At 38.4% G+C, this 72,089-nt stretch overlaps 2 protein-coding genes across 3 annotated transcripts; one reads left to right on the plus strand and one right to left on the minus strand.

The window, feature by feature from the left end:
• Positions 1–29,255: 29,255 nt before the first annotated feature.
• Positions 29,256–29,615, minus strand: LOC142181981 (uncharacterized). The gene has a single exon (XM_075255721.1). It carries the CDS (start codon positions 29,613–29,615, stop codon positions 29,256–29,258), a length of 360 nt encoding a protein of 119 aa, XP_075111822.1.
• Positions 29,616–32,634: 3,019 nt separating this feature from the next.
• On the plus strand, positions 32,635–39,223 carry LOC107789289 (WRKY transcription factor 55-like). Of its 2 annotated transcripts, none has more exons than XM_075255111.1 (4): positions 32,635–33,069; positions 34,946–35,083; positions 37,896–38,207; positions 38,734–39,223. In XM_075255111.1, the coding sequence occupies exons 1-4, from the start codon at positions 32,729–32,731 to the stop codon at positions 38,966–38,968; spliced, it is 1,026 nt and encodes a 341-aa protein (XP_075111212.1). In that variant the 5' UTR covers positions 32,635–32,728; the 3' UTR covers positions 38,969–39,223. The 2 variants fall into 2 exon arrangements, with proteins under 2 accessions (XP_075111212.1, XP_075111213.1); XM_075255112.1 differs by having other exon boundaries at positions 34,952–35,083.
• Positions 39,224–72,089: the final 32,866 nt, after the last annotated feature.

Here is a 72,089-nt window from a genome sequence, read left to right on the forward strand (position 1 = left end):
ATAAAATACGGATAACAAAGCGTGAAGAAGCTAAAATAGGGGAATACGGAGTGGTAACTCATAAGATGACTGGCAAGTTCGTCACATTTTCGATCCGAGCCTGCCATCGAGGTTTCGGCCAGTTTGAAGGTTCCTATATCAATTCTATGTTCAAGCTCATTCTCTGTAGTTCCATTATTGTAGCTGCTGAAATTTAATCGAAGATTTCACGTGATAAGGTTCAATCCTTCAATCCTTTACTGATTCTAATGTTAACTATTTGCTTGGTGATCCGATTTTGTGACTTGTTATCAATGGCTTTGAATGTGCCCTCTCGTATGACTACTTGAATTGATTGCGAGTGAATTGGAATCGCATGTCTAGTTATTTGAATCATATGCTTAATTTGAATTAGAAAATGGGACTGTCAGTTGTTAGATTTAAAAGAGTAATCTGGGGAGATGCAATTTAAAATAAAATTGGACCTAAAAGTTATGGAATGAGATACAATACGAGTTGTTAGTATTCTAAATTTTTCACTTACGTAGATTTATTTACTAATTTATCTGTAGGAACATGCTTAGACCGTTAACATCTGGGTAGGCAAGCCTTAGGATTTTTGTTAGTTTCGAGGCGAGACGTCGTTCCTTTAGTTAAATTTATCCGGGGAATGCCCCAAGGGATTTGTATATATTTTATTCCAGGGAATGCCCCGTAGAACTTTATAATGGGAGGTCAAAAGTAGAACTTGTAGTGTTTTATTCTTGTTTTCTATTTTCTTTTATTAGGCGGGGACGACCTCGAGCCTTTTTGTGTTTACTTTCCTTTTTGGGTGTTTTTACCTTATACTGAATACTTTAAAATCCAACTTGATCATGTACGCAACCGTACTAGTTACGGGACTTGGGGATGCCGAACACCTTCTCCCCGAATCAAATGACCCCCCTTACCCGAATCTCTGGTGCGGACTTAGTTTGGAGTCCAAAGTGTTTTAAAAAGAAAATTATTTTAAAAACGGTGACCTGACACACCGAAACCAATGTCAGGTGGCGACTCTGAATTATTTCCTTTTGAACACAATTTTGTCACTTTTTAATTAAAAACTCTTTTGAGCTTTACAAATCTTTTATTATTTTAAGAGGGTTAGTGAAGTTGGTAAATAGGGGGTGTGACAAGGTGATGACGTAAGTAAATCAATGCGTTAACACAATCGTGGGTAGATGCTATATTTTTATATTTAATAGCATCTCCAAGACCCATTGCATCTAAATAAATTTTAGCATCCAACACCCATGATATATAGTTCTTACCCGAAATTTCAAGAGCAACAAACTTTCGTTTCATAATAACAGCCATAGTTAAAAGAGGAAAAAAAGTTATACCTTAGTCTTTTCAAAGAGTTTCTTGAGACGGTAATAAAACAATAAATAAAAGAAGAATATTGCAAAGAAAAAGAGAGAGAATTCTATTGATTTTAAGATCAATTAAAATGTGAAAAAATCCTTTTATTTATAGAGGAAAAATGACTTAGCCACAAAGTAACAAACTCTCTAAAAGATAGATATTCACCTAGAATACAATTCTATTAATAACACTGAGAAACTTGTTTTTCCAAACTTTTATTAGGAAACTAAAATGACTTTTTGTTTAGATCGAAGATGTTTAGAAAAAAAGAATTTTTGAGCCGCAGAATAATTCTTCTTATGTTTTTTATGGCTGGAAAAAATTTATAAAGTACTTCTTTTAAAAGCAGAAATAAAAATTATTTTTTCCAAAAAGGAAATATGCGTATTAATCTTTCATATACAAACCATCAATTGTTGAATTCAAAAGGGAAATCAGCAATTAGAATTTAGAATTATGTCCTCTTCTCTTATTTCCCTTGACTTTTCTCCGTTCTCTCTCCAACTCGTTCTTTTCATAAATCTAACAAAAGATAAAATGTATTTTAAATTAAGATTCAAAAACTTAGTTTGTAATAATAAATACTAAAAAAATACTTCTTTAAAATAATATTAGTTGTAAAATTGATTGTGTTTGTCTTGTTTCATAATTTGACAGTTAAATATATTTTTTTAAAGAATCGGTTAAACATAAATTATTTTTTAATACAAAAAAAGTAATTTTCAAATGATTCAACCAAAGACATACAGTTATAGCTCCAAAATAATGAAAAACACTTTTGGAAAAAAATTCAAATAAACAAATAAAACTTAGAAGTTTAATCAAACAGAAGCTTACAATAGCTGAGTGGATATCTTAACTGGTATTCATGTGTGGTAAATATTCATCCACATCGGCTGTTTATACCTAATAAAATAATTAATCGTAAGAGTCGACAAATCAAAGTAAAAATATATATTATTTAATTATGGTTAAGTATTAAAAGTACTTATGCAAGAGCAAGACATATGTCTTACATAAGTTTTTACCGTCATCCTCAAGTCAGTTTACAAGAACAATGACAGAGTAATTGCAGGAATAAAAAGAAATGGCTAATGTATGTGTCTTGGCAAACGATGAAACAAGTTTTCGGTTGTCAAAACCTCCCGTTTGAATAGTTACATTGAGTTATTTAGTCCTATTGCAACAAAAATGGGTTATTTAGTAGCTAACACGCAACCAATTCGTGCTCCTTTCGAAACTTTTGGTTGTTAATCAAGCTCGATTTGTTGCAGTATATAGTGTTGCATAAAGAAAGTTCTGTAACTTTGGAGGAAGGGTCAAATATTTAGACGCATATAGACTTGGAAGAAATGTGCCAGCTTGATGTCAGCTTGGTCTTATGAAATCAAAGATTTGCTTTTATAAGTCAAGCTATATTAATATCCATATTGTCACGACCCGAATTTCACACCCTTGAGAGCCGTGATGGCGCCTACCGGTAATAGCTAGGCAAGCCAAATTATCCTAATTACTTAATCTTTCCAGTTTTAAACCATTATCAGTGATGAGTAGATATCATGCAAATAGCGAAAATAATTAAGCGGAAGACAAAATCTGACAATTCATCTTAATACAAAACTGCGGAAGTCTAAATACAACTCTACCTAGAATTTGGTGTCACAACTTCACAGACGGTCTAAGAATACTACATACAAAGTCTGAAAGATAAAATATACACTGTTTCTGAAATGAGTAAAGGAAACAGGATAAAGGAAAAGATAGGAGGTGACGCCAAGGCCCGCGGACGTCTGCATGACTACCTCGTGTTGCCTGTATGGGCTGAAGACAGTACCCTCACTGCGGTCCAAGCACTCCGGTATCAGTATCTGCACACAGTGCAGAGTGTAGTATCAGCACAACTGACCCCATGTGCTGGTAAGTGCGTAGCCTAACCTCGGCGAAGTAGTGACGAAGCTAGGACCAGACTACCAAATAAACCTGTGCAATATAGCATACAAAATAATAGGAAGCAGATAATAATGATGACAACAATGATCAACCAGTGATATAAATAGCAGGCAACAAGAACACCATAAATGTTTATCAACAAATAATAGATACAAGTGCAATCAATTTATCAAGTCCTTCAAATATAAATCTTTCGCCTATAAATTCTTCAAGTAATAATCTGTAAGATAATATGCTTTTCAATGAATATATTTCGAATATATTTCCTTTAAATAAATATCTTTCAAATAAACATCTTTCGAATATAATTTTTTCGAGTAAAGGTCACCTTGTGACGCCTCATTCACTTAACATAAAGTAGAGTACAGCTTCCAACCCAATTAGGAAATCAACAAGAAAAGATGAAGTTATTTTTTTGAAATCATTTGATAAAGAAGATACCCTTTTCAATTAAAGTACAATATCGAATGAATCATTACCTTTAATACGAGAAATCAATAAATCAAAACATAGTAGAAATTCCTTTTTAAGTAAAGTACAACCTCAAACGGTTTAAGGAAAATTTAGTTGAGAAATCAATTGAGTTAAAAATATAACAATTATTGAAATTTGAAGTATTGAACATGTAAAAAAATAAGGCGAGGTATTGTAAACACTATGGATTACAAAATCCAACCACTAACAAGAATAAGGAAAACAAAGACAGATTTCACTTTCTTTTCACATCTTGTTGCAGGCGTGCAACCCGATCCCATTTCCCGTATCTCGTGACAGGCGTGCCACCCGCTCCCATTTCATTATCTCGTGGTAGGCGTACCACCCGCTCCCATTTCATTATATCTTGTGGTAGGCGTACCACCCGCTTCCATTTCATTATATCTTGTGGTAGGCGTACCACCTGCTCCCAGTTACAAGCCAACAATAATCACAAGGAATCCCGGCAAGGGAACAAGAGCAATATAACAACTTCCCGGCAAGGGAACAATGATATTTCAACAATATCCCAGCAAGGGAACAATAATATCAAACAAACATCCCGGCAAGGGAACAATGGTGATAATAACATATGAAGCGCAATAAACCATAACGGAGTCATAACAATTATAATACAAGACTCGCGGGGCAATATAACAACTTCCCGGCAAGGGAACAATGATATTTCAACAACATCCCGACAAGGGAATAATACTATCAAAACAAACATCCCGGCAAGGGAACAAGAATATCAAACAAACATCCCGGCAAGGGAACAATGGTGATAATAACATATGAAGCGCAATAAACCACAACAGAGTCATAACAATTATAATGCAAGACTCACGGGCATGCTTGACACCAACGTATAGATACTCGTCACCATGCCTCTACGTCGTACTCCACAATTAATATGTAGCAAATAAGACACAACTCCTAATCCCTCAAGCTAAGGTTAGACCAAACACTTACCTCGCTTTGCAACCAATTCAAAATTCCAATAAGACTTTGCCTCGCGAATTCGTGCCCGAAATTCTCAAATCTAGTCATAAACAATTCGATTCAGTCAATAAAAATTACAGGAATTAATTCCATATGAAATTCTACATTTTCCATTAAAAATCCGAAATTGCACTAAAAATTCGTCCGTGGGGCCCACGTCTCGGAATTCGACGAAAGTTGCGAAATATGAAACCTCATCCAACCCCGAGCCTAACCATACCAAAATTACTAAATTTCGATAATATTTCGACCCTCAAATCCTTAAATCTATCCGAGAGGGTTTTCAAACTCTTCCAACTAAATTCACAGATTTAATGCCAAAACTAGTAATAGATTCGGGTAATCTAACCAAAATTAAGTTAAGAACACTTACTCCATTGTTTTCTCTGAAAATCTCCCGAAAATCGCCTCTCCCCGAGCTCCAATTTGATAAAAATGGAAAATTCAGAAAAATATTCTGTCCAGAAAAAGTTCGGGTACTGTTCACGGTACTGTTCACGGGTATTGTTTACGGGTACTGTTCACATGCTGTGGAAAAAATCAACAGCTATCCAAAGAGAAAATTCAGCAGCCTTTTTATATCTGTTAACCTTCCAAAATCCACCCGAGGCCCTCGGACTTCAACAAAATACACCAACAAGTCCTAAAACGTGATACAGACTTAGTCGAAACCTCAAATCGCATCAAATAATGTTAAAATCGTGAATCACACCCCAATTCAAGCCTAATGAAACTAAGAACGTCCAACTTCTATATTCGATGCAAAAACCTATCAAATCAAGTCCGATTGACTTCAAATTTTGCACACCACTCATAAATGACATAACGAAGCTATGAAAATTTTCAGAACTGGATTTCGACTCCGATATCAAAAAGTCAACTCTCCGGTCAAACTTAAGAAATCTTTAACCTTAGATTTCTAGATTCCGTTAAATGGCGATAATTCGATCTAGGGACCTCCAAATTCGATTTCGGGCATATGACCAAGTTCCAAATCACGATACGGAACTACCGGAATGGTCAAAACTTTTATCCGGGTTCGTTTGCCCAAAATATTGATCGAAGTCAACTTAGTTGAGTTTTAAAGCTCTAGTTCACAATTTAATCCATTTTTCACATAAGAACCTTCCGGAAAATTTTACGGACTGTGCACGCAAGTCGAAGATTTATTGATAGCGCTTTTCAAGGTCTTAAAATACCGAGATAATTATTTAAATTAAAGATGACATTTTGGGTCATCACACATATGTCCAGGGTTGTAGTGCTGTGATAAGTACTCTTTCATTTATTTTTATCATAGCTCTCGATTTCGAGTTATGAATATAAAGTTATCTTTGTTAGAAAATATTTTACCCCATAATAAGTGATTTTTTAGTGTAAATTCAAATTTAATTGGGCTCCAATGCGAATATTGAACATTGGGTGAAAACACAAAAAAATAATATTACACGGTAATAATGCAAGATTTGAACTCAATAACCTCATTCTCTTGATACCTCAATATTGTAACTCAATTTCACTAGATTTGTTTTCCGTAACTAAAACTTTTATTACCAAGTATGAATATATACAGTGTAAGAAAACAAAAAATAAAATGTACTATAGAATGGATACAGTCCCAATCTACTAGTATATTACTATCATGTACTTCACAAAGCTTTACTTTAGAAGTAATTCTGAACGTGGCTGAATTGTATTCAGAAAGACTTAAAGTCTTGGAACCTCAAATGAGTCCAATTATATCGTGTTTGTGGAAGTGTGACCAACTTTAAGTTTTCATATATTTCCTTTAAGCAATTTTACAAAATAAGTGGATCTTTGACTATGAGATATTCTATTTTCAACCCTTCGTCAGGGTGATGACGCAAGAAAATTAAGGCCTTAGCACAATCTTGGGTAGATGCTATATTTTTATATTTAATGACATCTTCAAGATCCATTGCATCTAAATAAATTTTAGCATCCAACAACCATGATATATAGTTCTTACCTGAAATTTCAAGGGCAACGAACTTTTATTTCATAATATCAGCCGTAGTTAAAAGAGAAAAAAAAGTTATACCTTAGTCTTCTCAAAGAGTTTCTTGAGACGGTAATAAAACAATAAATAAAAGAAAATAGGAAAAAAATGACTTAGCCACAAAGTAACAAACTCTCCTAGAATATAAACATTCACCTAGAATACAATTTTTTTTTGGTAACGAAGAAATTTTATTTAACGATTAACTAGTAGGATTACATGGCCTAATCCTTCCATTGGGAGCATACGTAGGCATGCTAGTACTAATATTATTATAACCAAAAGAAGACATGGCAGAGTTTTCAATAATAGCCAAATTATTTAAAACAACGACATTAGTGGTATTGATCCTAGTAGTAGTAATGCCCTCCTTGTCAGCTAGAATATAACTTTATTTATAACACTAAGAAACTTGTTTGTCCAAACTTTTATTAGGAAGCTAAAATGACTTTTTTTGTTTAGATCTAAGATGTTTAGAAAAAAAAAAGAATTATTGAGCCGCAGAATAATTCTTCTTAAGTTTTTTCTTTTACGGTTGGAAAGAACTATAAAGTACTTTATTTTTATAAGCAGAAATAAAATAAGAAATTATTTTCTCCAAAAATAAAATATGCTTATTAATCTTTCATATACAAACCATCAATCGTTGAATTCAAAAGGGAAACCAACAATTAGAACGATGTCCCCTTCTCTTATTTCCCATGGCTTTTATCCGTTCTCTCTCCAACTCATTCTTTTCATAAATCTAACAAAAGATAAAATGAATTTTAAATTAAGATTCAAAACTTAGTCTCTAATAATAAATAATAAAAAATACTACTTCTTTAAAATAATATTACTTGTAAAATTGATTGTATTTGTCTTGTTCATAATATGACGGTTAAATATATTTTTGTAAGAATTGATTAAACATAAATTATTTTTTAATACAAAGAAAAGTAATTTTCAAATGATTTAACCAAAGACAAAGAGTAATATAGAACTTAGAAGTTTAACCAAACAGAACCTTACAATATCTGAGTGGATATCTTAACTGGTATTCATGTATGGTAAATGTTTATTCACATTGGGTGTTTATACCTAATAAAATCATTAATCTTAAGAGTCAACAAATCAAAATGAAAATATATACTATTTAATCATGGTTAAGTATTAAAAGTGGTTATGCAAGAGCAAGACACATGTCTTACATAAGTTTTTACCGTCGTCATCCTCATATCATATTGCAGGAACAAAAAGAAATGGCTAATGTATGTGTCTTGGCAAACGATGAAATAAGTTTCCGGTTGTCAAAACTCAAAACCTCCCGTTTGAATCGTGACATTGACTAAAGATCTCCTATTGTAACAAAAATGGGTTATTTTGTAGCTAACACGTGGTTATAGTAACCAATTCATGCTCCTTTCGAATCTTTTGGTTATTAATCAAGCTCCATTTGTTGCAGTAAATAGTGTTGCATGAAGAAAGTTCTGTAACTTTGGAGGAATGGTCAAATATATTAGACGCATAGACTTGGAAGAAATGTGTCAGCTTGGTCCTATGAAATCAAAGATTTGTTTTTATAAATCAAGCATCATTAATCCAGGTTTATAATGTTGTGATAAGTACTCTTTCTTTCTTTTTTCTTTTCTTTTTTTTATCAAAGCTTTCGATTTCGAGTCATGAATGTAAAGTTATTTTTGTTAGAAAATATTTTACCCCTAATAAGTGATTTTCTCGTCTAAATTCAAATTTAATTGGGCTCCAATGCGAATATTGGACATTAATTAGGTAAGACCATAAAAAAAATAATATTACACGGTAATAATGCAAGATTTGAACTCAATAACCTCATTCTCTTGAAACCTCAATATTGTAACTCAATTTGTTTTTCGTAACTAAAACTTTTATTACAAAGTAAAAATAAAATGCACTATAGAATGAATACAGTCCCAATCTACCAGTATATAATACTACCATGTACTTCTCACCAGCCATCTCAAATTTCTACTAACTACTCAATTATTCAATGGGTTCATTACAATTCTTAAGGATAAAAATTCATATTACTCATTTTCGGTGAGGCTTCAGATTTCCTTTATAAGATATCTCCTGTATAATTTCACTAGATTATTCCTTACAATATTAACATATAATTGTTTTCGAGAAATTAAAAATACTAAAATTATAAAAACTATTATAAAGTAAGTAAAAAAACGAATTGATATGTGGTACCCTTGTGGTTTATACTACGATAGTTCTCAAAGGGAGAAGAAAACCAGCTAAAAACATTTGACATTTTGACTGGCTAAGTACTCCGAAATAGAGCGGAAGTGCAAAATATTAAAACCAAAAGAGAAGTTATTCTAGAAGCACAACCTGTTGGACTAAAGAAGATTCCAAGCAATTATATATATTATTCATGTTGCTTTCCTATTCCTTTCTCTTGTTTTCCCTTTTTTTTATTTATAAAAAAACTAGTATCTAGTGCGTTGCACGTTAATAATGACATATAATTGTTTAAACATTTAAATCATTTAAAAGCCAAAAAATATTATTACATAGCATAATACATGATTCAAAAATAAAAGGATATCATTAGAACTTACACAAACGATCAATTTAGTCATGTTAGTTAGATAATTATGTATTATAGTTTAAAAGTATTTGATGTGATGATATCTTGTAAATGCCTAATTTTTGCCTTATATATATATATAACATGTATGTGTGTGTGTGTGTGTGTTTGTTCTTATTTGTGTATGTATAGGTTTTAAGAGTTGAGTAATGGTTTGATAAATGAGGTAGGGTTTGAGCTAGTGTTATTTAATTAAAATTGTGCCAAAATTAGCCCAAAATTTGAGCCCAAAGAGCCCAAACCCGGTCCAAAAGGGGGCTGCCAAGAAGAGCTTAAAACGACGTAGTTTTGTCTTGAAACTACGTCATTTTGGTTAAGTGACAAGATTCAATCTCATCCACCCATCTTGATTTAATCCAACGGTCCTAGTTTGATCTTCATCCTAGGTATTTAAAGCCTAAAATCCCCAAATATTTGCCCCATTTCCCCATTATTTCCTCTCTCTTCTTTCCCTCTCATCACTTTCTTCTCTCTCCCCCCAAGCCGCTGCCGCCGCCCCACCGCCGCCGGCCGGAAATCGCCGCCGCCGGCGTACCACCTCCAAACACCTCCAAATTCACACCATGTAATCTCCACAACTTCCTCTTTCCATATCTCCAAACCAAATCCTTCAAAAATCCCTCAAACTCTTTGAATCTTTGATCTAGGAAACTTTTCCGTCACTTTTTTGCCCAAATTATTGAAGCTCCAACCACTACCACCCCACAATACCTACATCAATGGATAGAGCTCCTCAAGACCTAGCTATTGATGCCAATTTCACCCTGAAAATCCGGCGACCAAAATCCGGCCAAATTCCGGCGACCTCCCCGAACACCCTCTTTTGGCATACCACCATTTTTTCGGCCACTTGAATTGTAAAATGGTAAAATCCTATTCTTTTTCATGGCTGATTTTTTATTTTTATTTTTCAGATTTTATTTTTTATTATTAATTATTTTAGCATTAGTTTTTGAAGTTTTGGAATGTTAAATTTTCTGTTTGCACTTGTTGAAGTAGTAAAATAGCTTTGTGTTGATTAAAGTGAGGTAGTGAGGAAATGCTTGAGAGTATATGGTAAAATCGTAATCCTGCCCCGTTATTAATTTTTTGAATTTTTAGTTAAAGTTAGTTTCTATCTTGTTTCTTCATTTAATCCATTTTTGATTATGTTTGTCTAGTTGGTTTTATTAAATCGCTCCAGCGATAGCGTGCGTTTTGTTTGGCTTTAATAGTTAATTTTTGTTTGCTTACGATTGGTTCATAACACATGTGTGAAGTTTAATTACATGTTTTAATACTTGGTATAGTTTGAATCAACAGGGTGATATTGATGTTGTTAAAATCTGAAGTTTATGTTATTTTATCCCAAGATAGGGTGCTAGTAGCCTACTTTTACTAGTTAGGGTGGCTGAAATGATATTTTTTTTTCTCTTTGTTTCTGACATAGTAGATTTTCTTTGACCTTTGGACAGATTTTGAACAGTGTTTAGCACACAATGTCAGTTTTTGTCGGACAGACATTTGGTGAACCAAAATTTGTCCAAATTTGCTTATTTAAGGGCTGCCCTTTCCTCACTTTGGGGGACTCCATCACACTTTCAGGGGGCATTTTTTATAATTGCTTTGTCACAAAAACAAAAAAAAAATTCAGCAGTTGAACACATGAAAATTAAGCTGAAATGATGAGCTTTGGGAGTGAATCTTAGAGTGCAAACTTTTAAAAAATTATAAGTCCTCTTTAGAGTTCGTTTCTGGGTTTCCTCTCTAAGTTTTCGGGTTGTTTTAACACGGATTTGCTGCTGGTTTTGCTGCTGTTTTTATGCTGCTTTAGTTGTTGAACTACTGTTTATTATTTTGCTACCAGGTAATCCTTTAAGACTCGTAATGTACGTATTTTCAGCAATGGGAACAACTTGAACATGCTGCACCATTTAAATGTGTTTGATGTGATGAATAGTTTGACAACAAAAGAGCTTGTATGTTATTGTTATGTATCAAGCATGTGATAATGTGAATATAGTCCTTCATAATAATTGAATATTGAGTTGTAAGTTTTTTGAATGTGATATGTAAGTTGTTTATGGATTTTTAAGCATGTTTTCAAGCTATTATATCCGAGTAACGATGCTAAGTATGCCATGAATAACTTTAGGTGTATAACACATAGCATGAGTTCGTTTTAGTTGCTGAAATTTCACTGCCAACATATGCTTCTAGGAATGCTGTGATAATATCTTTGTGAATCTGGCCATTTTGCCGGATTTGCAAAAATGACCTATTTTTGTAAAGTGGGCGTTTATACAATTGTGACTATGTAGTTAATGGTCATGAACTCAAACTAAGTAAAGAGCTAAAATTGTATCAACTTTGGGCCTTATTGAATCAAAGATAAAAGTTGGCCCATTTACCTTTAAACAACAAAATTACCCCTTTTCTTCTATGTAGCATTGGGCCAATTGAAATTCATTTCTTGGCCCATTTTAATAATAAATTCCAGCAGCCCAAAAGCTCCATACAAGCTGGCCCATTTTTTTTAATAAGAAGTTGGCTCATTTCTTTTAAAATAGATAAAGTTGGTCCAACATTTATTTGCGTAATTTTTTCCAACTATAAAGCTCGAAAAAATAATAATAATATCAGATTTTTCTAGTATTTTAATTAACTAGTTTCCTTTTAATTAATTTAAACTTTAGGCAAATAGTAGGTGCGCTTTAACTTCACGGATTCACTTGTGTAGTGTGACGCTTAACTTTTAATAAGTTAATTCATCAATTTCATGTCATATTCAATAGTTTTAATTAATTTATAAATCTTTTATCATAATCACGGATTCGCTTGCGTAGCGTGGTAGTGACATTTAATAAATTTTCTGAAAAAAAGAGGGTTAATGTTTCCTCCAACACAATTGCAGCAATTTTTCAAAAGTAAATAACGTGCTAACAATCGTCTGTCATGACTGCGAATTCGCTTGCATAGCGCCGTTATGACTAAATAATAAATTTTGTCGATCACGCATTCGCTTGCGTAGTGTGGTTATGACATCTTATTATTCAAAAATATTCTTTAATTTTTTCTAATAATCAAGAGATAAAAGAGGATAGGTAAAACATGAAAATAATATAAATCACAGTTTGTCCAAAATTAATTCAAGCCAAGTTTAAGTCAATAAAATGACCGTGCTAGAACCACGGGACTCGGGGAATGCCTTATACCTTCTCCCCGGTCAACAGAATTCCTTACCCGAACTTTCGCGGACCGATTAAAATAGAGTCAAACCTTCCTTTGACTAGGGATCCAAATAAATGGTGATTTGGAACATCGAAAAAATCAATTCTAAGTGGCGACTCTGAACAATAAAATAATCCCTATTCAAATTTTGTCACTTTAATTGGAAAAACTCTTTGGCTCATACACATATTATTATTATTATTTTGAGGGATATAAAAGGGGTGTGACATGTCTTAACGAACCTGCTAGGGAATCACATAAGAATTCGAGCTTGTACATGTTGACTTTTTATTTGACTTTATTAATTTTGTAAATATTGTGATTTATTTGTGCCTAATGTGCTACCTGTTCGCTTTTTATCATTTTGATATTGTTGAACTGTACACATAAACTGTTTTCTCACGCACCCTCTCTGAGTCTTTTTGAAATTAAAAATTGGGCATTTGCTTGACATAGCCCGCTTTCTTTGAGATACCCGAGGTGTTCGTCACCCGGTGAAGGATTTTAGTCACACATGTTTTAGGCGGGGAGCACCACCAGTTAAGCCGGAAAGCAATGCTACTGGTACACTGACCCTCCTCGGCTCGAGTTGTCCGCTCGAGTAAGCCAGTCTAGATACCTTCTCCAATAGGATCTAAACCTAGAAGAACAAGCCTCATGCTGGATATCCCTAGTAGGTTCGGTTATTTGCATCACGTGCATTTGACTTAGCGAAATTCGGCACAGGGGCCAGGTTCGTATAAGACAGGTATCCTCTTTGAGACTGTCATGTTCACGTATGTGCTACTTGATACATCATTTGGAAGGCTTACTTTCATTGTCGACCGGTTTAAAAAAATATTAGTGTAATTATTAAAAATGAAAAAAAAGAGAGAATAATTCTCCTAGTTTAGTGCAAATAAACCTTTTAAAATATATATATATATATATATATATATATATATATATATATATATATATATATATATATATATATATATATTGTAGTAGTCTGGTGTGAGTTGTAAAGATTAATTTTTTCATTAAAAAAAACAAAAGGGAGAGTACCCAGTTTTACCGAACTACGCGGGTCTGATTCTCATCGGATGTGAGATACGTAGGCAAACCTCATCGGTTCCGGCCCCCAATTTTCAAAAAAAAAATTTAAATATATTTTCCTTTACTTCCTTCTTTAGAAAATAATTTCTTAGAGACCCCAATTTTAAAAAAAAAATCAAAAAAAAAATTTCAAAAATAGTTTCTTATTTTTTCTTTTATAAGTCTTTCTTTCACAAAAAAAAAATCAAAATCAGATTTTTTTCTTCAAAAATCACAAAAAATAAATAAATGAAAAAGAAAAAAAATCGAAAATTCCAAAAAAAAATTTGTTGAATTCCAAAATATATTTTTTTCTGCTTCAGAAGTTTTTCTTTCAAAAATTGAAAAAAAAAACATATTCGAAATTCAAAAATATTTTATTTCTTCTTTAGAAGTGTTTATTTCAAAAAATTCAAAAAAAAAAGGAACTTTAAAAATGAAAAAAAAAATTTTTTTTTAATTCTTTCTTTCAACAATTCCAAAAACAAAATGAAAAAAAAATCGCTCTTCTTTAGAAGTCTCACTTTCAACAATTCAATAAAAAAATTGAAATCTACAAAAAAGAAATTCTTTCTTCTTTTGATTCCTTTCTTTCTACCAAAAAAGAAAATCCAAAATTATTTTCCTTGTTAGGAGCTTTCGTGGAGTTATTTGTATATGAATAAAAAACGAGAGTTAGTTTGTGTACTTTTTTCCTGATTTTTTCTGAACTATGTAATGATCTAATTCATGCGGCGTCATGATACGTAGACAATCCCCATCGGATTCAATCATAACCATAGAATTAACTGAGGAAAAAATAAACTAAAAAAAAAAAGAAAGAAAAGAAAAAAAATAGAAAAAAAGAGAAAAAAAAAGAGAGTGACAAAAAAATAAAAGTGTGACAAAAAAAAGGAGAATGCCAAAAAATAAAAAACGACAGAGACGAAAAAAATCAAGAGTGATTAAATAGAGGTAGAAATAAAAGAAAAGAGGTACATACTTAAAGGGTTAGTTAAGGCCGGGATGAAACATGCAACCGTTCAAACACATGGTAGAAATGTTTAACTATTAGGTGCATTGCATCCCCAACGTGCGATTTCCTATGTGTTAAATGTCTCAAAACTAACGAGGTTGTGGTGTGAGCAAATTAGTCAGGTTATGTTCAGGTGATTGGTTTTGTTGGTATGCAGTGATGAACGCGCAACCTTGCACGTGGCCACAACATTATACACAAAACCGAGCTCCACCTCCCAAAAATGTACATCCTTACCCAGCTCCATATAATCCCCAACCAAATGATCTCCGATATAATCCTCGCCCAAGAGAGCCTTTAAGAAAGAATCAGTTCACCCCTATTGGTGAATCGTATTCAAGCTTGTTCCAAAAGCTAGTCAGGCTAGATCTATTGCAGCCAGTGGCCCCGAAATGGCCGAACCCCGAGTCCCCCTCGCACCGAGCTGATGTTAGATGTGAATACCACTCTAGATCAGTGGGACACAGTACAGAGGATCGTTGGACCCTCAAAAGGGTAGTTGAAGATTTGATTGAAACTGAAAGAATCGTTTTTCGGGATGAAGAAGCTTCTGATGTGATGAACAATCTGTTGCTTGCCCACAACATTGGGCCAATGGTCAGAATGATTTGTGAAGTTGAGGAATTTGATCCAGCACCGAAGGCCGTTGCAGCCTTTGCCGAGATAGAAGAAAAGCCAAAAATGGTCGCCAAGCATGAAAGTTCCCCATCAAACGGGAGTCTTAGTGGCCAGTCTTGCTATCCTTTCTGAAACCGGATTATCTCAGGGTGTGATCCGGATGTTTTACCTTATTGTCTTACTTTCTGATGCAAACCCTTCTATCTTCAAAAAATTGAAAAAAAAATAAAAAATCAAAAATCAAAAAATCAAATGAAATTAATATTTCATTTTCCAGGAATGTCTCTTTTCTTAATCTTGTCATTTTTCTTTCTTATTCTCTTTTTAGTTCTGTTAAATGCGGATTTCAATAACATGACATGCTTGCGGACTTCATGCCCATATCCTGAAAGCTGTTAGGCCTCGAAATAATGAATCAAGGATTAGATCGCAATGAAGATAAAGTTTAAGGAAATAAAACAAAGAGTTGGAACAACTGAAGGAAAATTGGTTCCCAGATTGGAAAGGTTTGTACATTGCAACAAGAGTACTGCCAAAAGAGTGTGTTGCACTTAGGACACATCGAAGGAAATCTCCCTGAAATAACTGTCAATGCAAATACAGTCAAAAGGTACTATGTTGGATCCTCCATATATTACTAATATTGTCCAATTGGGATGACGAAGGCTTTCATTCTCGCTACCCAAACACTATCAACCCTTTGCAAACCCTTTGAGCCGGCTCCCATTCTTTGATCACCCTCTTTGGAACCTAAAGATGTTATTGAAAAAGAAAAAAGCAAAAAAAAAAATGAAATGAAAAATGAAATAAAAAATATCAATCAAAACAAGTTAAAGTCATTCTGAACTACGTTCGACTTGATTTCGAAAGGATACGTAGGCAACCTCTCTCTGGGGTTCAGTCACACCAAAATAAAAATCCAAATTCCCCCAAAAGTGAAACTGGGACAGATGTTGTAATGGTCCGGCGATGATCCCGCCTGAATGGTTCCAAAGTTGTAATTCGACCCAAATCATTTTTACCCAAATCCTTTCAAGTCCTTCCGATCAATCAGTGAGAATGTTCAAGGATCAGAGAATACGACTACTTAGATCCGATGCAATAAAAATGAGAGAAATAAAATGAGAGAGTCTTATTGGTGAAAACCCACACGGGCACCATGAGGCGTGGTAAGAAGAGAAATGAAAAATAAGAGAGTCTTGTTAGTGAAAACTCGTAAAGAGCACTATAAGGCGAGAAGAAAAATGAGAGAGGTCAGCTCGTGAAAACCCGCAAAGGGCGCCCCTGATCGAAAAGAGGATCCTCACAGCCATCGGCACCGACAGAGTCCTGGCAAGGTTTCTTGATTTTGAGGAAAACATTGTGATGAATTTCTGAGAGTCGGATGGTTTACACAGATCAGGCATCCAGTCCAAAAGGCATGTCATGTTCATTGAAGTCCGCATGTACTCCAGATAAGTCCTTCTTTCCTTTCCCCGAAAGAGACACTTCTTGTTTTAAACTCATTCTCCATTCCATTGTTTGTTTTCTTTGAATCCATTTCGGTCTAACACTGTTCCGAAACTAAGACAAAGAAAGGATGGCAAGACTGATTTATAGGGTTCTCATTTGGCGCGAGCTAATGTGAAGAAAGGCACCTAGCCTCGTACGGGCATCAAGTCAACCCCGACTAGCCATGGCGGCCAATGCTTCGAAATCAAAACTCTTGGAAAGAGAAAATCAAATGGAGCGCCTTTAAAGACAAATGAAGTTGAAAAGGTTGAGTCCCACGTGGCTAACCATCTCGACAAAGAGTTGTAAAAAGCCAAGGCATCCCAAATGCCTTGGCTTTGACATACAGTTTAATGGGTTTCTGGTGATGGAAATGGGTTCTTTTGAAATCAATTTTGAGCATATCGTTAACTTGCAACAGAAATTTGTCAATTTAATGAGTTTGGTGATGGTTTGATGGAATTGATGATGACGAATTTGGCATTGAAATCGGTGGTGTCGATTTGGTGGTGATGGGTTTGTGATGGTAGTGTTATTGGTAGTAATGGAGGTTTGGTGGTGGGTGTGGGAGAAGATAAAAAAAATGTGTGAATAAAAAAAGAGAAAAAAGTTAAAAACATATGATGCGTGGTGCTAATGTGGCATGCACGTGTGATGCACCTTATACTGCGAAAGTGATATTATGTTTTAGAAGGTAGTATTAAATTCACTTTGAATAAGGATAATAAGGATAAGGAGGTAGTAGGACACCCGAAAAGATTGAGTGTGAAATTAATTTCCTTGTACAAGTACAAGGTGCATCTCATGTATTTTTCCGAATTTTTATCCTAACTCAGTCCCCCCTCCCCCCACCCCCACCACAAAAAAAAAAAAACAGGGTTGCCGATTCATTATGGCAAAGACTTGATCTGAACTGAATCTCCCAGATTAGTTCCTATTGTAATAATACTACTTAACTTTATTTACTAATTTCAATAAATTAAAATGCATCTTTCTTAGGACCAAAAAAAAAAAGTTTCCATCTAAACACATGTTATAGTAACTAATTTTGTCATCCTTCCACCGTTATTATATATATTGATATAGAAAATAATAAAAATAAAAAAGAACCACATAAAGGACATGTTAACCTATTCACTGGTCAGACATGATCAACATTAATTAATTTACAAGCGCCTAATAATTTCACAATTTTACGGACCTCACCCAAAATGCAATACCGTTAATTCGTCAAAATTATATACTCCTATAAGAAATCATCATTTATGTAATTTCGTCTCTCTCCACATATTTTATGAGGAAATGATCGTCTAAGCTCATTTTTTAATTTGAATAGAAGAAAATAATTTTACAAAGATTTTTTGAGATTAATTTAAAATTTTTACTGTGTCACTTTTTACGATCTCCAGTTACTTTATTTCGATATGAGTCCGTCCTATATATTGTAAAGGAAGGTTATGTCTGTTAAGCTTGAAGAAGTACGAGCTTAGAGAGCTTCACAACCTACAATGGCGGAAGCAGTTAGAAGCTTCCAAAGGATCGAAGCTAAGGCAGAAGTGGAACTCTCAAACGAGTGAAAAGAGAATCACTTTTCAATTATGCATAAGCTGGAATATATACAATCAGATTAGCTAATGACAACTAAGCAATAGCTAATCAATCTCTAACCAATTGACTAACTGACCTCTAACTAACAGCTACAACTAACTATTGGAATGAACAGTGCAACCTCTAACTAACTATTAACTAATTATCGAAAAGGAAAATAAAATATAGATTTCTCTTATAATCTTAATACCCTCCCCCTTCAAGTTGGAGGTGGAGAACACAGTGCCAACTTGCCCAAGACAGTGGAATGCTTGATCCCAGTGAGGGATTTGGTGAGAATGTCAGCGAGTTGATCACCAGTTCTAATATGTTGAAGCAGGATGAGGCCTTCTGTGAGCTTTGTCCTGACGAAGTAGCAATCGACTTCAATGTGTTTGGTACGTTCGTGAAAAACTGGATTCCTGGCAATGTGGAGAATATATTGACTGCCACAAAATACAGGGATAGGTAGAACATGAGGGACAGTCAATTCTGTGAGCATACGATGCAGCCAAACAAGTTCACCAACGACCTTTCTAATGGATCTGTACTCTACTTCTACTAAAGAAAGGGAGATGGTTTCCTTCTTCTTAGATTTCCAACTGATAGGACTATTGGCCAAAAGAATAAGGTATCCTGACACTAACTTCCTGGAGTTAGGGCATGCAGCCCAATCAGAATCACAGTAGGCTTTTACTGAGAAATCATTATCACTGGACATGAAGAGACCCAAGGTGGGATCCTTGAGTAGGTATCTGAGCATATGATATGCTTCCTGAAGATGAGGTTCTCTAAGGTCCTGCATATATTTGTTTAGATGATGTACCCCGTAAGCTATGTCTAGTCTAGTGTTGGTGAGGAAGTTTAACTTCCCAACTAGTTGCGTATAGAAAGTAGGATCAGATAGAGGTACTCCTTCCTTAGCTTTCAACTTTGTTGTGGGATCAAGTGGAGAAGACAAACTGGTAGCATGGAGATAGTCATATTCTTTGAGGCGATCAAGAGTAAACTTCCTTTGTGAGATCAAGATTCCACCTTTTCTGTAGAGCACCTCAAGTCCTAAGAAGTAGTATAATTTTACCAAGTCTTTGATCTTGAATTGGTCATGTAGGAAGGTTTTTAGCATTTGAATTTCAGTGAGATCATTTCCAGTTAGTAGAACATCATCTACATAAACTCCCACAAATACCACACGATCAGATGTTCTCTTGTAAAAGAGAGGATAATCGTGCATAGAATGAATGTAGCCCCTGGAATACAAAGCTTCAGTGAGTTTAGCATACCATTGTCTACTAGCTTGCTTTAGACCATAGAGGGATTTGTTCAATTTGCAAACCAGTTCTAGAGAAGAAACTGCAAGCCCTTGGGGCAGCTTCATGTATACCTCTTCATGCAAATTTCCATGGAGAAAAGCATTGTTCATATCTAATTGAAATAGCTCCTAGTTCTTCTTAGATGCAGTAGCAATTAAAGCTCTAACAGTGGTCATCTTTACTACTAGAGAAAAAGTTTCTGTGTAATCTTTGCCAGCCTTTTGTGTATAGCCTTTTACAACTTATTTGGCTTTATACATTTCCACACTCCCATCTACTTTATGCTTTACCTTGAAGACCCACTTGCAGCCTATGACTTGTTTCCCAGCAGGTAAAGGGACTAAAGTCCAAGTGTTGTTTGCATGAAGTGCTTCAAATTCCTAAATCATGGCATGCTGCCAGGCAGTACTGACTGCTTCTTCTTCATATGACAAGGGCTCCCTATCATTATAGATGCTTTTTACAACCTGCTGACTATCAGCATTAAGGACATCATGAGCAATATGGTTGTTTTGGGTAAAGAGACCATTGAGAGAAAAGGAAGGGTTGATCTGAGTGGCTTTAGCATGTTGAGATTGTTTTAGGTTGGGCATATTACAAACATATTCAGATAAATAAGAGGGGTCTTAGATACTCTACTGGACACCCTTTGAATTGGCCTTATAACAGAAGATGATGGCTGGTCTACCCCGGAGATGATTGAAGGGATTAAGTCTGGTGATGTGGTATTAAGTGTATGAGGTGAATGTATAGTAAGATTAGGTGACATTGGGATAGTTGTGTGTATGGTGCTACTAGGTGATGGTACAATAGAGTTATCTGTCTGAGAAGTTAAAGGGTTGTGGTTTGGGTAAGACTGCAGTCAGTAGAATGATCTTGATGTGTGATAGAATTAGGCAAGAGAAAAGAGTAATTTGGTACAGGTGGGAGTGAAAAAGGGAAGATTGATTCATGAAAAATCACATCTCTGGATACACAGATTTTCTTATTAGTTAAGTTTAGTACCTTGTACCCCTTTACACCAAAAGGATATCCAAAAACATATGGAGAAGTTCTTGGTTCAAATTTATCTCTGTGAGGCTTAGGGACAATTGGATAACATAGGCAACCAAAACTCCTAAAGTGTGAGTAGTTTGGTTTCTTTCCATACAACAGCTCAAAAGGGCACTTGTTTTTCTAGGGTAGAGCAGGTAATTGATTGATGAGAAAGATTGCTGTAAGTACATACTCTCCCCAGTATCTCAATGGAAGTTTGGCTTGGAACAATAAGGCTCTGTCAGTATCCAATAAGTATTTATGTTTTCTCTTTACTATGCCATTTTGTTGGGGTGTATAGGGGTAGGTTTTTTGGTGTTCAATACCTTTTGACTGAAAGAATGAAGTGGCTTCATTGCTAATGAATTCTAAGCCATTGTCTGATATGATATACTTTATTTTGGTTGTAAATTGTATCTCAACCATGAATATGAAATTCCTGAGGGTGTGTAGTGCATTACTTTTGTAACTGAGTAGATGAGTCCAAGTGAATCTACTATGGTGAGAAAGTACTTGAAATTGTCATGAGTGGGTATATGATAAGGTCCCCACAAATCTATGTGTAGGAGGTCGAATATGGCAGTGGTGTTTGTAATCTTTGGAGGCAAAAAAAGTCTAGATTGCCTGGCCATAAGGTATATAGAACAAAGGAAGGGTTGTCTTGGTGCAAAGTCTGCTAGTATATTGGATATCATTTTCATCTTTGCAAAAAGTACATGACCAAGTCTATGCCATAACATGTTCATATCATTCACATCATTTGAAAGGGATTCAGAATTACAGTCCCAATATGTTTTATTGCAATGAGAATTATTTACAATAGGAAGTGGAGACACAGTATTCACAGTAGAACTGGGATGAAAGGGAAAAGAAACACATTGAGTACTTACAGATGGACTAGTTTGACAGGAATGAGAGAAACACGGTGTTGTAGTAGCAAGATCTGCATCCTTCTTTACTGCTATAGGATTTCCTTTATTCAGACAGTCTGAGCAGAGAAGGTTCAATCCATCATGGACCTTACCAATCTCCAGAGGCCTCTTCAGAGAAGAGGCCTGCAGAAAACGACATGTGTTAGAAAAGAAGGCTAGGCACTTGAGATGTGTTGTCAAAGAGCTAATAGAAATGAGGTTGTATTTGAAAGTTGGGACAAATAGAACTTTGTATAGGATTATTTTGTGTGTAAGAGTCCTATTTCTGTGACCTTGACTTTGTAGCCATTTGGCAATTTCACAAGGATAGGGTAAAGTAACTATGTTATGTAAGTGTGTTTTGTTGAAGGTCATGTGGTGTGAGGCTCCTGAGTCCAGAATCCATAAGTCAGCCTTTGCTTGAAAACATTTGCATGATAGTTTGTCAAAATCTATAGAAGAAGTACAAGTCACAATACCTGCAAAATTTCCTGCAAAGTTCACTATTGCATTGGCTGAATTTTTGTTTGAATTGTCCCCTGTTCCATCATTGTGAAAGTGTTGCAGGAGTCTCACCACTTGATCATATTGCTCCTTTGAGAGGTTTACATTATGGTTTTTGTTGCCTCCTTGATTCTCTAGATCTTCTCCTTGGTTTGACATTGTATCAGATGGCATAGCATGTGCACCAGCCACATCATTTGCTGTAATGTTCCTTCCTCTATTGTTCTTGGGATACTGATTATAGTTGTTTGAGTTGTAACTTTGAGCTCCTTGTCGATTAAATTGCTGTGGATATCCATGAAGTTTGAAGCACTTTTCCTTGGTGTGATCTTGTTTCTTGCAGAAGTCATAATAGGTCCTAGGTCTGTTGTTCACTGAGAAATTTGTTCTGAATGATCTTGGAGCTGTAATGCTGGTGTTCATTGCACTAGACTCAAAATTCAACTGATTCCTAGGTCGAACTCTCTTTGCTTTTCCTCTTGCACTAGAAGGGCAAAAGCCTGTGCCATTGATGGCAAGGGATTCATCATCAGAATGCTCCCTCGAACTACAGTGTAGACCTCATTCAAGCCCATTAGGAATTGTATCAGTCTCCTGTCTTGCTCAACTTTGTGCATGTTCTCTTTTGCACCACAAGTGCACTGACAGTTACTTACTGATTTAGCACTCAGATTGGTCAATTCTTTTCACAACTTCTTCATTTTAGTGTAGTATCCAGTGATGCCGAGCAATTCTTGGCTCAAGTCATTAATCTCCTTTTGGATCTGGTATAACTTTGCTCCATTTGTTTGATCATAACGATCTTCAAGTTCTCTCCATAGCTCAAATGAAGTGTTCACATACTCCACACTATCTGCAATTTCTTTTGCAAGTGAATTCAAAATCCATGAGGTTACCATGTCATCACACCTCTCCCATTGCCTAAAACTCGACGAATTCGAATTAGGTTCACACATTCTCCAGTGATGAAGCCTAATTTGTTTTTAAGACAGAGAGATCTCAATACACCTCTCCTCCATGAACGATATCCTAGTCCATCGAAAGGGACTGGAACCAAAACTAACCCAGGGCTATTACAAGGATGAATGTAAAATGAACTACTCACATCGATCGTCGATTGAATTTCTACTGTTGTCGTGTTCGTAGTGTCTGCATCACCTATCGCCATGTTTGCTTTAGCTCAAGATCAGGATTGAATAATAAGTAAAGTTGATTGACTAAGAAAATAAGGACACAGAGATCCTCGATCGAATGGGTTGAAATGTGAGACCTAACTTTGAATGTGAAGAGATCAATGGATTGCGATCTATGTTTTAGTGAATCGTCTTGTCAAAAGAGCAAGGTTCTGATACCATGTTAAACTTGAAGAAGCACAAGCTTAGAGAGCTTTACAACCTACAATGGCGGAAGCAGTTAGAAGCTTCCAAAGGATCGAAGCTAAGGCAGAAGTGGAGCACTCAAATGAGTGAAAAGAGAATCACTTTTCAATTATGCATAAGCTGGAATATATACAATCAGATTAGCTAATGACAGCTAAGCAACAACTAATCAATCTCTAACCAATTAACTAACCGACCTCTAACTAATAGCTACAACTAACTATCAAAATGAATAGTGCAGCCTCTAACTAACTATTAACTAATTATCGGAAAGGAGAATAGAATATAGATTTCTCTTATAATCTTAATAATGTCCACTTACCTCTCTGCGCTCGAAACATTATTTCCATTTGTAATTTTTTTCACGTAATAGTATGGGGGTGTTTGGCCAAGCTTATAAGCTGGTCAAACTAGCTTATAAGCCCATTTTGACTTATTTACACATTTGGTAAACATCCAAAGTGCTTATAAGTCAAGTGTTTATAAGCTAAAATCAGCCATAAGCCATAAGTTGATCACCACCAACTTATGACTTTTAAGCTTATAAGCACTTGTAGTTTGACCAAGATTTTTACTAGTTTATCCTTAATAATATTTTTTAGTTCACAAAATACTTTTCCTAATATAAGTTTCCTAACTTTCTCGTTGTTCCCTATTCGTTGTTCATGCTTTTCTTTACAAAGATTTTTTTTATTTATAATCATTTATAAAAAAATTAAAGGGTGCCAAACACATCAACTGTTTATTATATACTCATATAAGAAATCATCATTTATGTAATTTCGTCTCTCTCCATATATTTTATGAGGAAATGATCGTCTAAGCTCATTTTTTAATTTGAATAGAAGAAAATAATTTTACAAAGATTTTTTGTGATTAATTTAAAATTTTACTGTGTCACTTTTTACGATCTCCAGTTACTTTATTTCGACATGAGTCCGTCCTATATGTTGTAAAGGAAGGTTATGTCTGTTAAGCTTGAATAAGCACGAGCTTAGAGAGCTTCACAACCTACAATGGCGGAAGCAGTTAGAAGCTTCCAAAGGATCGAAGCTAAGGCAGAAGTGGAACTCTCAAACGAGTGAAAAGAGAATCACTTTTCAATTATGCATAAGCTGGAATATATACAATCAGATTAGCTAATGACAACTAAGCAATAGCTAATCAATCTCTAACCAATTGACTAACTGACCTCTAACTAACAGCTACAACTAACTATCGGAATGAACAGTGCAGCCTCTAACTAACTATTAACTAATTATCGAAAAGGAAAATAAAATATAGATTTCTCTTATAATCTTAATACCCTCCCCCTTCAAGTTGGAGGTGGAGAACACAGTGCCAACTTGCCCAAGACAGTGGAATGCTTGATCCCAGTGAGGGATTTGGTGAGAATGTCAGCGAGTTGATCACCAGTTCTAATATGTTGAAGCAGGATGAGGCCTTCTGTGAGCTTTGTCCTGACGAAGTAGCAATCGACTTCAATGTGTTTGGTACGTTCGTGAAAAACTGGATTCCTGGCAATGTGGAGAATATATTGACTGCCACAAAATACAGGGATAGGTAGAACAGGAGGGACAGTCAATTCTGTGAGCATACGATGCAACCAAACAAGTTCACCAACGACCTTTCTAATGGATCTGTACTCTACTTCTACTGAAGAAAGGGAGATGGTTTCCTTCTTCTTAGATTTCCAACTGATAGGACTGTTGGCCAAAAGAATAAGGTATCCTGACACTAACTTCCTGGAGTTAGGGCATGCAGCCCAATCAGAATCACAATAGGCTTTTACTGAGAAATCATTATCACTGGACATGAAGAGACCCAAGGTGGGATCCTTGAGTAGGTATCTGAGCATATGATATGCTGCCTGAAGATGAGGTTCTCTAAGGTCCTGCATATATTTGTTTAGATGATATACCCCGTAAGCTATGTCTAGTCTAGTGTTGGTGAGGAAGTTTAACTTCCCAACTAGTTGCGTATAGAAAGTAGGATCAGATAGAGGTACTCCTTCCTTAGCTTTCAACTTTGTTATGGGATCAAGTGGAGAAGACAAACTGGTAGCATGGAGATAGTCATATTCTTTGAGGCGATCAAGAGTAAACTTCCTTTGTGAGATCAAGATTCCACCTTTTCTGTAGAGCACCTCAAGTCCTAAGAAGTAGTATAATTTTACCAAGTCTTTGATCTTGAATTGGTCATATAGGAAGGTTTTTAGCATTTGAATTTCAGTGAGATCATTTCCAGTTAGTAGAACATCATCTACATAAACTCCCACAAATACCACACGATCAGATGTTCTCTTGTAAAAGAGAGGATAATCGTGCATAGAATGAATGTAGCCCCTGGAATACAAAGCTTCAGTGAGTTTAGCATACCATTGTCTACTAGCTTGCTTTAGACCATAGAGGGATTTGTTCAATTTGCAAACCAGTTCTAGAGAAGAAACTGCAAGCCCTTGGGGCAGCTTCATGTATACCTCTTCATGCAAATTTCCATGGAGAAAAGCATTGTTCATATCTAATTGAAATAGCTCCTAGTTCTTCTTAGATGCAGTAGCAATTAAAGCTCTAACAGTGGTCATCTTTACTACTAGAGAAAAAGTTTCTGTGTAATCTATGCCAGCCTTTTGTGTATAGCCTATTACAACTAATCTGGCTTTATACATTTCCACACTCGCATCTAATTTATGCTTTACCTTGAAGACCCATTTGCAGCCTATGGCTTGTTTCCCAGCAGGTAAAGGGACTAAAGTCCCAGTGTTGTTTGCATGAAGTGCTTCAAATTCCTAAATCATGGCATGCTGCCAGGCAGTATTGACTGCTTCTTTTTCATAAGACAAGGGCTCCCGGTCATTACAAATGCTTTTTACAACCTGCTAACTATCAGCATTAAGGACATCAGGAGCAATATGGTTGTTTTGGGTAAAGAGACCATTGAGAGAAAAGGAAGGGTTGATCTGAGTGGCTTCAGCATGTTGAGATTGTTTTAGGTTGGGCATATTACAAACATATTCAAATAAATAAGATGGGGTCTTAGATACTCTACTGGACACCCTTTGAATTGGCCTTATAACAGAAGATGATGGCTGGTCTACCCCGGAGATGATTGAAGGGATTAAGTCTAGTGATGTGGTATTAAGTGTATGAGGTGAATGTATAGTATGATTAGGTGACATTGGGATAGTTGTGTGTGTGGTGCTACTAGGTGATGGTACAATAGAGTTATCTGTCTAAGAAGTTAAAGGGTTGTGGACTGGGTAAGACTGCAGTAAGTAGAATGATCTTGATGTGTGATAGAATTAGGAAAGAGAAAAGAGTAATTTGGTACAGGTGGGAGTGAAAAAGGGAAGATTGATTTATGAAAAATCACATCTCTGGACACACAGATTTTTTTAGTAGTTAAGTTTAGTACCTTGTACCCCTTTACACCAAAAGGATATCCAAAAACATATGGAGAAGCTCTTGGTTCAAATTTATCTCTGTGAGGCTTAGGGACAGTTGGATAACATAGGCAACCAAAACTCCTTAAGTGTGAGTAGTTTGGTTTCTTTCCATACAACAGCTCAAAAGGGCACTTGTTTTTCAAGGGTAGAGTAGGTAATTGATTGATGAGAAAGATTGCTGTAAGTACATACTCTCCCCAGTATCTCAATGGAAGTTTGGCTTAGAACAATAAGGCTCTGTCAGTATCAAATAAGTATTTGTGTTTTCTCTCTACTATGCCATTTTATTGGGGTGTATAGGGGTAGGTTTTTTGGTGTTCAATACCTTTTGACTGAAAGAATGAAGTGGCTTCATTGCTAATGAATTCTAAGCCATTGTCTGATATGATATACTTTATTTTGGTTGTAAATTGTATCTCAACCATGAATATGAAATTCCTGAGGGTGTGTAGTGAATTACTTTTGAAACTGAGTAGATGAGTCCAAATGGATATACTATGGTAAGAAAGTACTTGAAATTGTCATGAGTGGGAATATGATAAGGTCCCCACAAATCTATGTGTAGGAGGTCGAATATGGCAGTGGTGTTTGTAATCTTTGGAGGCAAAAAAAGTCTAGATTGCCTGGCCATAGGGTATATAGAACAAAGGAAGGGTTGTCTTGGTGCAAAGTCTGCTAGTATATTGGATATCATTTTCATCTTTGCAAAAAGTACATGACCAAGTCTATGCCATAACATGTTCATATCATTCACATCATTTGAAAGGGATTCAGAATTACAGTCCCAATATGTTTTATTGAAATGAGAATTATTTACAATAGGAAGTGGAGACACAGTATTCACAGTGGAACTGGGATGAAAGGGAAAAGAAACACATTGAGTATTTACAGATGGGCTAGTTTGACAGGAATGAGAGAAACAAGGTGTTGTAGTAGAATGATCTGCATCCTTCTTTACTGCTGTAGGATTTCCTTTATTTAGACAGTCTGAGCAGAGAAGGTACAATCCATCATGGACCTTACCAATCTCCAGAGGCCTCTTCAGAGAAGGGGCCTGCAGAAAACGACATGTGTTAGAAAAGAAGGCTAGGCACTTGAGATATGTTGTCAAAGAGCTAATAGAAATGAGTTTGTATTTGAAAGTTGGGACAAATAGAACTTTGTATAGGATTATTTTGTGTGTAAGAGTCCTATTTCTGTGACCTTGACTTTGTAGACATTTGGCAGTTTCACAAGGATAGGGTAAAGTAACTATGTTATGTAAGTGTGTTTTGTTGAAGGTCATGTTGTGTGAGGCTCCTGAGTCCAGAATCCATAAGTCAGCCTTTGCTTGAAAACATTTGCATGATAGTTTGTCAAAATCTATAGAAGAAGTACAAGTCACAATACCTGCAAAATTTCCTGCAAAGTTCACTATTGCATTGGCTGAATTTGTGTTTGAATTGTCCCCTGTTCCATCATTGTGAAAGTGTTGCAGGAGTATCACCACTTGATCATATTGCTCCTTTGAGAGGTTTACATTATGGTTGTTGTTGCCTCCTTGATTCTCTAGATCTTCTCCTTGGTTTGACATTGTATCAGATGGCATAGCTTGTGCACCAACCACATCATTTGCTGTAATGTTCCTTCCTCTATTGTTCTTGGGATACTGATTATAGTTGTTTGAGTTGTAACTTTGAGCTCCTTGTTGATTAAATTGCTGTGGATATCCATGAAGTTTGAAGCACTTTTCCTTGGTGTGATCTTGTTTCTTGCAGAAGTCATAATAGGTCCTAGGTCTGTTGTTCACTGAGAAATTTGTTCTGAATGATCTTGGAGCTGTAATGCTGGTGTTCATTGCACTAGACCCAAAATTCAACTGATTCCTGGGTCGAAACTCTCTTTGCTTTTCCTCTTGCACTAGAAGGGCAAAAGCCTGTGCCATTGATGGTAAGGGATTCATCATCAGAATGCTCCCTCGAACTACAGTGTAGACCTCATTCAAGCCCATTAGGAATTGTATCAGTCTCCTGTCTTGTTCAACTTTGTGCATGTTCTCTTTTGCACCACAAGTGCACTGACAGTTACTTACTGATTTAGCACTCAGATTGGTCAATTCTTTTCACAACTTCTTCATTTTAGTGTAGTATCCAGTGATGTCGAGCACTCCTTGGCTCAAGTCATTAATCTCCTTTTGGATCTGGTATAACTTTGCTCTGTTTGTTTGATCATAACGATCTTCAAGTTATCTCCATAGCTCAAATGAAGTGTTCACATACTTCACACTATCTGCAATTTCTTTTGCAAGTGAATTCAAAATCCATGAGGTTACCATGTCATCACACCTCTCCCATTGCCTAAAACTCGACGAATTCGAATTAGGTTTCACACATTCTCTAGTGATGAAGCCTAATTTGTTTTTAAGACAGAGAGATCTCAATACACCTCTCCTCCATGAACGATATCCTAGTCCATCGAAAGGGACTGGAACCAAAACTAACCCAGGGCTATTACAAGGATGAATGTAAAATGAACTACTCACATCGATCGTCGATTGAATTTCTACTGTTGTCGTGTTCGTAGTGTCTGCATCACCTATTGCCATGTTTGCTTTAGCTCAAGATCATGATTGAATAATAAGAAAAGTTGATTGACTGAGAAAATGAGGACACAAAGATCCTCGATCGAATGGGTTGAAATGTGAGACCTAACTTTGAATGTGAAGAGATCAATGGATTGCGATCTATGTTTTAGTGAATCGTCTTGTCAAAAGAGCAAGGCTCTGATACCATGTTAAACTTGAAGAAGCACAAGCTTAGAGAGCTTCACAGCCTACAATGGCGGAAGCAGTTAGAAGCTTCCAAAGGATCGAAGCTAAGGCAGAAGTGGAGCACTCAAATGAGTGAAAAGAGAATTACTTTTCAATTATGCATAAGCTGGAATATATACAATCAGATTAGCTAATGACAGCTAAGCAACAACTAATCAATCTCTAACCAATTAACTAACCGACCTCTAACTAATAGCTACAACTAACTATCGAAATGAATAGTGCAGCCTCTAACTAACTATTAACTAATTATCGGAAAGGTAAATAGAATATAGATTTCTCTTATAATCTTAATAATGTCCACTTACCTCTCTGCGCTCGAAACATGATTTCCATTTGTAATTTTTTTTCACGTAATAGTATGAGGGTGTTTGGCCAAACTTATAAGCTGGTCAAACTAGCTTATAAGCACCTTTTTGACTTATTTACACATTTGGTAAACATCCAAAGTGCTTATAAGTCAAGTGTTTATAAGCTAAAATCAGCCATAAGTCATAAGTTGATCACCACTAACTTATGACTTTTAAGCTTATAAGCACTTGTAGTTTGACCAAGATTTTTACTAGTTTATCCTTAATAATATTTTTAGTTCACAAAATACTTTTCCTAATATAAGTTTCCTAACTTTCTCGTTGTTCCCTATTCGTTGTTCATGCTTTTCTTTACAAAGATTTTTTTTATTTATAATCATTTATAAAAAAATTAAAGGGTGCCAAACACATCAACTGTTTATTATCAGTTTTAACACGTTTATCCAAACACATAAATGCTTAATTAAAAAAACAACTTTAGCATTTAAAAATACTTTTCAGCACTTCAAGGTTATCAGCTATGTATAAGCAGCTAATCTAAGGGCTCTATTAGCCTGTTTGGCCAAGCTTCTTTTTGGCCAAACGTGCTTTTTTTGGCCAAAAACACTTTTTGGCCAAAAATTGAGGTGTTTGGCCAAGCTTTTGGAAGGAAAAAAAGTACTTTTGAGGAGAAGCATAAGCAGAAAAAAGTAGCTTATCTCCAAAAACATTTTTTTGAGAAGCACTTTTGAGAAAAATACACTTAGAAGCAGTTTTTTAAAGCTTGACCAAACACTAATTGCTCCTCAGAAGTGCTTTTCAAATTAATTAGCCAAACACAAACTGCTTTCCACCAAAAGTACTTTTGAGAAAAGCATTTTTTAAAAAAGCACTTCTCAAAATAAGCTGATTTTTGCAGCTTGGCCAAACGGGCTATATATCTTACCTAAAGTATCAACATAAGACTTAAGTGGTTACCTTTTTTTATTTTTAAGGAAAAAAAGATGATGGGACCCATGACTCAACCGCTTGCCGCAAAGGGTCAAAAGCATTCCAGATGGAGAAGATGGTCGTGATATAGGGGTCAAAGGTCCTCCTTGAGAAACTTAAAGCAATTTAATCGCTCCACTAAACTCACCATTAAGCATTTTTTTTAACGAGAAATTCATTTTAATTACTTAATATCATTTGTTTGGATCAGAACTTAAAATGCTAATGGACACTATATGTATTTATAATAATATTGGTGAATGAAACACTACATAATTTGATAGGAAAAAGTGTTAGATTAGTTAGTGTTTGATGAGAGTATTTGAGAAGAGGTTGTTTGTCCCTCATAGGAAAAGAAAGAAGGAAGAGGTGTTTAAAAGCATTTCTTTGTCTTATATAATTTGAATATTTTGAGGGTGTTTTGGAGGGAAACTGAAATTTAACTATATAGTTAAGATGTGGCACTTGGGCACTTGGGCTTTGAGCAAATTAAGTAGCCCGAATTAATATTTTAGCCACGCATTATTTGATTAATTAAAAATATTTTTAGGCTTTTTAATTTCAGAAAAAAACGTTTTAATATTTTTTTTTAAATTTAAAAGAAGGTGGCTATTGTTTTAAAAGGTGCATGTTATGAAGAGATGAGTCTGTTAATTCCAACAGACTCCTTGAGGTATTATAAATACCTATTTCATCTCCAAAACGATATCATCTGAAACTTTCATCTCTTTCTCTTCTACTTATTTTCTACAACTCACAACTATTTCGTTCTTGTGGGAAATTCGAGTTAGTTGCTGAAACTCGAATTTCAGAGGCTTTGTAAAATCCTGGAGGAATTCTACCATAATCCCTGCAGCAACGAAATTGGGAGGCTTAAATTCCTTAAGGACAGTGACTACACTATCAAGGCCTAATTATTTCGTCCCATATTCTATTATAATTCTAACAAAAAGTTCCATACCACACGTAAGCAGTTGAATTATTAAATGAATTTAGTTATTCTAGAAACTTGTAAAAATTGTATAACATCATTTCGCATTAGATTGGCGTCAAACATTAATTTTAGGACATTGAAATTAGAGAGAATGTCATATATAGAGAGATTAATTACCGATCAAATTAGATTAATTTTATAAAACATACTAGTACTACTAGTAAGAAAAGGAAGTCGCATATTCAAAGTTGGGAAAATTTCTTCATAACACCATGGTCCAAAAAGTTGGTTTTCAATGAGGACCGGTCTTCTCGTAGACCTTAGAAAAAAAAAAAACCTCAGTTTATGTTATGTAGACCATGACCTGGTCATATAATAAATTTTTCCTAAGCTTCTTTTTATTTTCTATGAAATCTTAGTATGCTTACCGTGTTTAACACATACAAATACTTTGAAAACACACTGTTCTTTTCCTCAAATTAACCAGCACCAACATAAGTATATAGCAAGCCCACCCATTTGCCTTAGATTCTCCTCAAACCCCTCCCCCCCGCACCCCCCCCCCCCCCGCCCCCTTTTTTTTTACATATACTCATGTTGTCTTGAACCAAACACCCTTAAAACATTTGACAAAAAAAAAAGCCGAGTTATTGCTAAAAAGATATAATATACATATGGACGAGACAACTGCTACAATTCTTTATGGGTGTAAATTAGCTAAAGAGCTTGAAGCCAACTTGCCAAACTGGGCAAATCAACCCCATCTCACTTTAAATAAAACCGAAGAGATCGTTGCGGTTTTTAATAATGTAAAGGAAAGATTGAGCTATCATCATCATCATCAGCAGGCACTAGAATTTTTCCATGCAGCAGAGATGCTGGGTGAGAGGCCGGCGACGGCAGCATTTGCCGTGCATGGGCTGCCGCTGGCGCAGGAAAGCGATCAAGTGGGTGTATCTGATTCGAGTAGAGGAGGTGGTTCTTCTTCTTCCTCTTCTCAAAGGCAACGAAGAAGGTAAGAAACTTCACTCTTTTGACAGCTTTTTACTTAGTGGTTTACTGCATTAACACAAACAATTCCAGCATATATTGAATTTTGCATAAGTTCTAATATAATGTTTGATTATATTAACTGCCACGTGATTTCTGAAGGTTGCTCTTTTTACTAATACTTGTAAACTTGTGAAGAAATCTGCATATTATTTCGTGTGAGATAAAATATATATGGAGCAAGAATATTACGTGTGATATATTGGTAATAATATATTGTTAAGGGCCTCAACGTATTCACGCATTACAATTATTCATTACATAATAATCTCTCAACACATAATTATTATTCACAACATATTTAATGATCTCTTCGTTATAATTCCTGCAACACTAATTCACGAACCAAACCAGCCCTTAGTGCTATGCGATGGAATATAGTTTGAAACATCAGTGGAAAAGGGTGCGCACACAATGTACAGTATATATATCTTTTTTATTTTAATATTGTGAACAGGAAAAGAGTTTTTAAATACAGTTCTATCTCTGCTTTATCAAATTTCCAAAGAAATTCCACAGAACTTTCTCAACAGCAGGGGCTACCACTAACCTATAAAAATGTCAACATACAATGATTTTCTTCCAAGTTTCTGTCGTTAATTACCAAGAAAAGGAGATCATTATGTAAGTTCAAAATCAATAATTGTGCATTTTATCATACAAAATATAATCAGAAGTGGGGACAACAATGTGTATGCACAGAAATTTGTATACAATTATTTTAGTATGACTAGATAGAGTGGTTCACATCATAATGAGGTCTTCTGGTCATAAGCTGATGTAGCATTATACCTCCGAATTCAATTGAACCAATAACTTTTGATCAGCGAATCATAAATTTACGTGAAAATTTATTAAAATTATAAAAATAGTAGATATAAAACCATAACTTTAAAAATATTAATGATTCAATATTAAAAACTTTAAATATTGAACTCATGAAATTTAAATCCTGAATCAGCAGTCATAAGCTTAAATAATGGTGTGTCATATGCTACACAGAAGAAACAATAGTAAAAAGGTATCATTAGAAGTTCCTTCGCAAATAGAAAAGAAAGAAGAAGAAAACACAAATATTTTTGTTGATCAAATCCAACAGTAGGATTTACCAGAAAAAATCAAACAGTAGAAAAATAAACTTTAAATTATTTATTCCAGTTTGTTTTAAATATGAGGATTTCAAGTCCATAGATCAAGATGAACATGAAAGCGGTTCCAAGTTCAACTGTTCCAGCATCCCATCTAAATATGTCAGCTCTAAAAGAAAACGAAAATATTTTCTTTAATTTTCTGCATGGTATAATTCTAATCAATAACTAGAACAAATAATCGAGGGTCGTTTGATTGGTGGGATAAGGAATAATAATTTCGAGAGTAGATATGGAATTATTTTATCCCACATTTGGTTGGATTTTTAAATTTGAGATTAGCAATTCTAGGATTCATTTATATCACAATTGCGGTATTGCATTATTCTAGCCCAGATAAAGGATGCGATAATAATCCTGGAATAAACCACTACAATGACAAAGATGCCCTTTTCTAAGTCTCTTCCCCCTAAAGTCCTTTATAAAATCCAAGGTTAAAACTGAAAATAAAGTTTATCCCAACATATCGAGTATATACCAAACACATGTTTTATATTATATCCCGGTGTATCCCATTTTTAATTCAATAAACTAAATATCTCCCAATAAAAATATATCTTCAAAATAATTTCATTACTATTTAGTTTTGGTAATATAATCCCATCATTATAATCTCAGGATAATATTGTCTAGTTGTGGCACATTCACATAAGTGGCTAGGTGTATAGTTTTATTCTCGGATATTTGATGAAGGTGCAGACCGGGTGATACAGACACAAGAACAGTGAGGGTGGCTGCTCCTAGAATGGGAAATCTTGAACTTCCACCTGAGGATGGTTATACTTGGAGAAAATATGGTCAGAAAGAGATCCTTGGTTCTAGGTTCCCAAGGTAAATTCATTAATTAATTTTCATACTTTAATTTATAATTTGCTAGTAATAATATACTTAATATGTGCTTCTTTTTCTTATTCTTTAACTTTTCAATTATAATTAGTATGTGACCAAATACGTGAAAATCTAAGGACAAGCTGTCTACTTCCGTAATATTTGAAGGGGTCAAACCATATAACTATATCCATTTTTATTTCACCGAGTACACGACCATTGAGTTGAAGTAGAAATTCAAGATAGAAACAGTTAGTTTGAACAACGTAACTTTGACTAATGGGATTAGAATAGGAAGGAAATCGGATTCCTCATATATAGAGAACTAGTCTTGATTACTCACTCTTAAAAGCCAGATAAGGAACAAAAAAGATACTACTACGTACTATTCTACTCTAATCAGTTTGAACTTATAGACCTTTCTCTCAGCGACTTTTCCTATATTTAGTAAACAAAATACCTATTGGATATTTGACAGTTGACCAATATTGTTCCACATACAACTACTTTTTTGGAGTCACTGGGATATATATTTTGACCCTCAAGACTTCTCACGAATTCTAGAATGATATGCATCTAAACTACCGTTAAATCCTCTTGTTAATGGAGTATTTTTTTTCTATGCTCCTTTCTTCCCCCAGCCCCTAGGTATAAAAACTACTATATATATTTAACCGCTTGTTTGGATGTATGGTATTATATTGTATTGTGTTGTTTTGATGAATACATGTTTGGATAGATTGGATCATTATTTATCGTCGTTTCATAATATACCAGCAATATGAAGAATAAACTTGTAATATTACAAAGATAAAGTATGATACGAGGTAGAATTATCTATATCTACCTATCTATATTAAAAGCACGAAAGCCCTTAGCGAAATGTCTTTCGCCTTTTTTACCCTTAAAAAATAGAGTTTACCCTGGTAAAATATAGTCTTTTTGATTATTTTCCTACTATTTAGGAATAGTCATTTGATTAATTTTCTACTATTTAGGAATAGTTATTTAATTAATTCATGCTTTTTAGGGATAGTCATTTTATTATTCTCTTTCTATTTGTAATATTTATTTTTTCAATTCCTTTCAACTCTAAAATTTCAGGCGCTTTCAATTTACACTAATAAAGTTTCCCTCACTTTCTACTCACTTTATACGTAGGAGTATATGTAGGAAAGTTACGTTCAGTTTTAGGATTTGGAGGTTTTCAGTACTACTTTATTAGTATATGTAGGTGCTAAATTGGTTTTTAGTTAGTTTTGTATCTGTATGTATAACGATACTATTGTAAATTTTTTCTATTACTTGTGTTAATTCCAACAGGATATAGATTAAAGGATTTTTTCATAATTGTAATCAAATTATAAATGATGGACATTTTGGGTTAGAGCAAAATCTGATGTGCTTTCTTAGGATCTCATAGAAAGAATCCTCGACATTAACGGAAAAGAAGTCCTAGACATTAGGTATAAATTTCTTCAAAAAAAAAAAAAAAAAATTTAAAACATACTAAAACAAAAGATGAGCCAATAGTAAGAAATTGAATAAAAAATTTATTTTCTTCAACATTGAAAAGAAATAATAAAGTGTTTGAATGAACTAATTAGCATAAGAATCCAATTAAATTGTTTTCGAATTTTAAAATATATTATATTAGTAAAATTATTTTTCACGAAACTCTTAGTATATATATAAAAAAAGTTCCCAGATTTTCAAAAGGAAGAAACAAGATATGCATTTTTATATTTAACATGAAAGATATTATAGTTACATTACATAGTTCAAATAAGATAAGAGATTTATATTAGGTAAAATTTAATTGATTTTAAAGTTCTAAATATTAGGATTCCTACATTGTTCGGATTTAGGAAATATATTTAATAAGGAAAAATTTATTTAATTTTCAAGTCCTAACTATTAAAAAATAATTAAATAATAATTTTATTGTAAAATCTATTTTTTAAAAAGTAAAATAATTGATCAATATTTCACGCATGGCCTTAGTACTTTTATAATAACATAGATAGATTATAGATTTATAATCGATTATAGAGTTAAGACCAAATTTTTATATAATTTAATTATATTAGTAAAAAAAATAAAAATTGAGGTAAGTTTTGTGAAATATTTTATTTGATTATCCGGGCATATAATAACATGTCCATTACTCTTTAGTCAAATGCTCCTTCCAGAAAGTTTATGTACCAAAATATAAGTAACATTCTAATAAATATTATAATTAGAATAAATTATTTCAATATCTGTAATTATTATACTCTTTATCTCAACATCAAATTTTAGAAATAATTTTGAAATGATACTAAATAATTGCACGTCAGATATACATAGTTATTTTAAAATTTTATACTTATTGAGATAGGGTACACGCGCAAAGCACGTACCCTAAGACTAGTTATATAAAAAGGTAGGATAAATGATAAATAAGATTATTTAATAATAAAGAAGCGCAAGATCAGAGGAAAAAATAAGTTAACGACGTGATCACAACAAATCCGTCGTTACATAAGGTAATATTTTTTTGTCACAACGTAATGACGAATTTAACGGTACGATACAATAAAATTTAAAAAATATATAAAAAAAATTATATTTAAAGTAACAATACGATACAACACAATAGATAACAACCATATTCCACACAAGCTGTAAGATACAAAGTTACTCCATGATTTTATTTAAGAACATTTGTAAGTTGACTATGAGTTTAACTTTCGTGCGAAAGTACACCATGCACTAATTAATGTTTAATAGTATATATTTAAATCCATTAACTATGTAATTTTGATGATTTTAGGGCTTATTATAGATGCACCCACCAAAAGCTATACAATTGTCCAGCCAAAAAGCAAGTCCAGCGCCTTGACAATGATCCTTACGTATTTGAAGTAACATACAGATCTCAACACACTTGCTATATGTCCGCCACAGCTCCCACCGTGCCTCCTCCGTCAGTGGAAGAGATAACTCATCAAACCACCACAATCCTTCCACCACCTCTGCCGTTGCCGCCACCAACTTCAGCCTCCTTAAGAGCGCATTGGCTCTCCATGGATATTAAGCCACAAAGAGATCAAGGCACAAGCACTATTCCATTTCACATACAAAGGTATAGAGGTGTATCCATGATTAATCATTTATATATAATGTTTGGCCAAGTTTCCACGATCTGCTTATTTTAAATGTGGTTTTTTCGGAAGTATTTCTTGAAAAAATACTTTTAAAGAATAGCCGTTTGTATCTGGCTAATCAGTTTGAAATACTTTTGCCAAAATTAGGATAGCAAATTAATTGGACCAAAGTTCCAAAAAATGTTTCCGGGGAAAAGCTACTTTCTTCAGCTTAAAAAAAACAAGTACTTATGCTACTATTCAAAGCCTTTATTTTTTTTTATTAAAAGCTTGGCCAAATACCTCAATTATTCTCTAACATAAGCAGTTTTAACTTACTAAAAACTTCGCCAAATTTGCTATTAAATAAAATGGTTCAAGGGTTTTATTTTATTTTAGGATCAAAACTTGATTTGTTTTGCTGCTTTTACTGATTTTTCACAATATAGATGTGTGTATGGTAATGTTGAAAATAATGAGTTCAATTGAACCTACCCTCAATACTATAAATCCGTATTTTTACAGGGATTTTGGGCACAGTACTGGTGGTTCACTAGCTAGTATATGCAATGTGGAGAGCAGAGACGGCGGCGCGGGGCCCTCCGGTGGTAGATATGGGAGGGAAGTTGACTATCAGTTGCCGGTGGTGGATATGGCTGACGCCATGTTTAATTATTCTGGGAGTAGCAGCAATAATAGTATGGACATCATCTTCTCTTCCATTGATGACAAATGGGACTCGGCAGAAAAGAAAGAATAGTTCATATTGTAGCCAATAATTAACAAACTAAACATGACAGAGTCTAATTAATTGTTCATGTAGACTTAAACTGATTGGCCAATTAATAAACTATTCCTAGCCGTTGAGTATTAATTAAGGTGATCACAAGATTGTGAAAGACCAACATGTTAACTTGTCTAGTTTAAGTTAAGTAGTGCCATTTTTTTTTTCAGTTTAATTTTTGTGTATTCATATTTTGTACCAATCGAAAGTTGTTTAATTTGTTTAGATAATGTCAACTTTTCTTGTTATTTTCAATCTTCCTATTCATCAAACCACCTTGTTCATCCGTAGGGAATACCGTAATTCAATTGTAGTGATCATAGGAGTTGTGAAATAACGTACTCAAGATTATTTTGTATCCCAGGGGAACTGAATGTATAAATATATGCTACTCCATATACGTGAAATTCAACCACATGTACACTTTGTTGGCTAATATAAAAAATATTTAGCCAAATGGGCAATCGATGAGGAGGTTGGATGGTGATGTCAGCGTGAAGGGGATGCCAGCTAGGCAAGGAAGAAGAGGCTTAGTTGCAGAGAAAGTATTGGCTACAATGAAAAAAAAAAAATGGTTATAGTGGGCAATATGTTAGGAGTCGGCTCATTTTGCTCTGATTAATCAACCGACTGGCCATGTGGTGTCATTTTTCCTCAATTTTACAGCGGTGGACTTTTATTCCCCAACCGACCCCGACTATGTTAGAAGGAAGAATTCAATAGGCATCCCAATATCCGTTTTCTTAGATAGATAAGAGATCAGCTAAAGTTGCCTTCCTTATCTTTCAATCTGGATAGTGGTTTTCAACATTCTAGAAAGCTCCTTTTAGTGGATATGACACCAAGTAACCATTTTTAAATATGTTGTTTGAAATATATTCACAGTTTATAATGTATTTCAAGATTAACCAATTTCGTTCAAACTTTAGGACATACCGTCCTAGAATTTAAACCTCAAAATTTAAACTTCAGGACATCGTGTCCTAAAGTTCGAAAATTGTGTCATAAAGTTCGAATCTTATATCCTGAATTTTAAATTAATAGTTCAGAAATTCAGAACACTTAGTCCTGAATTTTAAATTAGCAGCTCAAAATTTCAGGACACTAAGTCCTGAATTTTCAAATTCAGAATACTTAGTCCTGAAATTTGGATGAATTAGCTAATCTTTATATACATTGTAAATTGTGAATATATTTTAAATAGCGAGTTTAAAAGTGACTATTTCCCCACTTCGCCCCTCATTTTATAACTTTACTGACTGACTAGTTCAAATAATAACAATATTAAAAACATTCACTCTTTATAAAAAAAAGGAAAAAGAAAGACCATATAGTGAAACCTCAATAGAATCTTATGCCTTTTTTTTTTTTTGTAATTATAGTACACTTTTGTTACCAGGAAAATATTGCAAAAATAGTACGGGCGTAGCCAGTTTTCGGACTGGTCATTTAAAAATAGCCAGTGTTTGCAAACTCATTGAAAAATAGTCACTATTTTGCTGCAACAGGAACCGGTCTAGCATAATATACTGGAGATCGGTGCGCATGTGTATGAACTTCCAGCATATTATGTTGGAACTCTAACACGCAAAAAGTTACAGTATAATATACTAGACATTGGAGTACCTATGTATGAACTTCCAGCATATTATACTGGAACTCCAGTATATTATCCTGGAGTTCCAGTATACTTATGCCGGGACTCCATTATAATATGCTGGAGTTCCAGTATACTTATGCTGGAACTCCAGTATATTATGTTGGAGTATTTTCCGGATTCTGAACAGTATTTTTGTTCAGATTTATTTTTACATAAAAAATGGCTAAATTTCAATTACTTTTGAAGCTGTGACTATTTTTGAATGACCATTTGTAAATCTGGCTATTTTTAAATTTCTCCCGAAAATATTTAAAAGTATAACAAACCCATATATCTAGACATAAGTCCCAACTATAATCTAATGTAAAGATTCGCAATAGTTCTTCTTCCTCCTATCTCCTTAACAATCTGAACATTTATTGAATACAAAGCTATAAATCTATGGGTAGAAATTTAAATTAGGCAGTAGTATTAATGTCACAATTCGAAATTTCTGCCTTCGGGATCGTGATAACGCCTAACATTTCACTTGCTAGGCAAGTCAATATTAGCTACATTTTTAACCATTTTAACAATTCAAATCAAATGATAACAATAAAATTGAGTAGTCTGAAATAAAGCGACAAGCTAATAAACGACATACAATCTCAGAAACTGGTGTTACTATTACACGAGCATCTAGAGTACTACATATAGTAGTCTGAATAAAATATAACTGTTTGGATCAAAATAAATAACTAAGATGACATAGAAGGAGACTTCAGGGCTGCGGACGCCATGCAGCTATACCTCAAGTCTCCACTGATAGCTGGATCGGGGCAATCTCACTGTCGCTGCTGGGACCCACTTCGATATCTGCACAAGAAGTGCTGAGTGTCGTATGAATACAACCGACCACATGTACTCTGTAAGTGTCGAGCCTAACCTCAACAAAATAATGACGAGGCTAGGGAGGGTCACTTACAATAACCTGTACGCAATAATAGTAATAACAGGAAAAACAAAAAATGGAAGTAAAGTAATTAACTCATGTAAACGAACTCGAAATCCAACTACCAGAGAGCCCAGAATAATAAGTCTCATAAACGCATCTCAAAATACCGAGGCAAATCAAACAATCACAAACAAATACCACATATACAATCTGTTGCGGCGTGCAATCCGATCCCACCATATCATCATCTGTCATTATCATAATCTGTCTTTATTTCGCCATTTCAATTCATTACCTTTAAATTTTCGTTGCGGCGTGCAACCTACTCCCCAAAAAATTTCAATCAATATAAACAATTCAACAACCAAGAACCCTGAAATCCATAACACAGATGCAGAATATATTTTCTAATATCTGAATGGTGTATTCGGACTGCCTGTCCGTATGGGGGTGAAATATTGTGCTCAACTCAACCCGCGTGCCTACTCACGCTGTACAACCCTCTAGAAATGCGATGTGAACTGCGTGCCTCGATAAAAAATAATGGATACCGGCATACCGTGCAGACGAACAATCTCGCGAATATAGATCTCAGCTAATCGCTCTGAAGAATATGTAAGTGCCACCAGAATGAAATGCGCCGACTTGGTCAATCTATCCACAATCACCCATACAACGTCAAATTTCTTTTGAGTCCGCGGGAGCCTAACAACGAAGTCCATGGTAATACGCTCCCACTTCCACTCAGAAATCTCATACCTCTAAAGCAAACCGCCATGCGTCTGATGCTCGTACTTCATCTGCTGACAATTTAGGCACTGAGCTACATATACAACTATATTTTTCTTCATTATTCTCCACCAATAATTCTTCCTCAAATCCTGATACATCTCAGCAACACCTAGATGGATGGAATACCACGAACTATGGGCCTTCTCAAGAATCAACTCACGAAGCCCATCCACATTGCGCACACAAATCTGACTCTGCATCCATAACACCCATAATCTCCAATAAAAACCTTCTTGGCATCACTATGCTGCACCGTGTCCTTAAAGACAAGCAAATGGGGATCATCATACTGATGCTCTCTGATGTGCTCATACAAGAAGACTGAGAAACCGTACAAGCAAGAATCCGACTAGGCTTCGAAACATCTAACCTCACGAATTGATTGTCCACAACTTGAACATCTGATGCTAGCGGTCTCTCACCAACTGGAATATATGCAAGGCTACCCATACTCACAATCTTTCTACTTAAGGCATCAGCCGCCATATTGGCCTTCTCGGGATGATACAAAATGGTGATATCATAGTCTTTTAACAGCTCTAACCACCTCCGCTGCCTCAAGTTGAGATTTTATTGCTTAAACAAGTACTATAGACTCCGATGATCTGTGAACACCTCATATGACACACCGTAGAGGTAATGCCTACAAATCTTCAATGCATGAACAATCGCTGCCAACTCTAAGTCATGAACATTGTAATTCTTCTCATGAACCTTCAACTGTTGAGACGCGTATGCAATCACCTTGCCATCCTGCATCAATACTGCACCAAGCCCAATATTCTATGCATCATAATACACAATATAGGATCTCAAACCCGTAGGTAATACCAACACCGGAGATATAGTCAAGGCAGTCTTAAGCTTCTGAAAGCTCAACTCACACTCATCAGACCAACTGAATGGGGCACCCTTCTAGGTCAATCTAGTCAATGGGGTTGTGATGGAAAAACCCCTCCACGAACCGACGATAATAACCTGCCAAACCCAGGAAGCTCTGAATCTCTGTAGTTGAAGTAGGTCTAGGTCAATTCTGAACTGCCTTAATCTTTTTAGGATCCACTTTAATGCCTTTGGCAGATACAACGTGTCCCAAAAAGGCAACCGAGTCCAACCAAAACTCACACTTTGAAAACTTGGCGTATAACTTACTAACTCTCAGGGTCTGAAGTACCACCCCAAGAAGCTGCTCATGCTCCTCTCGACTGCGAGAGTAGATTAAAATATCATCAATGAAGATGAACACGAAAGAATCCAAATAGGGCTTAAATATCCGATTCATCAAATCCATAAATGTTGCTGGGGCATTTGTCAAGCCAAATGACATCACTAAGAACTTATAATGCTCGTACCGAGTCCGGAAAGCTGTCTTAGGGACATCCGATGCCCTAATCTTCAATTGATGATATCCAGATCGCAAATCAATCTTCAAAAACACTTTGGCACCCTGAAGCTGATCAAATAAGTCACCAATCCTCGGTTAGGGATACTTGTTCTTGATGGTGACTTTGTTCAACTGTCGATAATCTGTACACATCCTCATGGAACCATCCTTCTTCTTCACAAACAACACTGGTGCACCCCAGGGCGAGACACTAGGTCTAATGAATCCTTTATCAAGCAAATCCTGCAACTGCTCCTTCAATTCTTTCAACTCAGGTGGCACCATATGGTATGGTGGAATAGAAATGGGCTGAGTGCCCGGAGCCAAGTCAATACAAAAATCAATATCTCTGCCGGGTGGCATCCCCAACAGATCTGCAGGAAACACCTCTAGAAACTCACGCGCATTAGGTCCTGAATCTATGGAAGGAACCTCCGCACTAGAATCACAAACATAGGCCAAATATGCTAGACATCTCTTCTCGACCATATGACAAGCCTCCGCATAAGAAATAACTTTGCTAGTAGAATGGCCAGGAGTCCCCCTCCACTCTAATCGGGGAAATCTCGGCATGACTAAGGTCATTGTCTTGGCGTAATAGTCCAATATAGCATGATAAGGTGATAACCAATCCATGCCCAAAATAGCATCAAAGTCCACCATATCAAGGCTCCCGATAGAAACCACACACGAATGATAAACACGATCTACAACAATAGAATCTCTCACAAGCGTGGACACACATACAGGAGCACTCAAAGAATCATGACAGTTAGATATAAAGTAAAATAGGATGACAAGTAGGAATAAGTTGAGCCCGGATCAAATAGAACTGAAGCATATCTATGGAAAACGGAACAATACATGTGATGAAGGTGTCAAATGACTCGGCCCTAAGTTTAGTAAATGTATAAAAATGGCGCTGGGCCTCACCAGTATGACTTCCTACCCTCGGGTGACCCCTAACTGGTTGGCCTCCACCTCTAATAGCCTGACCTCTACCTCTAACAACCCGAACCCCGCCTCTAGCTGGCTGTGCGGGCGGTGGAGAAACCGGTGCCAGCATAATGGCACGAGAACCTTGTTGAGGTATGCTGCTAGTCAATCTAAGGTAATATCTCCTGATGTGACCTATGCTCTCATACTCAAAGCACTCCCTTGGTTGCTGAGGCTGCTGAAGCTGAGACTGACCTTGACGGCCCAGATTGCTGCTGTAGTAACTCTGAAGCGGTGGTGCACTAATAGGAGCTGAAGGTGCACTGGATGCTGGCTAGTCCGGATGAGACCCATAAGAACCATGACAGCCCAAAACACCGTGGGCTACCTGAAGAGCTGACTGAATCGGCCTAGAGGGATGGCCTCTACCAAAAGAACCTCTACCTCCAGATGAGGCACCATTGAAGCCACCGAAATGATGGGGCCTCTACTCATATGTTGACCCTCTATCCTGACCATGAACCATCTCGATCCGTCTTGCAATCTCTATGGCCCTCTAGAAAGAAATATCATCCCCCATATCCTTGTCCATCTAAAGCTTGATGCCGAAGTAAGACCATCAATAAACCTCCTCACCATCTCTTTATCTGTGGGAATCAACATAGCAGCATGATGGGCCAAGTCCACAAATTTGGTCTCGTACTGGGTGACGGTCATGTCACCCTACTGAAGGCACTCAAACCACCTACGGTACTCCTATCTTAGAGTGAAAGGAATAAACTTCTCCAAAACTAGCTGCAAAAATGGATCCCAGGTAAGTGAAGGTGAACCAGCTAGTCTGCTCTGCTCAAAATCCTACCACCACCTCTTGGCAGAATCGGTCATCTGGAACAATGCAATGTCGACCCTATTGGTCTCAACAATACCCAAGTTGTGCAACACCTTGTGGCAACGGTCCAAGTAATCCTATGGATCCTCAGAGGGTGCACCGCTAATGAATAAGAAAGATCTTGGTGAACTTATCCAACCTCATCAATCCCTCAGAAGACATTGTGGGTCTCTCCCTAGGCTATGTAGCAACTACGGGTTGAACTACCCCAATACTGGAGCTGCCGGAGTCTGGTATAGGGGATCCATCTGCTCCGGAGTGTGAGTGGCGAGAGTCTGTACTCCTATCCCACCCTAGGAGATGGCTGGTACCATAGGAAATACTCTGGTTTGAGCCACACTCTCCATGAGTCCAACTAAGGGGACTAGAGCATCTTGAAGTACAGGAGTGGAAGCGAATCCCTCTAGGACCTGAGCGGGTCCGACTGGTGCGGTCTGAACTGGGAACTCCTCCTCATGGACAGTCTGAGGCTCCACCATGGGTGCTGCTGCTGCTCGTACTCTAGGATGAGCTCTGCCTCTGCCTTGGCCCCGACCCCTACCCCTGGTAGTGGCTGCAACAGGGGGCTCTAGCTTCTACCCAGTTGTAAACATTGTGTGAGTTCTCACTATCTGCAAGAGAACAAGAGTATAAAGGTTCAAACTTCAATAATGGAAATAACCCGCACGATAAAGAAATAAAGAAGGAGAAAGACAGGACTGCGGTCGCCAGGCGGCTACCTCGCTATCTCCGATGAAAGTCCGCGACTGGAATAGTCATCAGCTGCTACCGTGGCCAAAAATACCTGGATCTACACAAGGTGCAGGGGGTAACGTGAGTACACCAACTCAGTAAGTAACAAGTCTAAACTATGGACTGATAGGTAGTGACGAACGTAACCTCAACAGGAAATATAAATAAACTGTGTTGAAAGAGTAGGCATGCTATCAATTTAGGAATACAACTCAAGCAGTAAAATAAATACAGATCTGAATAGTGTGAGATATAAAGCTCAACTAACTCTACATGCCAATGCACAGAATGTATGACATGCACCATGTGCTCCCACTCTCAAGTGCTCAACTACTCGGTACTGCATATGGCCATTCGGCCCAGGGAAATCCATCCCGGAACATATACAACACTCACTGCAAGTCAAACAGTACCGAGGAACAAGAGTAATCCAACCTTGAGGAGAAATCCATCTCCAGGGATATATATGTATACACACTGAACCACTCGGTACCGCATATGGCCATCCGGCCCAAGGAAATCCATCCTGAGGTAAAGGGCAATCCAACCCTGGGGAGAAATTCATCTCCAGATATCAATACTTCGGACAAATTCATGTCCAGGGAAATCCATCCCTCAAAAATATCATCTGTGCTCAGTAGGGGTGTGTTACAGACTCCGGAGGGGCTCCTATAGCCCAAGTGCTATCATAATCATCAACATAACCGCTGCGGCATGCATCCCAATCCCATAACTGTCACTCATAATCAGGCTCTCAGCATCACTTAGTCATCACTCTCCAGTCTCTCACACACGGGCTCACAATGCCATAAAACTAGCCCGAAATAATGATATGATGTGCCAAATAACAACAACAGAGACAGAGACATGATATGATATGCTTGAATAAGACTGAGTATAAAATATCAATGAATCTAATGAAATGACAGCAATAAAGACCACTCGGGTCTCAACAGTATCGACGTGAAGCCCCAACAGGATAGCTAGCATTATTTACTGCACGTTTACTTAATCACATGATAGGAACAAGGATATCAGCAAGAAAGAGTCACTAAGCGGTGCCATGGAATGAACCAGGCAACAATTCTCACGGTGCATGCCCGCATGCCCATCACTTGGCATGTGTGTCACCTCAATACAATCATATAACACATAGTTCGGGGTTTCGAACCCTCAGAACCAAGTTTGGAGGCATTACTTACATCAAACCAAGCCAAATCCTACTCCGCTATGCCTTTGCCTCTGGAATCGGCCTCCGAATGTCTAAACCAAAAGCAATACAATGCAGTCAATATAGGCAAAGGAATAAATTCCACACAAAAACTATTAATCTAGACCAAAATTCTGAAATTCACCCAAACCCGGCCCCCGGGCCCACATCTCAGAATCCAACAGATGTCACAAAACTAGAAAGCCCTTTCACTCATGAGTCCATACATACAAGATTTATCAAAAATCTGACTCCATTTGACCCCTCAAAATCCTCAATCACACTCTCCAAAATCCCAAGCCCTAACCCCTTATTTTTACCCTTAATCACCACTAATTACATGATTAAACCATGGGAAATTACCATAAACACGAGTATTAGGGCTTAAATTACTCACCTCAATGAAAACCCCCTTGAATCCCTTTTGAAATTGCTCCCAAAAGCTCCAAATCCGGATAAAAATAGTGAAGAATGACCCAAAATTCGCGAAGTCCCCCTTTTATACATTCTGCCTAGCATTTCCACATCTGTGGTACTCATGTCGCTTCTGCGACACCGCACCTACGGAAAATCCATCGCAGGTGCGGTTCTCACTTAAATCTCAGAACCCGCTTCTGCGGTCAAATTCCCGCATCTGCGGTCTCGCAGGTGCGGTCCACTATTTGCACCTGCGGCTCCTGCCCTTCTGAGCTATGGCCGCTTCTGCGGCTGATCTTCCGCTTCTGCAAGCCCACACCTGCATTCCCCACTCCGCAGGTGCGGTTATGACAGCTGAGTGAAATCTTTAACATTCCTCAAATTCCAACCTTGTTTACTCAACCACCCGAAATCAACCCGAGGCCCTCGGGACCTCTACCAAACATACCAACAAGTCACATATTAATATACGATCTTAGTCAAACCTTCGGAACACTCAAAACAACATCAAAACACCAAATTACCCTCAGATTCAAGCCTAAGAGCTTCTAAACTTCCAAATTCCGCAAATGATGCCGAAACATACCAAACCTCGTTCGAATGACCTAAAATTTTGCACAGACATCACAAATGACACTATGAACCTACTCCAACTTTTGTAATTCCATTCTGACCCCGATATCAAAATTTTCACTGCCGATCGAAAATCGCCAAATTTCCAATTTCGCCAATTCAAGCCTAATTATACTACGGACCTTTAAATCACATTCCGGACGTGCTCCCTAGTCCAAAATTACCTAACAGAGCTAATCGAACCATCAGAATTCACATCCGAGATCTTTTATACATAAGTCAATGTCCTGTTGACTTTTACAACTTAAACTTCTAAATAGGAGACTAAGTGCCTCATTCCACACCGAAACCACTCCGAACCCGAACCAACCAACACGGTACGATGAAATACAGTTGAAGAACACATAAAGAAGCAAAAATAGGGGAAACGGGGCTATGACTCATGAAACGACCGGCCGGGTCATTACAGACATATTATTCATGTGACAAAAAAAACTCTGAAAAATCCGACAAAACCGAACCAATCCAAACCGATATAATTGGTTTGGTTTGGTTTTAATAATAATTGAACCAACCCGGTCTATGTACACCCTTAATGATGTCCATGACTGAGGGTGGACCGATGAGAGCTCGTCAAGCTGGACTGGTAGGGTTCTAGGTTGACAAGCTTCTAAAGAAAGGTGCAGATGTCACCTCAGGCGAATACCGCATTGGAATGAGAGAGGAAAGCGAAGAGCTTTATAGGGCAAGACAAAAGTTCACATACACGCGCTATTTTGGAGCTCGAGGTGGCGTAGCCCAAAAGATAAATCCGTGGGGGCCTAGACCCAAAATGGACAATATGTGTCAGGGACTTGTGTCGTGACAAATGGCGTAGTCCAAAAGACAAATCCGTGCGTACTTGGACCCAAAACAAACAATACGTGCCGTGAGCTTTGGTCGTGACAACTATAATCAGTAAACTGTAAATTTCATTTCCCCGAGTAAAAAAATGAGTTTTGAACTAATTATTACTACTTTGCGTTTTATATGTTTATTTAATCAAATTTTTCATGAAAAACTGTTCAAAAAGATACATCATCAAACATCTCTATTTTTCATTTTTCTGAATGCCTTTCTTTTTTATTTTAAAGTCACTAATTCCATGTTATGGAAGATGGGAATTTTTAAACCTAAACATAACGTTAAAGTTAATTTTGATCCAATAAGTGGAAAAAGAGGCATTTTAAAGGGCTATTTGCAGCCATACCCGATATTTATGTCACCTTTTAACCTGTACTCTATTTTAAAAATTATTGATTTAGTAGCTAGCTGACAAAAAATCCATAATAATATGACCATTATACCCCTAAAAAATATATAAAAGATACATCACGCATAAATCACTTTACGGTTCTCTTCCATCATTCCGTCTCTCCTTAGATCTCCTCTCGCAAACCAGAAATTTAAACCAGATTCAAATTCCAAATTCAAAATTACAAAATACATTGTAAGTATTGCAATTCATTTTTAGAATTCAAATTAGTTTTTGAAACTGATTGATCTTCATGATATATATTTCTATAATTATTGTCACGATCCAAAATCCCATTATAGGTCATGATGACGCCCAACACCATTGTTAGGCAAGCCAATCCTAAACAACTAGTGAGTTTTCAATTATTTTATTAAACAATCCCAACATTTACTTAACTTATATTTAAAGCAGTCGATAATTAACAATTTCATAACAATAGAACACAACCCAAAAATGATAGTCTACTAATGTATGTGCCAGGAACTAGTGTCACAAGTATTAGGATAACTAGTAGAATATACAAAATACAAATATCCTACTGCTTGAATAGAGTAGGCAGTAATAACAAAAGGAGAGACTCTGGCATGCTGCTGAACGGCTCAGAAGGGGGAAAACTCACCGTGGAATCTTGATAAAATTTCAGGGATGCGTGCCGGCTGGGTAGCTAGATGCACCGGCCTCAGATCCTGTACAATTAAGTACAAAAGCATAGTATGAGTATATAATAGTATGTACCCAGTAAGTATTTGATTGCTTCAAACTCCAAACTACTAAAAAGTAGGAAGAGAGGGTCGCAATAGCTTTTACCCGATATGAGGGTCGGGATCGAATCCACAGGGAGCTAGGAATGGAGTTGAGTATCTATCTAGACTAGAAGTGTGTATTTGTTCCAAATGTCACTTCCATACATTTTTGGGTTTTTAGATTATAAACTACTATTACCAAGCTATTAATTGAAACTAGATTATGCTACGAGATAATTGTTAAGTTGTATCTAATGGGAAGAAGGGCACTAGGGTCGTGACATTACCTAGGTGGCTAATTGACGGGCAGAAGTTATTAAAGTTTGATTGACATAATTGGGGCCTATGCAATAACCGTTGCACAGTTTTGCCCACTCTCACACCTCTCGGTAGAGAGAGTGATTTTGTCCAATTGACTCTCTCGAGACCAAATGGGTAGGCAAATTAGATCAAGCAACTAGGGTTCAAGTAGGGTGATTACTCTCTCGAGGTTTAACCCGTTAACTGGGACTATCAATTCTCTTGAGTCCATCCCAATTCCTTGTTGGGTCAATTTTGGAGACTTAGGCTCTCTTTCTCAAGAAGAGCCAAGTCAACTTAGCACAAACCAGTGTTTGCAACCACCAATTCATAGAATAAACCATAAAATTGACCCAAATAACAAATACCCACAGTCAATCTAACAATAGATGGAAAGACCTATCAATTACCCATACTAGGGTTGAGCCACAACCCAACTAATGGGTTTAGCTACTCATGCTTGAAGAAGAAAATAAAGAAATAGATGAAGAACAAGGCATATTAATTAAATGCTAATGTAAATACAAAGAATCTATCGTTAATTTAAAGCTAAGATGCCAAAAATGGCTACAAATGAGGTTCCCACGAGCGCAGCTCAGCTCTGATATATCTGATGACTTAAAAAATGGTAAAATGTTCTATTTATACTAGGCTGGAAAAATTGGACAAAAATACCCATGCGGGGTCAGTGCAGGCCGCATAAAATGGACCATGGTTGCATTAGGATCTTGAACTTCAATTCTGGGATCTCTGAACTTGGCTCCGCGGACCGCGTAGAATGGATCGCGGCCGCGGAGGCAGCTGTCGCGGTCCGCACATCCATGACCGCGGACCGCATTGGTATTTCCCATCTCTCTGAATATCTCTTCCGCGGACCACACAAAAAGGTAGCGCGAACGCGGAGCCTTCACCGTGGACCGCGAAATGTGTACCGCGGCTGCGTTACTTGAAGCCCATTTTTGCCATTCCGCGGACCGCACAAAAAGGTAGCGCGGCTGTGGAGCCTTCACCATGGACCGCGAAATGTGTACCGCGGCCGCGTTGCCTGAAGCCTGTTTTTTTCTTCTCTCTGAATCACCTTAGTGCGGCCGCATTCGACTTTGTGCGGTCCGCACTAGGCTTGTTTTCCCTCAGTTGAGCAGGTTTTACTCCTTTTGAGCCCATCTTTGACATTTCATCACTTTGTCGCTCAAACGTGCAATCAAGCACAACTTATGAGCCTTTTGGGACTATTTTGTAATAATTTATAATCAAAGCATAGGCAAGAAGGAGCATGAAACTCGTTAAAATCCCTACTTACCAACTCCCCCAAACTTAAGCCTTTGCTTGTCTTCAAGCAAACAAAATAAAACCCACCCCTTAAGAAAAAATCCAAGTATTTCCAACTATCCTAAAGTAATCTCAACAAGCATCAATTGGGACTAACAATTGCCCTCAATACGAATGAATCATTAACAACATTTAAACTTTGAAAACTATGGATCAAATGTGACACAAGAGCATCAAGAGTTGACTCATTACATCAAAAAGCTTTCTCAATTACTTTGGTTATTATGGAACTTTGACTCACACATCCTCAACTCTCCCTAAGCAAACCTCACCTTTTAGAGTATTAGCACATAAACCGAGGTTAATGGGAATTCACTAATCTCTCTCAAGGAAAAGTCACAAGTCCGGCTCTAAGTACCATATGCTTGCCCCTCAGGTAAGTATCCACTAATGTAAGCGTCCTTCAACTCAATATCATATAGGGCTTTTGAGGAGTCAATGTGAAGGATTTTGGTTCAGGGTAGGAAAAGTTTTGTCTAAATGGGTTCCATCTTCCCTTAAGCACTTCTTTTGATGCATTTGGCACAATTCTCTTGACTTTTTGAGTATCTCACTTCTTTTTAAGGGGTTAGAGAGATGTAATGTCACTCTTTTTATTGCACTTCAAAGCGTTTATCCTTTTTCAACTTTTTCCACACCTTTTTTCTCTTTTTTTCTTTCTTGAATCCCTTTTTATTCTTTTTCACATTGGGCTTTCTTTTTGTCTTTTTCTTTTCTTTTCTTTTTCATTGCCTTCCTTTTCTTCGCTTTAGTACCTTTTACCACTTGTTCCTTCTCTCGTCTCCCCCCAAACTTTTGCCATTGCTCAAGGGAAGATCGGGTGCCGAAAGAGGGTATATTTTAGAATGGATATAGGTTGATAGTATTGGTTCTTGAAAGAAAAAGGTTTAAGACTCAAAAGGGTTAACTAGGAAGTATATCATTGGTGGGCTATGGAATTGTTCAACTATCATTTGGATAAGGAAGAGCCTATAATCCCTTCTCAAGCCAAATTTTACTTAAGATTTTGCCTTAACAGACATTCAGGGCAAGTTCTAGACCATTGGCTCGGAACTTGGACTCACAATTCAATTTCTCACTACACAAGCTCAAGGATTGCTAAAGATATAGAGTCGGGGACCCACAACAACCTTAGACACGATTTGAGCACACAATGGTTCCGAAAGACCACATGATGATTGTTTGGTCAACACAAGAGTCTCAAGGTCACGACTTTCACCATCCTAAACACAACGACTTGTCTTTGACCATGGTATCAAAGGCAACTGTGTTAGGCCCAAGTGAAGCTTTGCTTGAGGAAACCTTAACTACAAGCTATCAAAAATAGAAACAAAAAATGGACTCAAACCCTTAAGAAGGTTGTCACTCCATCCATAATCGGGAAGAGCCACCCGGTTCACACAATACTCCACCTTTGAAAAGAACCGCGACATTAAGAAAATCAAAGGCTTATTAAAAGCGCCAAAAACAAAACAAAAAGCTACGAGCCTATCTAAGGAACTAAAAACGATTTTTTTACGAAAATAGAAAATAGAATGAATGTGTACAATAGGGGATTTGAATATACAACGGGGATGAATATATACAATAATGTAACTTTATATATAGACCAAATGAACGATAAAAAGTGCAATAAAAGTAACTAAATGTAAAATGATATACAGACCAAAGATGAAAATCAAAAAGACATAAAATATAACAATATATACAATCATCCAAAAATGTAGGGCGCACCCCTCAAATAAAAGCTGGCATTGTCCCCAATGCCAACTAAACAAATAAGCACCAAAAAGTATAAGGAAAGGATATGGGAACTCCCTAAGCTGTGTCCGTCTGCATGGGATCATCAGTGGTCCCTGGGTCCTCTGTATGAGCGGTAACCTCAGACTGGTTCCCGGTCTCCTGCTGCTCAGCTGCTGGGACTAGGGCCTGGACCTGGACGGGCTAAATATCAGGAACATCCTGTGGCTGACTGGAGAGAACCTCCGGTGGGTCCACCAACTGGATGATCGCCTCATCTGCACTAGGGAGCTTCCTCTTCTTCTTTGGAAGCCTCTGTGTCTGCTCCTGCTGTGGCTCTGCTGCTGGTACTGCTGCTGGAGCTGGACCCTCAAATAGCAAGTCTAAAGGCAGCTGGTCTGCCTTCAGTTTGTCCACATCCGCTCTAAGCTCATTCACAGACTCCTTGGAAGCCTTTGTTTTGCGTAACTTCTTGTGCTCCCTGGCAAGCTCCTTCAGGTCCTTGCCATGTGAATCTACTGCCTTAGCCAAGGCACCCTGAGTACTGATGATCTTTTCCTGGTTCTCCAGGATCTTTTTCAATGTATCCTCAATGGCCTGTGGAAGCTGTGCTGGCTGCGGTGCCGACTGAGCCGCAATGGTAGAAGTCAAGATGGACAACTTGGATGACACAGCTAACATCCAGTTGTTCAAGCTATGAAATGTCTGGCTCAGCTAGTGGGCAGTCATAGGATGGGCCCGGGAAGATGGAATCCCCGGGCCAGCTGAAGTAGAGGGACCAGCAGTAGTGGAAGGTTCAGGATTCATGTCAGCAACTGTGGAAGCAGGCTCAGTGGAGGGCCCTACTACAACCGGCTCTTCAGACTGGCCGGTTGGGGTGGAAGCAAGCGGCTTGTAATTTTTGTCCTTGGGGTTGTCTGACCCCTTTAGACTGTACCATGAGAATGGAGCCATAGGTTTGACCTTGATGTCAAAAGGTCTCTTCTCCACCTCCAGGTCCCTGAAATACATAGTGAGGGTGCTGGGAAGAGGGTAGTTCCGGTCATACTCAACCCCCACTGCAGAAATGACGCGGGACATCACATTGCCCACGTTGATAGGATATCCCGCCATAATAGATGCTACAAGAACAGCCCGAGCAAGCGGAATAGTCTGATCATGGGTAGTGGGGTCAAGCCGACTGCACACAAAAGTCAACCATCCCCTAGCCTCAAAGTTAAAAGTCCTCCGAAGTATTTTGACCCCTGCTTGCAACCACTTTGGAACCGTACCTGGGACTACCAAGTATGAGGCTAACCACGGACGAAACTCCTCGCCCATTGCCAACTTTTCATTGTAAATGGACTCATCTTCTTTGTTGAACCCCATGTATTCATTTAGTGCCTTCCCGGTAAATACCACATTTTTGTTTCGCACTTTGGTCACTTTAGTGCCCTTCAAGATGTGGGCTACATTGCTATAAAATTCCTTGACTATGTGCTCATTCGCCTTCACATGATTATCTTTGAAGTGCTCCCAACCCATTCGAGCTTGAAACTGTCTATGTACATTGGGGTGTAGGGGTAGAAGGTCTCTGTTAATGAAGCTCCTCTCAAGAATCAACTTTCATGCCGGCCACCATTCCCTAAACTTGTGGAATGCCACCTGGATGACGAATCTATCTTGCCAAACAGCGGGATTTCTAGTCCGGTCAACACACCCAACCTGAGGCATACCCCCCCAGGTAACTCCCCATCTCCCTCATCACCCTCTCCAGATATTGACGCTGTGGGAGAGGTAGAGTATTCATCCCCACTACTTGCCGCTGAGCCCTTAGACGACCCAGAAGAAATTTTGATTGAAGCTCGAGCATCGGGGGAAGAGGGAGGAGTGTCTCTATGTATGGCGTTATTTGGATACGAGATGTATAGTGGGACTGAATCTGAAGAGATCTCCCGAGAGGGCTCGTACTCACTCCCCGAGTTGTCAATGGCTCTATCAGCCGCTTTGATTGCTTTCCTCATGTCTTTTATGTTTTGTCTAGCCTGGGGAGTGAGTTTTACCATCCTTTGCTTCCCTCCCCGAGAGGAATTACCTCGGTCGGGTTGTTTCGAGCCTTTGCCTCTTTGTTTAACCATTGCCTACAAGCATAAACATCTTTGTTAGTATCAACATAGACAGTGAAAGATTTGTGGAAAATGAATTGCAGAACAGAAGATCAAAAGTTACAGAACATATTGCAAAAACAGTGTACCGCGGCCCGCACAAAAAGGAGTGCGGCCATAGTGGGTGCACCGCGGACCGTACAAAAGCCGTCGCGGTCGCATTTGGGTAGGGTCTAGAAAACCACTCCTCTGAATCTCTCCACCGCGGTCCGCACAAAGTGGTACCATAACCGCGGTGGGCCAGCGCGGATCGCATTGTGCAATGCAGCCGTGCTGGGCACAAGTCAACTTGTAGACACATGAGTACCGTGATCCACACAAAATGGTACTGCAGACCGCGTCAGGGCACCGCGGACCGCACAAAAGCAACCGCGGTCCGCGGAGGGTGCTTAGATCAGGCACTGAGTTAGGGTTTCCCATTTTTGCATTTTTGTTCAAGTTTGCACCTACTTTGTCCCTACTCAATTTACCCAATTATTATGCGCATTAAGCACCCCAGAACTAACAATTAAAGCAACCTAAGCTAACAAAAATAGAGAAAACAGGACGAAAAAGAAGTTACAGGCTAATAGTAATAAAATAAAAACAAAATTAATCAATTAAACGAACAAGGAATGAGTGAAATATTACCAGACGTGAAGATAAAATGCAATTAGTCAGTCTAAGCAAGAATTACGATCACAAGAGAGTATGAACAGTAGCATTTAGGTCTCTGAGTGCTAAAATTTCGAAAAGTGTAAGTGGTGACCCCTAAGCTCTATTTATAGAAAAAGATGTGGGACCTAGTCTTACCTACCAGCGCGGCCGCACAAAATGGACCACGGACCGTGCTGGGTTTATTCAGAAGAAGCTTGAGAAGGCAACCTCCGCGGTCCGCACAAAATCAGACTGAGGTCGCGAGGTCCACTGCGGACCGTACTAAATAGAATGCGGCCGCGGTGGGAAACTTCAGAGAGTACCTCACTTGGCCTTCACAAGTGTGGACCGCACAAAGTGCAATGCGGCTGCACTGGCAAACTTCGGAGACTGTTCAATTTTTCCAAAATGTTTTGCACTGCATCAACACAATCCCTGCAACATCTCACAAACAATTAGCTCAAAAATCAATCCTAAACTACAAAGAAAATTAGAGAAAACAAGAAGAAAAAGACATGGGTTGCCTCCCAAGAAGCGCCTGATTTAACGTCGCGACACAACGCATGTTACCGTCACATCACTTTAGATGAAGAAGCGCCACCACGTGGCTGTCATCAATATTTCCAAGATAATGCTTGACCCGGTGCCCATTAACTCTGAAAACTTCACCATTTTTGTTCCTTAGATCAAGAGCACCAAATGGGGTCACGAACACAACTTCAAATGGCCCACTTCACTTTGACTTGAGCTTACCTGGAAACAGACGTAACCGGGAATTGAATAAGAGAACTATATCTCCAACCTTGAACTCCTTACCCCGAGCATATTTGTCATGAAGGTACTTCATTTTGTCCTTATACAAGGATGAACTTGAGTAGGCATGGAATCTAAACTCATCGAGCTCATTGAGTTGTTCAACACGAAGATTTGCCGCAACATCCCATTCCAAATTCAACTTCCTTAAAGCCCACATGGCCTTGTTCTCTAACTCAACCCGAAGATGACAAGATTTTCCAAACACCAACCGATACGGAGACATACCAATGGAAGTTTTGTAAGCCGTCCGATAAGCCCATAGAGCGTCATCCAACTTTTTTGACCAATCGGTCCTATTAGCATTGACAGTTTTTGACAAGATGCTCTTAATTTCTCTGTTGGAGACTTCTACTTGACCACTAGCTTGAGGATGATAGGGGGTAGAAACCATATGATTGACACCGTACTTGGAAAGCAACGTGTCGAAAGCCTTGCTGCAAAAGTGAGACCCCCCATCACTAATAATCGCACGAGGAGTGCCAAACCTTGTGAAGATGCTCTTTTTAAGAAATGCAACAACACTCCTGGCTTCATTATTAGGCAAAGCCACGGCTTCAACCCATTTTGAGACATAATCAACCGCCACAAGAATATAAGTATTCCCACAAGAGCTAACAAATGGACCTATAAAATCGATGCCCCAAACATCAAAGATATCCACTTCAAGAATCGTATTGAGAGGCATCTCATCTCTTTTTGAAATTCCGCCCGCTCTTTGGCACTCATCACATCTCTTCACCAAATCGCCCGCATCTTTGAACAAGGTGGGCCAATAGAATCCACAACTAAGAACTAATCGAGGCGGTCCTCACCCCACCATGATGGCCACCATAGGGTGAAGAATGGCAAGCTTCTAAGATACTCAATTGTTCTTCCTACGGGACACATCTACGAATCACACCATCTGTGCAAATATTGAACAAGTATGGCTCATCCCAATAGAAGTCCAAACTATCCCGCTTAAGCTTCTTCCTTTTGTTAGAAGAGAGCTTACACGGGATTATTTCGGTCACAAGGTAATTGGCAACATCGGCAAACCATGGAATATCCTTCATTGACACCGCAAGGAGTTGTTCATCGGGAAATGAATCATTAATCTCAAGGCCGTCACAAGGCCTCCCCTCCTCCTCCAAACGGGACAAGTGGTCCACCACTTGATTCTCACTACCCTTCCAATCAACAATTTCTAGATAAAACTCTTGAAGAAGTAACACCATCTCATGAATCTCGCCTTGGAGTCTTTCTTGGTCATCAAATACCTAAGGGCGGCATGGTCAGTGTGCACTATAACTTTGGCCCCCATAAGGTAAGGTCGAAACTTTTCCATAGAAAACATAATAGCCAACAACTCTTTTTCGGTGACTGTATAGTTCCTTTGAGCCTCATTCATGGTCTTGCTTGCGTAGTACACCGGATGAAATATCTTGTTGATTCTTTGGCCCAAAACAGCCCCAACCGCAACGTCACTAGCATCACACATGAGCTCGAAAGGCAAGCTCCAATTTGGTGCAGTAATGATGGGGGTAGAAGTCAACTTGATCTTGAGAAGCTCAAATGCTTGCATACAACTCTCGTCGAACAAGAACTTTGCATCTTTCTCTAGCAACTTGCACAAAGGGTGTACCACTTTAGAAAAATCCTTTATGAACCTCCGGTAAAAACCCACGTGCCCAAGAAAACTCCTCACCCTTTGATAGAAATAGGGGGAGGAAGCCTTGAAATCACCTCTATCTTGGCTTTGTCAACCTCAATTCCTCGCTTCGAGATTTTGTGACCTAACACTATACCCTCTTCAACCATGAAATGACATTTTTCCCAATTGAGTACGAGGTTTGTGTCTTCACACCGGGCCAATACTCTATCGAAATTTTTCAGACACTCATCAAAAGAATCCCCAACCATACTGAAATCATCTATGAAAACCTCCAAGATATCCTCCACCATGTCGGTGAAAATAGCCATTATGCAACGTTGGAAGGTTGCCGGAGCATTACACAATCCGAATGGCATTCGAGACAAGGCGAATGTGCCATAGGGACATGTAAAAGTTGTCTTCTCTTGGTCCTCCGGGGCAATTAAAATTTGATTGTACCCTGAGTAACCATCCAAGAAGCAATAGAAAGACGATCTAGCATTTTGTCAAGGAATGGCAATGGGAAATGATCTTTTCGGGTCACCTTGTTTAGCTTCCGATAGTCCATACATACTCTCCACCCGGTGACTGTGCGAGTAGGAATGAGTTCATTGTTGTCATTGGCCACCACAGTCATACCACCCTTCTTCGGCACACATTGCACCGGAGAAGTCCAAGAACTGTCAGAAATAGGATAAACCACACCGGCGTCCAACCACTTGATAACCTCTTTCTTTACCACTTCTTGCATCGCCTCATTTAATCTTCTTTGATGCTACAAGGAAGGCTTTGCATCCTCCTCCAAGATGATTTTGTGCATGAAAAATGCGGGGCTTATTCCCCGAATGTCAGCTAGAGTCCATCCAATTGCCCTTTTTTGCTTTTGAAGCACCGCCAAAGTGGCCTCAACTTGCATGTTAGTAAGGCAAGAAGAAAGAATAACTGGTAAAGTAGAATTTGAACCCAAGAATTCATACCTGAGGTGTGGAGGAAGTGGATTCAACTCCAACACCAGTGGCTCCTCAATGGATGGCTTTGTTGGTGGAGTTTTCCGGTTTTCAATATCCAAAGATAGCTTCCTCGGCTCATAAGAATAAGAGCCCATCCCATGTAGGGCATTGACACTTTCCACTCTACTAGCATTATCATTGACATCCATGTTCAAGAGCACTACTTCAAGCGGATCTTCCACGTTGATCATAGCACTAGTATCATCCACAATCACTGCTGTGACAAGGTCTACCAATGAGCACACCTCAGTGCTATTGGGTTGCTTTATAGATTTGCAAACGTGGAAAACGACCTTTTTGTCTCCCACTTGGAAAGTGAGCTCACCCGCTTCAACATCAACCAATGCCTTCCCCATTGCATGGAAAGGTCTTCCCAAGATAATAGGAACCTCATAGTCCACCTTACAATCCAAAATCACAAAGTCGGCCGACAATATGGATTTGTCCACCCAGACAAGCACATCATCAATAATGCCCAAAGATCGCTTTATCGATCGATCCGCCATTTGAAGTCTCATTGAAGTTGGCCTAGGTTGCCCAATACCCAAAGTTTTGAAAATTGAGTAGGCCATCAAATTTATACTAGCTCCCAAGTCACAAAGAGCTTTAGCAAAATCCGCACTCCCAATGGTGCAAGGAATGATGAAAGCATCGGGATCTTCAAGCTTTGGGGCTATTGAATGCACTATAGCACTAACCTGGTGAGTCATCTTTATAGTTTCACAATCCATAGAATGCTTCTTTGTAACCAATTCTTTCATGAATTTTGCATAGCCCGATATTTGTTCAAGTGCCTCCACCAGAGGCACATTAATAGATAAGCTCTTCATCATGTCAATGAACTTTTTAAACTGGTTATCAATCTTCTGCTTTACAAGCCTTTGAAGATAAGGTGGAGGTGGCCTTGGCAGAGGAACCTTGGCTTTTGGCACCACTGGCTCGGGCATGTCAATTACGTGTTCCCTAGACGGGTTCACGACATCATGGGTTTCTACCTCGGCCTCACCAATATCAATCCTTACATCATTGTTCACATTCTCTTCAACCACATCTTCAATAATCAAAGGTACATCAACATCCCGCAACTCAACATCTTCATCCACAACTTGCTTTTGCTTTGAGGCATTCACATCACCGCCTCTCCCACTTCTTGTTGTAACCACCCTCACATTATTGTTATTTCCACCCTTCAGGTTCACTACCATATCACTTAGTAGAGCACCCTTCGGGCGAGTATTCAATGACTGAGAGATTTGGCCTAATTGCACCTCCATGTTTCGGATGGAGGTGTTGTGAGAAGCCAACTGTGCATCAGAATCCGCATTCCTCTTCATCATCTGCTCAAACATCTTTTCAATTCTACCCATATCATTACCAGAAGAACTAGGACCCTGAGAAGAGAAAGGGGTGGATTGTTCGGTTGTTGGTACATTGGAGGCCTTTGAAAGCCTTGCCCCCTATTGCCTTGGTTTCCATTGTTGTTCCACCCGCCTTGATTATTGTTGCTGCCCCAGTTGTTGTTATTTCCATTCCAATTGCCTTGGTTGTTGTTCTGATTACCCCAATTGTTGTTTTGGTTGTTGTTCCAATTGCCACCACTTTGTTGTTGATTGCCCCAATTTCCTTGGGGTCTCCATTGTTGATTTGAAGAGTTGCCTCTATTGCCTTGACAGTTGTTGACATATTGTACCTCTTCACTTTGGTCATCATAACCATTATTTTGACACCCATCATATTCATCAACAAATTGCTCAGAATTTCCTTGATTTTGTTGCCTCCTTTGCCTTATCTTGTTGACAAGAATACAAACACCCTCCATGGCATTCACTTGGCGAGGATTCTAAACTTGTTGCAACTCTGCCTTAGCTAATTGATTCATCATGGTGGTAAGCTCAGCTATCGCTTTCCCGTGATCATGTAATTCCTTGTGCAAATAGATAACCATAGGGTCACCTTGAGGCATGTTTGCTCTACTCTGCCATGCTGAAGATGTGTCCACCATTTCATCAAGTACATCAATGCCTCCTCATAAGAAAGTTTCATAAAATTGCCCCCGGCCAATTGGTTAACAATGCATTGATTTGTAGTATTTATGCCTCGGTAGAAGGTTTGTTGGATCATGGCCTCGGTCATATTATTATTTGGGCACTCCTTCACCATCGTTCTATATCGCTCCCAAATCTCATGCAAAGGTTCCATTGGTTCTTGCTTGAAGGCTAATATTTCATCTCGAAGTGCCGCCATATGACTAGAAGAGAAGAATTTGGCAATAAACTTATCCGCCAACTCATTCCAAGTTATGATGGAATGGTTGGGGAGTCTCTCGAGCCAATCCAATGCCTTTCCCCGAAGTGAGAATGGGAAAAGTCTCAATCTCAACGCATCCTCGGACACATTCGTCTGTTTGCTCCCCCAACATGTATCTACGAACCCCTTGAGATGTTTGTAGGCATTTTGATTTGCAGAGCCCGTGAAGTACCCACGATGCTCAAGTAAGGTCAACATCACATTAGTTATCTAAAAGTTGCCCGCCCGGATTCGGGGTGGGACAATAGAACTTGCGTAGCCCTGGTTTGGTAATACTCTGGGAGCCGCTCTTGGAGGTGGAGGAGGAGGGTCTGGAATATTATCATTTGGATTAGCATTTGCATTGGCATTTCGGCCTCTCCGTTGTCCTTGAGGTGCAAGAGGCACCTCATTTTGCTCAAGATCTTCTACCTCCTCCCTCGCTATCACGTTTCCAAGAGGGTCATTTGCTTTGTTTAAATCCATGTTGGTACCTGAGTAATATCACAAACAAGTAAGTAACAAAGAAGGAAAAAAGAACAAAGCTCAAAACTAACTAAATAGATAGCCAACACCGTTAGCTTCCCCGGTAACGGCGCCAAAAAGTGACCGCTTCAAACTCCACACTACTAAAAAGTAGGAAGAGAGGGTCGCAATAGATTTTACCCGATATGATGGTCGGGATCGATTTCCCCAGGGAGCTAGGAATGGAGTTGAGTATCTATCTAGACTAGAAGTGTGTATTTGTTCCAAATGTCACTTCCATACATTTTTGGGTTTTTAGATTATAAACTACTATTACCAAGCTATTAATTGAAACTAGATTATGCTACGAGATAATTGTTAAGTTGTATCTAATGGGAAGAAGGGCACTAGGGTCGTGACATTACCTAGGTGGCTAATTGACGGGCAGAAGTTATTAAAGTTCGATTGACATAATTGGGGCTTATGCTATAACCGTTGCACAATTTTACCCACTCTCAGACCTCTTGATAGAGAGAGTGATTTTGTCCAATTGACTCTCTTGAGAATAAATGGGTAGGCAAATTAGATCAAGCAACTAGGGTTCAAGTAGGGTGATTACTCTCTCGAGGTTTAACCCGTTAACTAGGACTATCAATTCTCTTGAGTCCATCCCAATTCCTTATTGGGTCAATTTTGGAGACTTAGGCTCTCTTTCTCAAGAAGAGCCAAGTCAACTTAGCACAAACCAGTGTTTGCAACCACCAATTCATAGAATAAACCATAAAATTGACCCAAATAACAAATACCCACAGTCAATCTAACAATAGATGGAAAGACCTATCAATTACCCATACTAGGGTTGAGCCACAACCCAACTAATGGGTTTAGCTACTCATTCTTGAAGAACAAAATAAAGAAATAGATGAAGAACAAGGCATATTAATTAAATGCTAATGTAAATACAGAGAATCTATCGTTAATTTGAAGCTAAGATGCCAAAAATGGCTACAAATGAGGTTCCCACGAGCGCATCTCAGCTCTGATATATCTGATAACCTAAAAAATGGTAAAATGTTCTATTAATACTAGGCTGGAAAAACTAGACAAAAATGCCCCTGCGGGGTCAGTGCGGGCCGCATAAAATGGACCGCGGCCGCACTATGCTCTTGGACTTCAATTCTGGGCTCTCTAAACTTGGCTCCACGGACCACGTAGAATGGACCGCGGCCGCAGAGACAGCTGTCGTGGTCCGCACATCCATGACCGCGGATCGCATTTGTATTTCCCATCTCTCTGAATATCTCTTTTGCGGACCGCACAAAAAGGTAGCGCGACCGTGGAGCCTTCACCGCGGACCGAAAAATGTGTACCGCGGTCGCGTTACCTGAAGCCCATTTTTGCCAACTCTCTGAACCTCCTTCTGCGGACCGCACAAAAAGGTAGCGCAGCCACAGAGCCTTCACTGCGGACCGCAAAATGTGTACCGCGGCCGCGTTGCCTGAAGCCTGTTTTTTTCTTCTCTCTTAATCACCTTAGTGCGGCCGCATTCGACTTTGTGCGGTCTGCACTAGGCTTGTTTGCCCTCAGTTGAGCAGGGTTTACTCCTTTTGAGCCCATCTTTGACATTTTGTCACTTTGTCTCTCAAACCTGCAATCAAGCACAACTTATGAGCCTTTTGGGACTATTTTGTAATAATTTATAATCAACGCATAGGCAAGAAGGAGCATGAAACTCGTTAAAATCCCTACTTATCAGTATCCAGTATAACCTCGAAGAAGTAGTGACGAGGGGTCAACTTGACACTTACTAGGGTCAATAATAACATAATTTAGGTGATAGGCTAAGCATGAATAGCATGGATAAAATGACAGTTTAAGATCATGGAGAAATAAGATATTCTTTCATCAATAACATGTTAAATTTTCAGTCATATCATGTGTCACTTACATTTCAAGCATTTAAGTATTGTAAATCATGAAAAGTTCCAAATAAATATCATGCACACATTATGCTGAGGTCATACGGCCCGATCCAATATAATATTAAATTGCGCACTGCCAGAGGGTCGAATGGCGCGAACCATAAATGTATCTATTTACTACCGAGGAGATCGACCCGATCCACAAATAGCAATTTAATATCAAGTAAGCACACATTTCTCATTTATAGTCAAGTAATTCATACAAATTCTCAAGTAAATGAGTATTACCGTCTATATTTATTTACCAATATGTAGCATGTCCTAAGTGATCTTAATAGCAAGTAAGGACACGATCATTTGCAAGTATAGCATGATACGGTCCTAAACTACCCGGACAATTTACATAATAGTAGCTACGTACGAACTCTCGTTACCACGTACATACGTAGCCCCAACAAATAATCACATACATTTATTAAACTCACCTATGGGGTTAATTCCCTCTTACAAGGTTAGAAAGGAGACTTACCTTGCTTCACGGTCTACTTTCCGATCTAAGCTTATGCCCAAACCCTCAAATTGGCGCCAAATACTCCAAAACTATCCAAATAGCATAAAAACTAATCAATATAGGCTTAAAAGTTCATATCCCAACCATTAGAGTGATTTCCCAACCAAATTACAAGATTCCTAAAATTCATCCCCGGCCCACGTGTCCGGATTCCGAATTTTTTTGAAGAAAGTTATTACTCATAACCTAAGATCAAGAATATATGATTTTTACCCCATTCCATAACAAATTTCATGGTTAAATCTTATTTTTATCAAAACCCTAGGTTTTACTCTAATCCCATGATTTTCACTAATTTTTATGTGTTAATCTACCCAAAAACAAAGTATTAAACTTACATTGAGTAGAAATAACTTACTTCACAAATGCTAGGTTGAATTCCCCTCCTTGGAAGCTCTCAAATCGCCCAAGGATGCAATAAATGACCCCAACTATGCCTAAGTCCTGATTTTAAACTTACTACCCAGCTGCCCCCTTCATCGCGAATGCGACAGGGGCCTCGCGTTCGCGAAGGCTATTGGCTCAGGCCCCCTGAAGGCCTTTCATCGCGAACGCGACTATGGACTCGTGAACGTGAAGGGTAGCTTGTGTAAACCTACGCGAATGCGAGAGTTACTCCGCAAACGTGAAGAACAAAGCTGGCCAGGCCCAGCTACTCTACTCTACGCGAACACGAGTCGCCTCACGCGAACGCGAAGGTCACTGGCCGAGACCTTTGCGAACGCGAAATAGCTATCGCGAACGCGTAGTTCATTCACCTTCCAGCCCAACTCCTTTTAAGCGAACGCGATGATCTCCTCGTGTTTGCGAAGAAGTAAACTAGAACTGGGCAGAATCAGATTTTATGCAATTAGCTTCGAGGAGCCCGAAACTCACCCGAGCCACTCGGGACATCATCCAAAGGCACTAAAAGGTCTGTAATCATAATACGGATTTGCTCAAATTCTCAAAGCACGAAAAATAACAACGAAACCAAGAATCATACCCCAAAACCCAAAACGAATCAAACTTTGAACTTCAAGTTTTCAAAATTTGCCGAATAGTACTGAAGTCTAACACATGGGACAAGTCAGTGTGATACCTCCGAAGCATAGACATGTGAAAAACTAGATGAACCCCTGATAAGTTGGGAGGTAAAGCAAGCTCATAAGCAACCTCCCGAACTCGCCTCAACACCTCGAATGTGCCTATAAATCTTGGGCTCAACTTGCCCTTCTTCCCGAATCTCTTGATACCCTTCATTGGCGAGACTTTCAAGAGAACCTTCTCGCCGAACATGAATGATACATCATGTGCCTTCTGATCCGCGTATCTCTTCTGTCTGGGCTGTGCTGCATGAAGTCTTTCCTGAATCAACTTTACCTTTTCCAAGGCATCTTTCACCAAGTCTGTACCATACAACTTAGCCTCACCAGGCTCAAACCACCCAATAGGAGAACGATATCACCGACCATATAATGCCTCAAATGGAGCCATATCGATGTTGGACTGATAGCTATTGTTGTAAGCAAACTCGGCCAATGGCAAGAACTGATCACACTATCCTCCAAAGTCAATCACACATGCTCTAAGCATGTCCTCCAAAATCTGAACTGTCCGCTTCGACTGTCCGTTGGTCTGAGGATGGAATGCTGTGCTGAGCTCCACACGGGTCCCCAACTCACTCTGAACAGTTCTCCAGAAATGTGAAGTGAACTAAGGGCCTCTATTTGATATGATGGAAACAGGCACACCGTGCAACCGAACTATCTCCCGAATGTAGATCTGAGCCAACCTCTCTGAAGTATAAGTAGTCACCACCGGAATGAAGTGTGTCGACTTGGTCAACCTGTCGATAATGACCCAAACTACATCAAACTTCCGCAATGTCCGCGGCAACCCAACTACGAAATCTGTAGTAATGCGCTCCTATTTCCACTCAGGTATAGGCATCTGTTGAAGTTGTCCACTTGGCCTCTGATGCTCATACTTAACCTGCTAGCAATTCAAGCACCTAACCATGTACTCAACTATGTCTTTCTTCATCCGCCGGTACCAATAATGCTGCCTCAAGTCACGATACATCTTCGTAGCACCTGGATGAATAGAATACCGCAAAATGTGTGCCTATTCTAGAATCCTCTCCCTCAAGCCATCAACATTAGGAACACATAGGTGACTCTGGAGCCGCAGAACACCATCCTCTCCAATAGAAACCTCCTTGGCACCACCCTATAGCACCGTCTCTCTGACAACTGCCAAATGCGAATCATCGAACTGTCGAGTAGTGATCTACCCCAATAATGAAGACTGAGCAACAACACATGCAATTACCCGACTGGTTTCTGAAATATCCAACTCACAAGTCTGTTAGGCAAGGACTGAATGTCCAAAGCTAGCAGCCTCTCCTCTGCTGAAATGAATGCCAAACTACCCATACTCTATGCTTTCCTGCTTAAGGCATCCGCAACCACATTTGCCTTGCCTGGATGATAAAGAATGGTGATGGCATAATTCTTCAGTAACTCAAGCCACCTACGCTACCTCAAATTGAGATTGCTCTACTTGAACAAATGTTGTAAGCTGCGATGATCAGTATAAACCTTGTATGACACCCCATACAAATAATGCCTTCATATCTTATGAGCATGAACAATCGCGGCCAACTTTAGATCGTGCACAGGGTAATTCTTCTCATGAATCTTTAGCTGACGCGAATCATATGCAATTACTAAACCCTCCTGCATCAATACACAACCCAAGCCAATTCGTGAAGTGTCGCAATACACAGTTTACATCCCCGAACCAGAATGCAACACTAGGACTAGTGCTGTAGTCAAAGCCATCTTGAGCTTCTGAAAGCTCGCCTCACAATCATCGGACCAATGGAAAGGAGCACCCTTTTGGGTCAATCTAGTCAAAGGTGCTGCAATGGATGAAAAACCCTACAAGAATTGGCGATAATAACCTGCCAACCCCAGGAAACTCATGATCTCAGTCACTGAAGTAGGACGTGGCCAACTTTGAACCGCCTCAATCTTCTTGGGATCCACCTTAATACCCTCTCCTAATACAACATGCCCCAAGAATGCTACTGACTCAAGCCAAAACTCACACTTGGAGAACTTAGCATATAGCTTCTGCTCTCGCAATGTCTGAAGCACTACTCTCAAATGTGGCTCGTGCTCCCCCAGGCTACGTGAGTTTATCAAGATGTCATCAATGAAAACAATGACAAAGGAATCAATATAAGGCCTGGACACTCTGTTCATCAAGTCCATAAATGCCGCTGGGGCATTAGTCAGGCCAAAGTACATAACCAGGAACTCATAATGGCCATATCTAGTATGGAAAGTAGTCTTCGGGACATCTGAGTCCCGAATCTTCAGCTGATGATACCCTGATCTCAAGTCGATCTTAGAAAATACCCTAGCACACTGCAACTGGTCGAACAAATCATCAATGTGCAGCAACAGGTACTTGTTCTTGATGGTAACCTTGTTCAACTGGCGGTAATCAATGCACATCTGCATTGTTCCATCCTTCTTCTTCATAAATAAAATTGGTGCACCCCAAGGTGATACACTGGGTCTCACAAACCCCTTTTCTAATAACTCCTCAAGCTGCTCCTTCAATTCCTTCAACTCTTTCGGAGTCATACGGTACGGTGGAATAGATGTAGGCTAGGTACCTAGGGCTAAATCAATGAAGAAATCAATGTCACTATCTGGCAGCATGTCTAGAAGGTCAGAAGGAAACACATCGGCGAGCTTTCAAACTACTGGCACCGAATCAATCGTCGGAGACTCTGCGGTGGTATCCCAAACATAGGCTAGATAAGCCAAACAACCCTTCTCGACCATATGTCGAGCCTTCAGAAAAGAGATAACCTGACTAGATGTACTAACTGAGGAACCCTTCCACTCCAATCTCGGCATCTCTAGCATTGCTAACGTAACAGTCTTGGCATGGCAATCTAGGATGGCGTGATAGGGGAATAACCAATCTATGCCCAAGATGACCTTAAAGTCAGTCATATCCAGCAACGAGAGGTCTGATCTTGTCTCAAAACCACAGAATGTGACCACACAAGACCGATAGATCTGATCCACAACAACAGAATCGCCCACAGGAGTGGACACATAAACAGGAGTACCCAAGGACTCACGAGGAATATCCAGAAAATGAGCAAATAGAGATGACACATATGAATAGGTAGATCCTGGATCAAATAGCACTGAAGCATTCCTACCGCATACAGAAATAATACCTGTGATAACAACATCTGAGGATAATGCATCTGGTCTAGCCGGAAAAACATAAAATCTGGTCGGAGAGCTGGCTAGCTGGCCTCCACCTAACTGAGCAGTAGTTGGCTGACCTCTCCCTGCCTGGCCTCTACCTCTAGGCTGACCTCTCTCTTCACTCGAAACAACCTCGCGGTTGTGGTGACCTGCTGCCCTGATGTCTGACCCTGATGGCCGGTTGACCCATTAGAAGAAGCCTGAATAATCGATGGGCGATATGAACTCTCTGGTATAGCACTGAAATAGGAGCTAGAAGAACCCTGGGGACTTGAAGTACCCATTGGAGAATCCCTTAATGGCTGGCGGGTGGTAAGAACTCTCTGGTATGGCACTGAAATAGGGGCACGCTGGAGCACCTCGAGGAGGTGGTGCTGCTGAATATGGGGGCCTGCTGGGCTGACCCTTCCAAACTGACCTCTGCCCCTAGCTGGGGCACCTCTAAACTCTCCAGAGAATCGAGCCCTCTTGTCCTGCTGCATCTGCTCTCTACCTCTCAGACGGTAGTCCTCAATCCTCTGAGCAATCTCCACTACCAGCTGATAAGGAGTCCCTATCTCAACCTCTCAAACAATGTTGGCCCTAATGCCAGAATGCAACCCTACGACAAACCTCTGCACTCTCTCTGCATCAGTAGGAAGTATCATCAGTGCATGGCGGGACAACTCAGAAAACCTCGCCTCATAGTCGGTCACTGACATCCGACCTTACTTAAGCTGCTCAAACTGATACCGCAACTTTTCCCTTTTAGAGGGGGGACATACCTGTCCAAGAAAAGCTGTGTGAACTGACCCCAAGTAATGGGAGGAGAACCCACTGGCCTACCGAGAACATATGACGGCCACCATCTACGGGCCTTGCCCTCCAGCTGGAAAGTAGTGAAGTCAACCCCATGTGACTCCAATATCCTCATATTGTGCAGTTTGTACCTGCACTTATCAATGAAATCCTAAGCATCCTCATGACGCCTACCACCGAAGATAGGAGGGTGTAGCCTAATCCATCTGTCCAATAACTTTTGCAGATCGCCATCCGCAGCTGGTCTGGACTCGGGTACCATTACGGCAACTGGCTGAGCCCCATTTATGGGTAGTGCACCCAGAGTCTAATACACTACAACTGCATGTCCAGGGGCCTGAGCAGTAGGGTTCTAGGCTCCCCTTCTCACTTGAGAAGTGGCCGGGTCTGATGGAAATAAACCAGCCTAAGTCATGAAGTCCATGAACCACAACATACAGCTCATGACCTCCTGAAAGCCTGGCGCTATCATGAAATTCGTCGGGGCAGGCGCTGTTGCGGGCACCTCGCCCTACTCCTCAATAATGGGATCCCCTACTGGATCCGTCAGTGGTGCAACTGGAGCAGCTCTAGGATACCCTCGTCCCCCACCTCAGGCCGGTTCCCTCCCTCGGCCTCTAGCAACGGGGGGAGCAGCTTCTCTCGGGTATGGAACGTCTACTGTGCGTGTGCTTACCATATGTGAGAGAATAGAAGAAGAAATTTAGTATACCATCAACTTCACGATAGAAGATGAATAAAGAGGAGTTTCCTAACACCCTATAGCCTCCCGAAGATAAGTACAAACATCTTCGTAACGATCCGCAAGACTCTATTAGGTTTGCCCATGACTTGTAAGACATACATGAACCTAGTGCTCTGATACCATATTATCACAACTCAAAATCCCATTATAGGTCATAATGGCGCCCAACACCATTGTTAGGCAAGCCAACCCTAAACAACTAGTGAGTTTTCAATTATTTTATTAAACAATCCCAACATTTACTTAACTTATATTTAAAGCAGTTGATAATTAACAATTTCATAACAATAGAATACAACCCAAAAATAATAGTCTTCTAATGTATGTGACAGGAACTAGTGTCACAAGTACTAGGACAACTAGTAGAATATATAAAAATACAACTATCCTACTGCCTAAATAGAGTAGGCAGTAATAACAAAAGGAGAGACTCCGGCATGCTGCTGAACGACTCAAAAGGGGGCAGCTCACCGTGGAATCTCAATAAAATATCAGGGATGCTCGCCGGTTGGGTAGCTAGATGCACCTGCCTCAGATCCTGTACAATTAAGTACAAAAGAATAGTATGAGTACATAAACAATATGTACCTAGTAATTATCCAGTCTAACCTCAAAGAAATAGTGTCGAGGGGTCGACTTGACACTTACTAGGGTCAATAATAACATAATTTAGGTGATAGACTAAGCATGAATAGCATGGATAAAATGATAGTTTAAGATCATGGATAAATAAGATATTCTTTCATCAATAACATGTCAAATTTTTAGTCATATCATGTGTCACTTACATTTCTAGCATTTAAGCAGTGTAAATCACGAAAAGTTCCAAATAAATATCATGCACACATCATGCCGAGGTCGTACGAACCGATCCAATATAATAATAAACTGTGCACTGCCAGAGGGTCGAAT

The sequence above is a fragment of the Nicotiana tabacum genome, chromosome 6 (genome assembly GCF_000715075.1).
Source record: "Nicotiana tabacum cultivar K326 chromosome 6, ASM71507v2, whole genome shotgun sequence".
NCBI classification, from domain to species: domain Eukaryota; kingdom Viridiplantae; phylum Streptophyta; class Magnoliopsida; order Solanales; family Solanaceae; genus Nicotiana; species Nicotiana tabacum.

Bases quoted from the DNA above. Each gene is read 5' to 3' on its own strand.
- LOC142181981 (XM_075255721.1), bottom strand. From the start codon at position 29,615: ATGGCAATAGGTGATGCAGACACTACGAACACGACAACAGTAGAAATT.
- LOC107789289 (XM_075255111.1), top strand. From the start codon at position 32,729: ATGGACGAGACAACTGCTACAATTCTTTATGGGTGTAAATTAGCTAAA. The intron at 33,070-34,945 runs GTAAGAAACTTC...TATTTGATGAAG, and splicing joins TCTCAAAGGCAACGAAGAAG to GTGCAGACCGGGTGATACAG. The intron at 35,084-37,895 runs GTAAATTCATTA...TGATGATTTTAG, and splicing joins CTTGGTTCTAGGTTCCCAAG to GGCTTATTATAGATGCACCC.